Below are 56,640 nucleotides of genomic sequence, written 5' to 3'. Positions count from 1 at the left end.
TTGAAAAACTGTTATTTTCATGCTTAAAGTTGATACTAAAAGCAACCTTTAGACTTAGAAACTAGCTTGAAATCATGCCTTTTGTTTATATTTTCAGAAATAAGAGAGCTGGACAGGTTTATGCTTGATTTAAGTGTTCTTGTGCAGGTTTTGAGGTGAATTTGGTGAAAGAAGTGAAGAATAAGAGAGAGGACATTAGAAAAGACAAGAAAGAGTGCAAAAAGGAGAAGTCGAAGGCACCGCTCAGCGGCAAACTACCGCTGAGCGGCACTCAAGAGGTGACGTTGGAACCGCTGAGGGGCAAAATGGCCGCTGAGGGGAAGAAAGAAGACGCGCAATCACCGCTGAGCGGTAAATACCGCTGAGCGGCACTTTTTGGGCTTGGACTTTTGTAATCTTTTGTAACTCTAGATTAGTATATAAGGGCTTGCACGTCCTATAGTTAGCATCTTTGGCAGAAACGAGGCAAACACTCTCTCTTTCACCCCTTTGAAGGAGGATCTTGGATGCTCAGGCTACCTCTTCACCTTTATTGGGTTTATTCTTTCATACTTTCATTGTAATTCATCTAGGTTCACCATGAATATGGTGAACTAAACCTTGTATGTTTGTTGGGGAATCAAAGTAATCTCTTGAAGCTCTCATATATGGATTTGTTGAGTACATCTTTGAATTAAGACATATGCTTTCTTTCATCATTAGTTAGGGTTTTTCCTCTTTGCTCAATGCTTGCATTGTTTAACTCATTCTAATGCATGATTATTGGTTTTGTTGATACGGACACGTACGGGGAAATCTAGATCCGGGGAATTTCTCCCAATATTATACTGACAATATTATATTGGTTGCCTTTAAGCTCCTGCGCAAAATAAACTAATCATTAGGAATGCTAGGAATTGTATGAACTATTTGATTAGGGAGAAGCCATCTAGAATGGTACATTAGAGAGTGGCATTAACAATGATGATTTGAATGTTGAATTCCTAAAATATATGAGAGTGGATGAGATGAAATTGACCCCCAACAACATATTCATTCATATATTTCCTTGAAAGTGTTTATCTTTTGTCTTTGTCATTGATCAATTCATGCATACATATTTAATTTTCGTCTTTGCATATTAAACTTCAATTATTGTGTTCTTAAGTCTTAGCTAATCAACAAATCACATAACTAAACTAGGCCGTGAGTCCTTTGGGAGAACGATACATGGTCTTACCAAGTTTATTACTTGAAACGATTCGGTCATACTTGCCGATTGTGAAACAAGTTTGTGACATCATATTTTGGTGCTTACAAATTTGTCCATCAAGTTTTTGGCGCCGTTGCCGGGGATTCGTGGTTTAACTGGTTAATTTGTGTGATTATTGATTATCTTTGACTTTAATTTTGAATTTCTGTTTTTATTTTTTCTGTTTTTATTATTTTATTTTATTAGATTTTATTTTTTTTTTTTATCTTTTTAGGTTAGATTTTATTTTTATCTTTTTAGATTAGATTTTATTTTAATTTCGAATTTTTATTTTATTTTTCTGTTTATATTTTTCAATTTGTATTTTATTTGATTTTATTTTATTTTTTTTGTTGTTTTCTGTTTTTCTGTTTTCTGTTTTTATTTTCTGTTTTTTTTTCGGTTTTTATTTGATTTTATTTTATTTGATTAGATTATATTTTATTTTATTTTATTTTCTGTTTGTATTTTATTTTATTTTATTTTATTTTATGTTTTTATTTTTCTGTTTTTATTTCCTATCTTCTTATCTTTTCAATTATATCCTTTGATTTTTTTTCTTTTCTCTATCTTTTTGTGCTAACAATTGTTTTTAGGGTTTTGTGCCTAATGTCTGCAGAATGCAATTTGGTCAAGAGTTTAACTATAGGGGCACTCAATTCTACCAAAGTAATCTCAACCAATGGTGGGAACCTCACTCAAGCATGGATCAAAGCCAATTTTGGCAAGCTGCTGGACAATTTGAGAACCAACCACAACAACAATGGCAGCAACAACCCTTTCTATCAGGAAGTTTGGATAGGTTGGAGGACACCCTTCAACGATTTTTGAAAAATTCCGACTCTACTCAGAAAAGCATTGAAGAATCATTTAAAAGAATGGAGATGCAACTTCATTACATCAGTCAGAGATTGAATGATGATGTTAATACTGAAGTTAACCTTAAGGAGGAAGGGCAAGTCATTATCACTGAAAGTAACAAGATTCTTGATGAGGAAAAATTAGAGGAAGATGAGGAAAGGGTAGAGAGAAAAGAGAAAGAAGAGTTGAGTGAGAAAGATAAAGATGAAGAAAAAGAAAAAGAAGTGGTTGAGAGAGAAGAGAGAAAGAAAATTTGTGTGAAAATAAAGAAGTTGAGGAGAAGAAGAGAAGGGAAGAAAAAAATAAAAGAAAAGAAAAAGAGAAAATTTGGGGAGAGAAAGCGTAAGAAAAAGAAGATGAGAGGAAAGAAGAAGAAATCATATGAAAAATCACATCTTCATCTAAAGAAGAATCATAGGAAGGAAAAGAAATTCAAGTGCTTTATGGAAATCTTCAAGAAATTGGAGATTAAAGTTCCTATGATTGAGACATTGCAACAGGTTCCTGGTTTGATCAAATTTCTGAAGAAGTTCAGTAGAAAGAAGAAAAAGAAGAAGGAACGTGAGCTTTAACAGGGTCAAGCTAGTGACGTTAAAGAAGCGCTTGCTGGGAGGCAACCCAGTAGATTTACAAACTTTTTATTTGGTTTTATAATTTGTAATTTGTGAACATTATTCTGGACATTATTTTGTTGGATTTAGCATCTACTGAAGGATGCTAGGTGGTTAAGTATCTACTGAAGGATACTAAGTTTGTAACACCTGCTGATGGGTGTTGGTAAGAAAATTTTGCATCTACTGATGGGTGCTGGTGGAATTTGGGTCAGGCTCGTGACGTTAAACAAGCGCTACCTGGGAGGCAACCCAGTTGATTGATTGTTTTTGTTTGTTTATTTTAGTTAGGGTTTGCATAAGCATTTTTAACATTGAATTGCAAGGAACCTATGAGGGACATGTAGGGAAGGCACGTAGGTCAAGAAAAGAAGGAGAAGGGCATATCACGAAAGTGCCGCTGAGCGGCAATTACCGCTGAGCGGTACTATCGCAGATGGGCTTAAGTTCCCCTTAGCGGAACCCGAGCCCATTAGGGTATTTTTATACCCTAAGCTGCGCATAAGCTTCTATTTTCAGGCTCTTCTCTGCACACACACTCCCACATACCTTTTCCAAGGTTCTCCACATCTTTTCCCTATTCCCTCTTAAGAAAATCTCCCTTTCACTCACTTTCTCACTAGTTTTCCATCTAAGTTTGGGGTTGGGAGAGAGCATCATTGAAGGGGATGATTTCTTCATTGTGGTTTACTAATGCTTAACAATGTATCTGTTGGTTTTGTGAATTATGTTTGATGCAGGGATGGCCTCCTCATCGGGCAAAAAGAATCAAGACTATAAGATCCAAGAAGAGGAAGAGGAAGATACAGAGAGCTCGGACTGATGAGGAGCTGAGATAGCATTTACTGATGAATGCTATCATATGATTATGCTTTTGTGGTTTAAGTTTTCTGAACTTATTTGTTTTTGTTTTTAGATTAGGGTTTGATGTACTCTATTGAACACCTGGTTCCTTATGATGGTTTGCTATTAACTGTGATTGTGTGATAAGTAATGCTGAATGATGCTTATGATTAATTGATGTTGAGATGATGTGCACATTAAAATGCTTATATAGGTGATTCACAAGCTTTGTGAACAAATGGGTAATATCATGATTGTGATTGTGAAATTAAGCAGGATGTGCATGTCAAATGTGAATGAGCTTATATGTGAGGTTTTGAGCTCCAGAGTTGTTATTGTTGAATGTTATTACTTTGAAAGCATGAATGACTTTGCCCAGGTTTTCTATGATTGAATCAATTGCTTGTTTTGCATCATATGATCAAAGGCCGTGTTTTTGAAACCCTTTTTATTGGCCAAATTCATAAAATTAGCCTACTAAAAGAGAACACTTTGTGTTCTATCCTTTGAACCCTTAGCCTTAAATATACACTGAACACCCTTGATTGAAAATCTTTACCTTGAGTTAAGTAGAAGATCTTGTGTGGTATTGTTAAATGTTCAAGTTTGGGGTTATTGGGGAAACATGAAAAAGGAAAAAACATTGAGCTAAGAGCTAAAAAGTAAGAATATGCAAAGAAAAGAAAAGAAAAAGAAGCAAAGCTCAATGCAAATGCAAAAGCAAAGGCAAAAGAAAGTTGGGAATGAATAAGAAGATTGTGTTGTTATGATTCTCTTAACTCAAGGATTTTGTGATCCAGAAAAACCAATTTTCTTGTTAGCCCAGCCACATTATAAGCCATTGAAAAGTCCTTGTGATGATGCATGCTTGTGAATGTATTTGATTGTGGTTAAATGAAAGGCAAAGTTGATTCATGTGACATTGTGATAGTGGAGTGAATGAGTGAAACACTTTACCTCTTATACACTTGTGTGTTGAGTGAAACACTTTACCTAGTGAGGAAATATTCCATAAGCACATGAACATCCATGCTTAATTGATTGATCATTCATGAAAAATAGCATTTGTTGGAATTTAAATGACTTTGTGAACACTAAAGCATGTGCACATCTTGATTGAACTCTTGGTCTTAAGTTTGAGTGAAGTTATTACTTATCTTGAAAAGAGGATTTTGAATGAGTGAACCATCATATGAATTGGTTGGAGATGGAGTTACATTTTATTTGCTTGAGGACAAGCAAAGTTCTAAGTTTGGGGTTGTGATAACAGTTGAAAAACTGTTATTTTCATGCTTAAAGTTGATACTAAAAGCAACCTTTAGACTTAGAAACTAGCTTGAAATCATGCCTTTTGTTTATATTTTCAGAAATAAGAGAGCTGGACAGGTTTATGCTTGATTTAAGTGTTCTTGTGCAGGTTTTGAGGTGAATTTGGTGAAAGAAGTGAAGAATAAGAGAGAGGACATTAGAAAAGACAAGAAAGAGTGCAAAAAGGAGAAGTCGAAGGCACCGCTCAGCGGAAAACTACCGCTGAGCGGCACTCAAGAGGTGACGTTGGAACCGCTGAGGGGCAAAATGGCCGCTGAGGGGAAGAAAGAAGACGCGCAATCACCGCTGAGCGGTAAATACCGCTGAGCGGCACTTTTTGGGCTTGGACTTTTGTAATCTTTTGTAACTCTAGATTAGTATATAAGGGCTTGCACGTCCTATAGTTAGCATCTTTGGCAGAAACGAGGCAAACACTCTCTCTTTCACCCATTTGAAGGAGGATCTTGGATGCTCAGGCTACCTCTTCACCTTTATTGGGTTTATTCTTTCATACTTTCATTGTAATTCATCTAGGTTCACCATGAATATGGTGAACTAAACCTTGTATGTTTGTTGGGGAATCAAAGTAATCTCTTGAAGCTCTCATATATGGATTTGTTGAGTACATCTTTGAATTAAGACATATGCTTTCTTTCATCATTAGTTAGGGTTTTTCCTCTTTGCTCAATGCTTGCATTGTTTAACTCATTCTAATGCATGATTATTGGTTTTGTTGATACGGACACGTACGGGGAAATCTAGATCCGGGGAATTTCTCCCAATATTATACTGACAATATTATATTGGTTGCCTTTAAGCTCCTGCGCAAAATAAACTAATCATTAGGAATGCTAGGAATTGTATGAACTATTTGATTAGGGAGAAGCCATCTAGAATGGTACATTAGAGAGTGGCATTAACAATGATGATTTGAATGTTGAATTCCTAAAATATATGAGAGTGGATGAGATGAAATTGACCCCCAACAACATATTCATTCATATATTTCCTTGAAAGTGTTTATCTTTTGTCTTTGTCATTGATCAATTCATGCATACATATTTAATTTTCGTCTTTGCATATTAAACTTCAATTATTGTGTTCTTAAGTCTTAGCTAATCAACAAATCACATAACTAAACTAGGCCGTGAGTCCTTTGGGAGAACGATACTTGGTCTTACCAAGTTTATTACTTGAAACGATTCGGTCATACTTGCCGATTGTGAAACAAGTTTGTGACATCATATTTTGGTGCTTACAAATTTGTCCATCAGTGACTGAGAATGGGAAGAAAGCAAAACACCAGTCTCCCAGACTACTACCTTTTTCTTCTTATTTTTTTCTTTTTTTTATTTTTTTTCTAAAAAAGACTAAATCAAATAAAGTGAAATAACTAATATATAAAAAAAGTAAAATTAAAACATAACTTAAAAATAAAAATGAAAGAAAATAGCATAAAATAAAATAAGAAAAAATAAAATAAGATAAACCTATTACAGTCAATCCGGACGAAATTGGGTGTTGACAGTTTATTTCACCACTACTAGACTATCTTGGTGTATTGCTCCCTTTCATCAGATGTTGGTTAATGACTTTTTTTGTCTCCGGTTTGGTTGTAGTATGTCAAGTTCATCCACTCTTTTAATAAAATTTCAATTACGTCCAAACTTGGTTTAAAATGTCATCTCAATTAAGTTCCTTCTGTTAAATACGCAGAAATAGCGTTAACTTTTTTTTCTCTCTCTTCTGCTCCTCTGTACATAGCAGCTTTTCGTCAGTATTATCTAGATAAAAAGCACTCTATTTGGGTTTTTCGAGATTCAAAAAAAGAGGGAATTTAAGTCCAACTTCTACTTTTTTTATATATAATTCAAGTCTCAACTATACTAATCTAAAATGTATAGTTAGCTGGAACTCATTAAATTATTGATATAAAATGGAATGAATTTAATGAACGAAAACCAGTTTCACTTAATGAGAACTTAACAATCATTAAAATATTAATTTGAGAAACAATCTAAAGAATGAAAATAGTTATATATGAAAATTAAGGTGTGCTTTATTATCAGATTTTCTGAAAATTGAATTTGATATTAACGTATTATTAGTATATATTTTTTGGAAATTAAGTTTGGTGGTAAGAATTATATGTTTGTAACTGATTTTATTATATTCTATTTTTTTCTTTTTTTCTTTTATAAAATTATTTATACTTCCTACTTATAATATACTTAATTAAGTTTTTATAACATAATAAAATATATTTTACCACATATATTTAATTACTAAAATGCTTATTTTATTGACCAGGCCATAACAATCTGATAAAAAAATGTATGTAGGACAAAGTCGTGGTTTTCAGAAGTTGAACTCCCAACGACCGTATATGTTATCGAAAATTAAACGTTGTAAGTATAACCCTGTGTATATTATCTGCAATGGATGAGAGAAAAATGAAAAAGTAGATGAATGAGAGAATAAATAAATAAAGATCTAGCTTGTTTAGTTAAAAAATGAAAGGATTTTTTAAAATTTTTAAATTTTGAAATAAATATTTATATTATTTTAATATCATAATTAAGAACGGGAGAAGTTTTTGAAGTTAGGTGTAATCGAAATTTTAAATATTTCTTATAATTTTAAACAAATATTATTCTTGCACCTACCCATATTATTTTCAACATGCCAAATTTCCTCTTATATAATAAAATTATGCAATCTTTTAGAAACTATATTTTAAATTCAGAAAGGAATTACATAGCCAATATCTGACTACAAGTTAACACTAAAAAAATTTACTCTAAATAATAACTTACAATGAAATATTGACCGTTCAGAAATTTAAAAAATAATGAAGACAGAATTATATTCCTTTCCCACAGTAATTCCACAATGGGTTGGTGTGAGAATTTGACGTAATATTCTTTATAGAGTGTTCTTTATCCAGAAAACACTAACACCTCTTCATCCACGAAACACGGACAAAAAGTTGAGAGAAAAAAAAAGTTAACGTCGTTTATGGAAGAGACTTGATTGAGACAAATTTTATTCATGTTTGGACGAAATTGACATTTTATACCAAATTTGGACGTAATTGAAACTTTTTTAAAAGGATAGACGAACTTGACACACTGCAGTCAAACTGGGAAAAAAAAAACAATTAAACCTCAGATGTTCTAACCATATGATTAAGCACTTCAGCAAATTGTCTGCTACACATCAGTAAGATTCGATCATAATAAGAAATGATTACTTAGTTCACCCGAGAGAGAGCAAAGTATATTTTGGTTTAGGTATCAATATAATTAAGAACAACGAATTAAAATTTGTTGCATTAAGTCTCTTGAAGGCAAGGAGGCTTCATCATCTCCTCCTACCAATAAATTACATATGAAATGAAAAACATCAAACAAATAAACACACAACAAATACAAATTGATAAAAGAACAAACAAAAAAAAATCATGAGTTCCACTTTGCGGGTAATCTCAATAGACCTGATAGAAGGTGGTTCAATAACCATTGGGGAGGGGTTTAGTAGGTTGGGAGGTGCAGAAGAAAGGTCCCACGGTGTACAATTTGACCTTATTTTCAAGAATGCGATAAGAAGAAAGACGAGCACCACTGATCCCATAGTTCACATCGGTGGGAACTTTGCATGTCTCTAATGGAGAACTTTCCAAGTATGCCTTGCATTCGCTTACCTTCAATTTGGATCCAAGTTCCTCAAGTGACACCGTAGCATAGAAATAACCTTTATTATCTGTCACATGACTCAATACTGATATAGAACCTGTGTCGTACCCATGTTCATCCTCGGATCCACATGTAATTCTTGTCACGGCTCCTGCACACTCACATAACAAATACAATTAATAATAAATACTTACCAAACTCCAAACTTAAACAAATTTATTAGTTATAGGCCATTGGAAAAATGTAATTGTTACATCAATGAACAAAACATGTTACCTTGAATTGGAGAATAGGTGGAACCTGATTTACATAAAACAACTCCTTGAACACCAATGGTTGTTGGAAGCAGATGTTGTTTAACTTTTCCTTTTGGTTTGGGCACTTCATAAAAATCACGTTTGATAGGGTCAGGTTTCTCAACTGGATAGTCTGTTTTGGGTTTGGGGTTCTCAACCTTTGGTGATGGACCATATCCGTTGTCATAGTTATCTGTTTCAGATTTGGACTCTTCACCATGATCTGGTTTTGTAGGGTGTGGTTTGTAACTTGATTCATCTTGAAGCTTTTGGACTGTTGGTGCTGAACTATATCCATTGTTGTAATAAACTGTTTTGGGTTTGGACTCTTCACCATAGTTTGGTTTTGTAAGCTGTGGGTTGTAGTCTACTTTGGCTTCAACCTTCTTGACCTTTGGTGCCGGAACATACTCATTGTCATAGTAATTTGTTTGGGGCTTGGACTCTTCACCATAGTCGGGTTTTGTAAGATGTGGGTTGTAATCTACTTTGTCTTCAGCCTTCTCAACCTTTGGTGTTGGAACATATCCATTGTTGTAGTAATACGTTTTGGTTTCGGACTCTCCGCCGTAATAAGGTTTTGTAAGGTGTTGGTTATAATCTACTTTGCCTGCAACCTTCTCGACCTTTGGTGTTGGATCATATCCATTATCATAGTAATTTGCTTTGGGTTTGGACTCTTCAGCATAGTATGGTTTTGTAAGGTGTGGATTGTAATCTACTTTGGTTTCAACCTTCTCGACCTTTGGTGTTGAACTATAATAATTGTTGTAGTACTCTGTTGTGGCTTCGGGCTTCTGAACCTTTGGTGCTGGATCATATCCATAGTAGTCTGCGGAGGCAATGACTAAGAATGCTAAAAGAAGCACAGAGGTGGCGAAGGTGGATCGAAGGAAAGCCATTGGTAAATTTCTTTACAATGGTTTGTGAAAGGATATAGGGAGATGCTTCAAAGTTGATGAGATACCAATTCACAAAGTTCCTTGGGTATTTATAGGTCTGATGATTTTCTAATGAGCTCTGGCATAATGCTTTGTTGAGATTAAATTATAAATTGAAATAATATATGAATGATTGGATTCGGCAAGAAGTTGGTTGCACGTCATGGACTTAGAAACTACAAAATTCGTAGTCCATACCATGTTCTGTGTGGCTTAGAACGTGATTTTCACGTCTATAGATACTGTACAAGGCATCAGATTTCTTTTCGTTTCATGGAAAAGCTTACTACCAAACCATATATCACCGGGTCACCAATTTAATGTACAACACGTGAAATATCCACTTATAGAATATATAATATTCGATTGTCTATCAAATTACCAGGTAGCACGATTCCAATTATAAATTCCACTGAATTGGTGACTTTTAATATATTGGAATGAACGCACTACTAAAAAAAGAGATATTACCGCGTCCGTTATACTTCGGCTCATCAGTAATCGAAGCATAAAATGACACAGGTGATATTTTTGAAATTTTCTTGACAGTATAGGCCTCGGTTACTTCCGAACCAATGCCACAAAGGGTATATGGCCTCGGTTGTCTGCAGAACCGAGACCAAAAACCACTGGTAGAAACTGACAAATCAATCAGTTGTCTAATGAAAATCCCTGTGCAGAGCTTTCGGCCTCAATTGTCTGCAAAATCGAGGCCAAAAACCACTGCAAGAAACTGACAAACCAGTCAGTTGTCTGATGAAAATTCCTATACAGGGCTTTTGGCTTCGATTTTCTACAGAACTAAGCCAAAATCCCTGCAGCGAATCGAGGTCGTATCCCCTTTATCGCCTCAGTTTTAGTGGGAACTAAGGTAATAACCTTTAGTAGCTTAAAAAAAAGAAAACGCGAAGGAACAATGTCGTCGTCTTCGCGTAAAACAGTCTACACATCCTCTCGAGAGCTGCCATTGCCTTCTTCTTCCATTTCCCTCATTTTTCACCATTTAAATTTGGATTTTCTTGTTGCCATGGCCGTTGTCAACGTTTAGGAAGCTTTTTAACCGATCAAAATCGTTCCAAACGTCTTTTTTATTTGGCTTTTACGATTTTCTTCCTTAGAGGTAATTTTTCGTTGGTTTTTCTTGTTGCGTTTTGATGTTTGATTTTGAAGAGTTGAAATTTCTACCGTTCACGGGTTGTCCTTTGTTATTGGCTTTTTCACACTATCAGGTTCTTATATTAATGTTTAAATTTTACTTTTTAATAGGATCATATAATTTTGTATGAATGTATGATTGAATATGTGATTGGATGATCATATAATATGTGTATAATTTTGTAGAATTGAAAATTTTGTATTATTGTATAATTTTGTATGATGGTCTGATTTTAAAGTTTAACTTTTTAATTTTACGTAATGTTATTTTTTAAATTTTTTATGTTGAGTATGAGATTATTTTAATGCTTATTAATTCTATGACGTATGATTGAATTGAATTAACCTTAATTTGTTGTTAAATGATCAATACAAAATTAATTTTGTATCATAATTTTGTATTGATTTACGTAAATATTTCAGAATATTTACGTATGGGTCAAAATTGGATTAATTTACCATGCATTAGTGCCGAGTACGAGAGAGGAGTAGAGGAATTTATACAATTTGTGCAACATAATGAGGGTAGAAGTGATGATGATGTGAAGTTTAGATGTCCTTGTGTGAATTGTTTGAATGAGAGAAAGTTGAACGCAACCCAAATTAGGGAACATCTTATCTGTGATGGTTTTCTGCGATGCTATACAACATGGATATGGCATGGCGAAGAAATACATTTTCCGACTGTCTCCCAAACTGAAAATGTTATTGATTCCTCCATGGAAGTAGATCGACCGGATGAAGACAAATTAGAGGACATGATTCGCGATGTTAGCGTAGAAAATTTTGCCAAAGCTCATGTGTATAAGACGATGTCCACTGATGCGGAAACACATTTGTAAGTCGGTTCAACTAAGTTCACACGGTTGTCAGCGGTGTTAAGGCTCATGACTTTGAAGGCGACCAATGCTTGTCCCAATGACTACATTTTATATAGTAAAGAGTTTGAATTTTTGAAAAAGTGTCCAAAATGTGGGTTATCACTATACAAGTCAAAAAACAATAGTGAAATATGGTTGTTATATATTTGGACAGATATATGACTGACCACCCACATTCATCAGGGATGAGGCTCCCTCATCCAGACCTACTAGAAGAGCCACCAGGTTGAAACAATTGATGGTCAGAAGAAATAGTGGTGAAAGGATACTTGTGGATGTTAATGTGATCACAGGTGTGACATCTGGCCCAAATGCAGATGCCTCTAGATCATACCTTGGAGTACTGGCCCGTGATAGGATTAATATTCTTACTCCATCTTTTGAACATGTGTCTGAGGTTGATCAAAACATTATATGGAACGATCTATTAGTAAGTTAATTAATATCATTTGTTTATATTGATAAAATAGTATTGATACAGCTTTATTATGTTTATTGCAGACGACATTTGACATTCCAAATGTCACAACACTTAAAAATAAGTGATTATCATCTATTGCTGAGAAATTTCGGGGTTTTAAGACTAAGTTGACCTCAAGATATATATTTGGAGGCAAAAAAAAATGAGTCTCCATGTAAAAAATATAAGGCCATTGTTGAGGAGACTTGGCGCCTCTTTGTGCAGAGTCGGACATCAAAGGAATGGTAGGTTAGTATAGTTGATATTATTCAATTCCTCATTAACAAATATATATCATATGAACTAATTAATTCAATATATGTGACAGGCAACAAGAAGCAAAGCACAAGGAATAAGTGCTCAAAATAAGAACCCCCACCTATTATCTCGTGGTGGGTATAGGATGTTTGAGGAGAAAATCCTCAAGCAAAAGGAAGAAGGTAGACCATCATCTGAGGGTGGTAGCCCCCAGCCTCCTTCTCCACCTTCTCGGTATGAGAAGTGGAAGTCGGCTTGTTTAAGATCATCAGGGGACTACTCTTCTGAGACTACATGACAAATATCTAAAAGAATTGTAAGTTATCACTATTCCTAAAACAATAATAGTTTCATTATACATACTACATTGAACTTTTAAAAGAATAATGATGCTTTTTTATGTTACAGGACTCTTTGGTTGAGCAGAGCTCCCAAGGTCAATTCACTCTAGAGGGTCGCTAGGATATTCTTACCACTACAATTGGACGACCTGAGCACCCTGGACGTGTGCGTGCTGCCGGTACTTGAGTAGGCATTCGAGATTATTTTGGGAGTTCTTCGCGTCAGACTTCATATGCATACAGCGAAGAACAAGAACAAAGGCTGACACAAGAGATTTCAAAAAAGCTTAGGGCGGAGCTTAAGATGAAGCTTAGGGCAGAGCTTAGGACATAATTGTATGATGAAGTCACTACAGAAGTGACTGACAGAGTTATGCGCCAGTTCCAACAGCAATTTGAGAGTTATGGGATGCGTCCATAGCCATCTCCAGTACAGGAACCTATTGTGTCTCCCACATGTAAAATCAATAAACATTTATGTTCAATAATTTATTATTTTTATAATCTAACCTTTACTCTAACAGGGAGAAGCGGGAAAGGAAGTTATTCAGCACCAGTCATCCCAAGGGAAGACATGGACGATGTTAGTCCATGTCTGCTATACGTTTTAGATGGTACTGGGACGATGCTGGTAGCTCATGGAATAGTGTTTAAGGTAGTGACTATTGTTCACGGTATGGAGCTATCAAAGGATGAGGTGAAGGTCTCAGTATACGACATTATCATACCAGATGTCTTAGTTCCTCTACTCACAGATGAGATTTTCACTATGGCACAGGCATTCTAGACTTTTATCGCTTGGCCTAAACACTTGGTTGGTTCGGTTTCTAACCCCTCCGGTATGGACTTCTACTTTACACTTGTCAATTTTAAATTTTACATGTTATTAATGTCGAAATTTATCCTATTTTTCCATGTAACAACAGACGCATGAACAAGAGAATATTCGTTTATCTGAGGACGATCTTGTTGATGCATTGCAGCAACTTTGTGACATCATTAGAGATGAGCCTATGAAGGTTGAATATGATGCTAATGTATTTGGGAGAGGCTCTGAGGTCCCAATATACCTGCATAGCCAAGATGTTAGGGAGCTTGCGTCGGGAAGAGAAGAGTTGAATATTACATTAATTCAACTATGAATGATGTAAGTCTATGAGCAATTATTTATATAAAATTGATTTATATATCAAGTATACTTATATCAAAGGTAATTTTTTATTTCAGGTATATGTTTGGTGTCAGTAACAACTTGGGGTACAATGATGTCTATGGGTTCATTGATCCCCAAGTCATTCACGAAGCAAATGATTTTGATGACATCACAACATATCTCACCATCAGATTTGGAAGCGGGAAGGAAATATATTTTATTCCTTATATATCTGGGTAAGTGAAGTTTGTTAACTTCATAAAGATCTGTATGTGATTTTAATATATAACAATTAAGTTATTATCAATTTCAGGCACCATTGGTAGCTACTTGTTATTTCCATACCGGAGAGCTATGTTTTGTGGTTCTGCTCATTGCACAAGTCTCCTCCCAAACATCTCAGACAAGCAGTTGATTGGTAAGAACCTCAATGTTTGGACTTTCTTTGTTATATAAATGAATGCTAAAACTTTTTTTTTATATAGTTCTATTGCAACACGTATGATGTTGGTTGGGAGATCAACTGCTAACGGTAGAAAGCTTGCATGGGTTGCTCTCAAGGTTTGACATATGCTAAAGTCATACCTTCTTATAGTTTTTTTGTTTTAATGATTTTCACTAACTATTTACAACTGTGAGGATATATTGTAGTGTAACAGACAGAGTGGGTCATATGAGTGCGGATACTATGTAATGCATTGGATGACCCACATTATTCGTGCCCATATCACAAGAGACTGGGAAACGGTAATATTTAAATTTAATGAATTTTGATTTTCTCCAACATTTGGAATTCATATACACTAGTTAATATCAATTGTCTTGTGCAGAGATTCAAGACTCATTCTCCACTTCCTGAGAAACTACTTACATTGCTGAGGAAGGCATTTGCAAAACATTTAGTTAGATTATATAATAGTTCATAGTTATTAGATTTAAAATACATTATAACATGTTGATTTATAGTTATTAGACTTTGTACATTATGTTTTAAACATTATGTGATGTAAATATTGAATATTGTGTTGAATCTGTGTTGTATATATTGTATTTGATATGCAGGTCTGTTTTTGTGATGATGGATATCACAAAAACAGACCTGCTATTGAAAAATATTGCAGGAAAATAGGCTTCGGTTGTAGCCAAAACCGAGGTAGAAAGCCTACATATGGCTTCGGTTCAACCACAACCGATGTCATATGGTGGATGATAATTTATTTCAGAGGGAATAAAATAGCTCTTTGGCAGCGGTTCAAGCTAGAACCGTTGTCATAGCTCCAAGTTATTGCCTCAGTTCTGAAGCAACTGAGGTCGTATCCTTCAACATATTACCTCGGTTGTAACCGAGGCTAAAAGTCCCCAACCTTTTTACCTCGCTCGTATATAGCTCGGTTCAAAAACCGAAGCGTATTGTAAAAAACAACTGCTGTCATTTCTCTTCGCTACACTAGTGACAACTTCTTGTTTACCACTATATATTTTTACTTTTTACTGGGGTGAGAAATTTTACAGATCAATTTCACACACTCTCAACAAGTCATATTTTATTGGTTGAAATTATTGCAAGAGTATAGATAAACTTCTAAACGAATTGAAATAATTTTTTTATGAACAACTAAGGAAACTAAAAAATTAAAAAACAACTAAGGAAACTATGAGTTCTTACGAAAAAATTATCCAAACGAGCCATAATTAGAAACGTCTATGGATTTCACATTCTATTTAATAATTTTTTTGTGATTTTGTAGTTTTAAATATATTTTAACCAGTAAAAAAATATTATTATGTTAGAGATGTTATCAACATGTTATGATTAAAAAGAAACAAGAAGATTATGAGGCAGTGGTGGAGTAGCACTAAGCTCAACAATTGTGACAATGGGTGTGATAACAGTTGCAGCTGCAACAGATATGCGAGCTCATGCAACACAAACAGTGATGTGGTGGTTGGGCACGAAGACCCGCAGATAACGACAACGAGTGACAAAAGTTTCAACGATGAAAGAGAAATGAGAACGAAAATGATAGCACTCAGAGTTTCAAAATTTTGGACAAGAAATAAGGGAAATGAAGCGGTTTTGCAAAAATTCATCATCTTTTTACAATTTTCTTTGAATTTTAACGGTAAGCCATCATTATTATTTTTAAATTTGTTTTACTTCTAACAATAATTGTTTGTAAAATCATCGTCGTATTTACTTTTAAAATTGCTATTGCGTCTTTTTTTTACTATGATAACTTTAAAATTGTAGTTAAAATAGATCATGAAAGTATATTCTAAGGCTTTGTTTAATAATAAATTTTCGTGATTAAAAAAATTAATTATTATAGTAATCAATTAAAAATCAATTTATAAACTAAAAATTATTAGTAATTAAAATAATTTTTAAATAAATCCCTCAGTTAATCATTATAATAAATTAGTTTATAAATAGATTACTAACCTCCGCTAACAAGATTTTCACTATCAAAAAAGTTGGTTTCTAATATTATTATTTACTTATCCAAAATATTAAAAATCATACTAAATCCATTAAACACTAAATCCACTAAACCATAGTCATGGTTATTTTTATTTCTAGTATGATTTTATATAGGAGATTTCTTCTAACGTTCCCGTTATTTCTTTCTCCACTTTCATAATATAAACGAAATGACAAAGTTATCCTTTATTAAAAAATTTGCACCATTGTTAACTTTCAAACTTATATAACATGTAAATCGGTATTATAGATTATACAATTTAGAACGTAAATTTGTATAATGGATTATACAATCTGAAATATAACTTTGTATTATGGATTACATTCTGAATTTTTCTTTCCAAATTTGTATCACTAAATATAATCTAAAATATAAATTTGTATTATAAATTGTACAATCTAAAATATAATTTGCATTTTAAATTGTCTTACAAATTTATATTATGAATTGTTTAATTTAAAATATAAAATTTTATCATAAATTATACAATCTAAAATGTAATTTGTATTTTAAATTGTCTTTCAAATTTATATTCTCAACAGTATAATTTAAAATATAAATTTATGTTATGAATTATACCATACGAAATATAATATTTATTTCAAATTGTCTTCCAAATTTATATTACAAATTGTACAATCTTAACAGATTCAACAATTAGGAATATAAATTCACAATACGAATTGTTTAATTTGAAATATTCATGTATTGTATAATCCAAAATATCTTATTCTGCATAAATATAAATGGAATTTTATAAAGTATTGGGATGCAGGAAGAACATATGAGGGTGGAGTAGGAAATTCGTGGAATATATTGTAAATGAAAGATTAAATCATGGATATTCAAATATGGGTTGGGCTCTGCATCCAGCTTCTCTTGGGCTAGAGTCTTGGATTGGGTTTAAAACAAATGCAACCAGTTTTGGATGAAAAATTTGCAAAAACAAAAATTTGTTGCCGATTTAAAAACAGAAATAATTTTTTTTGTACATGAGAAGTGAAAAAAAATAAAATTAATCATTATAGTAGCAGGAAAAGTTCTATTTGCTGCCACTAAAAGTCTACAATATATATGACGAATGATGAAATAATTATGTTATAATTATTTTGTATCATCATCTTTCATTTTCTTTTAGTGTAACAATTAAAATATGATATATTCAATGAAATCGTTAGATAAAATACATTATGCAAATAGATAATAATATTTTTAATCTACTTTTAACTTAATCATCTTTTTTTTTCTTCGTAACATCATCTTTCACTTTGAGCTAGTTATTAAATATAAATAACTTTGTTGGAACCTTTAAATTAAAAAAATAAAAATAAGACTTAGAATAAGAATACCACTCTTAGTTACATCTAAAAGAACTTGTAAAATGCATATGTTGTATTAGATAAGATCAATTAAGGTACAAATGAATTAAATAAGTCAAGTTGAAACTTAATAATATTCAACTATTCAAACTTAGAATTTTTTTTCCACATAAAATTTTTTAAATAAATAATCCAAACAAACTCATTTCTTTTTTTATTCTTAAATTATCGTTTATTTGTCGTGTTAACAATTTAGGTTATGAAGAATCAAATTTTAGACTATTTTTAAAAATTGTTAATAAAAAAGATAAGATGAGAGAAGTGAATCCGATAATATTATTCATCAATACAAATTCGACTATCCAAAGATTGAATTCTTAATGTGTAAGTAGTAAATAAGTGAAGTTAAATAAAAAAATTGTGGGGAGTTTATTTGGAAATTTATAAAAAAAAGTTTAATTTGAAAAAAAAAACTTGAAACCTAATTTTTTGAATCAAAGAAAAAAAATTATTTAAAGAAATTGATTTAGTTGACTGATGAACACACCTACTTCCGATGTTGGAGATTCCATGCAATCTTAGTATAATAGAAAATTGACGCAGTTTAACATTGTTATTAGCAAACTTTTGCATTGAAAGTCAAAATCCTCTCACACGTCTTTTTCATCAGACTAGCAGTAGCAAATGTGGATTGTGCCCACCTGTTGCCCTTACCATGTGCTTCACTGCTTTTACTGCTTCTATGGTGACTTTAATTAAAGCTTTAACAGATACAAAATTAAAATTAAAATAAAAAATAATGCCATTTTTTAATCATTTTCTTCAGCTTGTTGAGTTTGACTAATCCCTCTTCCACCCAATGAATATCTTCACTATTCTTAATATGATAACTTTGTACGTAGACAAGTCATAGATCGATGAAGAGTGATTATTTGAACTCCCAAATCAATGTAGTTAGGTAAATTCAATATTATGTGGTTTTAGTGATGATTGATGAAGTTGTTAAATACGTTTAAATGGTAATGGATTTTGCTAATAATAGTGATTTTGTGGAAGTGGAGAATTTGGTTATTTTAAAATAGAGCATGGTGATAACAATTTCACATTTATTTATTGAATAGCCCATCACCATAGAGCAAGGACTTTAAGATGATTTACAACTTAATTAGTGTGAGTTATCAACTTTATAATATTTACTGGAGAAAAATAAACACTATATGTTTTCTTAATTAACTGCAAGTAAGATATATCAAATTATATACTGGATCGTGTATTTTATTATTTTTCTTTAAATTCTAACTTTGCTGCTGGAGCATTTTTTTTAATTGAATTGACCAAGATTTAGAATAGAATAAATTCAATAATTTAATCATATTTTAGTTAGAGTTGAGTTTATAAATTCTTTTTAATTAGTCAATTTAGATCAAATCAACTCAGGCGGGTTAGTCATTAGGTTGTAAAAAGAACATTATATTTTTTCAAAATTAATCTCTGCTTAATTTAATTATATATTTTTTAAATATTGAAGTATTCTTAGTTTTATATTAAAACAATTTTAAAATACTTATTATTCTTTCAAGACTAACTGTTTCGTATTTACATTTCTACACATTTGCCATTCTTCATTTCATTAATTTCTTTACTGGAATTATGGTAAAGAAAATACATAATAACTTGAGAAAATTAAAGAAAAAAACACTTACCATTAGATAAGGTCATAAGAAGAACAAAAGAAGAGACAAATGTAGAAAAAATAAATAAATAATATAGTACAAAATGTATTGTTCTAAAAACTATAGAATATATAGCTACCAAATAATTAAACTGATAAAAGTTACAGAAATTCAAAAATCATATAATTATAATTATTTTATTTAAAAAAAAAATAAAATATATATATATATATATATATATATATATATATATATATATATATATATATATATATATATATGACAGTTCGTTAGTGTGACATCCCAAATATATAATAACAACAATCATATAATATCGGCGTCAACATCCAAATAAAGAGAACAATTAGAGTACGACTTGCAATTAAGTACGGAATTACAGTCGCATTTTAAAACTTAAACAGTTTAGAGTATTCAACACTTCAAGCGTTCAAATAGGAAATTCCTAAGTAGATTGCACTGCAACATCAGTGTCCACTAGTTCTTGCTCGAATGGTATCTCCTCAACAATTTCTGCTCCCATCCAAGTGGATGATCATCGCAACAGAAAACATACAAAAGCAACACACAACAAAGAAGCAAGGGTGAGCTAGATAAACAAGCAATAATCATATAGTACAATCAATCGATGTCATCATGCTTAGTTACATATAAAAGAACAATTAAAGCATACCCTTTGAACCATGACTCAACCACTCACACGACTCATCCGGATTGTTATAATTGTCGAACTATTGGTCGTCTTTGCACTTGCATAGTTCAGCTGGCACTCCCCAACACTATGCAAGGTAAATCCCCCATTTGTCTATGTCTAAACTCTAAGACTATAGACGAGGACCTCCCTCTACTCTCACCACTTACACTGCTCTCCTCTATTTGAGCATGAACAGTGCTTCGAGTGTAAGGATAGAGATACTAGTTCAAAGCTCCATACAGTTATACAGAACAACAACAACACCCCACACATCACTTTCAATCATCTCACCCTAAGATGTCCAGTTCACACTCAATTTCATCATTTCAATTTGCAGTCACATTATTTCAAGCCACACAATTCAAATATATGGACATACATACATCCTGGCAGTCAAACAACATCAAACAGCTCAAACAGATGTGGAAAAATATGAAACTCACTGAACCAGGTCTCACAACGCATCAAGATGCAAGGAAAGACAGCAAAAATTCGCACAACGCACCTCCCTTGGTGCGCTGAGCGAATTTTCCTGACGAGGGGAGTGTTTTTTAGCTAAAATTTGCAAGTGCACCCCCCCTTGATGCGCTGGGCGAATTTTTCTGACAAGAGGACAGCTAAAATTCGCATAGCGCACCCTAGTTCGCATAGCGAATTAAGTCGCAACATACATTACTTCAAACCTCTCGCATAGCGCACCTAGGTCGCTATGCGAGAACCCAAACAGAGACCAACCTCCCCAAAGCTCTCGCGCACCCCACTCGCTCTTCGAATTAAATGGGCAGTGATCCCAGACCACCACTAGTCGCATAGCAACAGGATTCGCCATGGCGAGTCCATAAACAGTGAGCATCACCCTCTAGTAATTCGTACAGCGCACCAACTCGCACATCGAATTACCAAGACAGTGAGCACCCTCTACAGGGTCTTGCTATGCGAGACAACTCGCATAGCGACACTGCATAATCTGCAGAACGTGAATTCTGTAGAATCACACACTCACACTAATCCTTACCATTTTCAGTTATTTTCCCCAACTTCTAACCCTTCTTATTCTTGTATCACACCTAATTAAACTTGTTTAGATGATTATAAACGTTCTTAGTATGATTCTAAAGTGATTACTACCAAGTTTTCAACTTAAATTTCCAAGTTCATTAACCCAAGGACCCAATTTTGATTCTACCATTTTAAACATGACTTTACTCAGTTTTATGACCCTAACCTGTTCTAATTTACTCATACAAGCTAGCCACACTGTCCAATTGCACTCAAGACCACCTATGCTCAAACTCCCTACCTCAGTTCCTCTCAAAGGACCAAAAACAATACTCTCTTAACCTTTTACTCATCTAACGTGACTAACACAGGATTTCCACCTCAACCACATCTCCCTAACCCAATTAGTTCATGTGATTGGCAGATAGCCAATCCATTTCCAAGATCACCTCTAACCCCTTCAAAGGTAAATAAATGAGGTTTACCTTGAACCGACGTCCCTTTACGACGATCGGACAACGGACACACATAGAAGACGTTCTGACTAACCCTGATGCTGGTGTAGACACCACCAGATCAACCTCTAACTCTTCTACAGACATACCCAATTTCTCAACACATGCCTCCGGTATGAAGGAGTGTGTTGCCCCCGAATCAAATAGCACCACACAAGGCACACCAAGAAGCAAACAGCCACCGATGATGAGGTTACCTGAGCTGACTGCCTCTGATCTTGTCATGGCGTATATTGTGCCCACCGCCTGAGGTCTACCACCTCCCCTGGGTGGAGGCAAACGAGTCCTCTGCGCTTGAGGCCCTGATCCTGCTGTAGAGGTACACTCAGCAGCAATGTGTCCCTCTTTTCCGCACTTGAAGCACTTCCTTGTGCCAGCTGCCAGAGGGCAGTTGTTCTGGTAATGAGGTCCTCCACAACCAAAACATCTAACGGTGCCATATGACCTGACTGGTCTTATCTGCACTGATGGCTGAGAGGATGAACCCCTAGACCCAAAAGAAAGGGATGGTCTAGTGTAAGGGGTCTTCCTAGTGCTAAGTTCACCACGAGACCCAGATGATCCCCCACTCCTAGCAGGCTGACTCTGTTGTCCCTCATATTCCCTCTTCGTCTTTTCTAGATCACGGACCATCTCCACTAGAGCAGGAAACTCTCTGATGCGTAACCCCTTTACAAGCAGCTTGATATCACTCCTCAAGCCATTTTCAAATTTTCTGCATTGTCATTCTTCATCCACCGCCATAGTGTTGAAGCGAAGTAGATGTTTAAAGCGATCTGCATACTCTGACACTGATCTGTTGCCCTGTACCAGCTCCAGGAATTCTACTTCTTTAGCAAACCTCACACTGTCTGGGAAGTACTCAGTGTAGAATTTGACCCTGAATAACTCCCAGGTGATAGGAGTTTCGCTCCTTCCAAGGATCATCTTCATGCTGCTCCACCAATGGCCAGCTTCCCCGGTCAGCAAATATTGAGTATAGGCTAATTTCCTATCATCAGCACATCCCTTAGCTTCATAAATCCTCTCCATGTCTCTAAACCAGTGGTCGGCTTCATCAGGGCTACATTTCCTAGTGAATCATGCTGGGTGATGTTGGAGGAAATTTTCCAAACTCCATTCTTGTACCGGCATAGCGGAGGGGGAAGCACCTGGAGTGGCCCTGCCACTAGTCAACACTTCCATGAACTGCCTTTGAGTGTTCTCATATGACACTCTAGCATTCTCAGTCGATATCCTAGCAGCTTCCAGGTTTTTTAGTACAATGGTGTTCTGCTGCACCAAAGCAGCATTTTGTTGTTGTAATGCTTGAAGCATCGTATTCAGCATCTGGTTAAAGTCAAATGGGTCGACCTGTGGGGGAGGAGGAGGAGGAAGCCTAGGTGCCATCTTCTTTTCACATAGGGAGGAAAGACCATCAGTCCAACTCAAACAAAATAGAACACCCAACTTGAACATGATTAAGAGTACACAAGCATAAGCGAGGCACACACATACCCTAAAAGATTTCCTAAGGACAGAAATTGCTCTGATACCATAAATGTGGCATCCCAAATATATAATAACAACAATAATATAATATAGGCGTCAACATCCAAATAAAGAGAACAGTTAGAGTATGACTTGCAATTAAGTACGAAATTACAGTCATCCAAAAGAAGACAGATTTTAAAACTTAAACAGTTTAGAGTATTCAACACTTCAAGCGTTCAAATAGGAAACTCCTAAGTCCACTGCACTGCAACATCAGTGTCCTCTAGTTCTTGCTCTAATGGTATCTCCTCAACACTTTATGCTCCCATCCAAGTGGATGATCATCGCAACAGAAAACATACAAAAGCAACACACAACAAAGAAGCAAGGGTGAGCTAGATAAACAAGCAATAATCATATAGTACAACCAATCGATGTTATCATGCTTAGTTACATATAAAAGAACAATTAAAGCATACCCTTTGAACCATGACTCAACCACTCACACGACTCATCCGGATTGTTATAATTGTCGAACTATTGGTCGTCTTTGCACTTGCATAGTTCAGCTGGCACTCCCCAACACTATGCAAGGTAAATCCCCCATTTGTCTATGTCTAAACTCTAAGACTATAGACGAGGACCTCCCTCTACTCTCACCACTTACACTGCTCTCCTCTATTTGAGCATGAACAGTGCTTCGAGTGTAGGGATAGAGATACTAGTTCAAAGCTCCATACAGTTATACAGAACAACAACAACACCCCACACGTCACTTTCAATCATCTCACCCTGAGATGTCCAATTCACACTCAATTTCATCATTTCAATTTGCAGTCACATTATTTCAAGCCACACATTTCAAATATATGGACATACATACATCATGGCAATCAAACAACATCAAACAGCTCAAACAGATGTGGAAAAATATGAAACTCACTGAACCAGGTCTCACAACGCACCAAGATGCAAGGAAAGACAGCAAAAATTCGCACAACGCACCTCCCTTGATGCGTTGAGCGAATTTTCCTGACGAGGGGAGTATTTTTCAGCTAAAATTCGCATAGTGCACCCCCGTTGATGCGCTGGGCGAATTTTCCTGACAAGAGGACAACTAAAATTCGCATAACGCACCCTAGTTCGCATAGCGCACCCAGGTCGCTATGCGAGAACCCAAACAGAGACCAACCTCCCCAAAGCTCTCGCTATGCACCCCACTCGCTCTTCGAATTAAATGGGTAGTGATCTCAGACCACCACCAGTCGCATAGCGACAGGATTCGCCATGGCGAGTCCATAAACAGTGAGCATCACCCTCTGGTAATTCGCACAGCGCACCAACTCGCACAACGAATTACCAAGACAGTGAGCACCCTCTACAGGGTCTCGCTATGCGAGACAACTCGCATAGCGACACTGCATAATCTGCAGAACGTGAATTCTGCAGAATCACACACTCACACTAATCCTTACCATTTTCAATTATTTTTCCCAACTTCTAACCCTCCTAACTCTTGTATCACACCTAATTAAACTTCTCTAGATGATTATAAACGTTCTTAGTATGATTCTAAAGTGATTACTACCAGGTTTTCAACTTAAATTTCCAAGTTCATTAACCCAATGACCCAATTTTGATTCTACCATTTTAAACATGACTTTACTCAGTTTTATGACCCTAACCTGTTCTAATTGACTCATACAAGCTAGCCACACTGTTCAATTGCACTCAAGACCACCTATGCTCAAACTCCCTACCTCAGTTCCTCTCAAAGGACCAAAAACAATACTCTTTTAACCTTTTACTCATCTAACATGACTAACACATGATTTCCACCTCAACCACATCTCCCAAACCCAATTGGTCATAGGAGAAGAATCAGATGTCTGAACGCATCAGTCTCACCTTCGACGCCAGCGCATATGACTAGTCACAACTGACTGGACCAGGCTAGGGCTGCTCTATGATCATGGATGTGCCAACTTAGGTTTTTAAGATTCTTCTGTCCTACCAACAAAGTGCTCTCAACAAGTCACAATTGATCCCTCCAAACTGTTTCAACACTGTAAACTCACCCTAGACCTCTGTCACTCAAAATCACTATGTCACTTCCCTTAAATTGACCCTTAGAGGCTACCAAATTGTTAAACCGCTTCTTTGATTACTACTACAATAGAGCCTCATCCCTAACCACTTCCCATACGTTAAATATACAACAACTAATTCCCCACCAGTCACATTCATAAATTCCACAGTTCAATCTCACCAATTGCACATTTCAGTTCATGCCATCCAATCAACTCAAAAATGAAACACACAGCTCAAAGCAGTACAACATTCCAGAGTACAACATACCTACATTTATCAAACAGATTCAAGCATTCCATTCAAAGATAAATAAATAAATAAATATGTTACTATTTTTTTGAAAAAATTTATTTATATGAAGATAATAACTGTGACGCACGTGTCTTGTATAATACACTTGATTTATATATATATATATATATATATATATATATATATATATATATATATATATATATATATATATATATATATATTTCAACACATTCATCCTACAATGAATTTTTTTATAAGTTATTTTGAGATTTAGGAGATTGATTACACAGACTTTGAGTTGAATTTAGACAGGGTAGATATTTTTTGTGAGAAAAATATGTATATTCCAATGCGGTCTGTAAACGGTGGCAAGCGAGTGGCAAGATAAAAGTCTATACAGTTTAGACTTTACCATTCTAACTAAGTTTGCTTATCAAAGACGCAAGCCAGGATTTGGTGAGTATAGGACAGTTTTGGTTGCCAAAACAATTTTTTAATCACTTAAATAAGAGTTCATAAATTCTTAATTTATTTCCTGTAAATTAATAAATTTATTTCTGGTTGAATAATATATAATTATAAGTATTTAACGGAGATTAAATGCTTATTCAAGGTCTGTAATAACATTTAATAATATTACTGTGACCGGAGATATGTTCAACTGTTAGAAAATGGTTACAAGTTTAGTTATTTTTAGTATTTAAGTTACAAAAGATAAACTACAAAGAAATAAAAAACTATGGAAATAAGATTTATCAAAACAAAATTTTATAAAGCTGGAATTTGAAAGTGTTAATTGATAAACCAGTTAGTAAACTACGCCATTGTTATTTTACCTTTTTCAAATTAATTAAATTCTTATTATTTTTTACTATATATATATATATATATAATTTGAAAAAGTCATTTTTGTTTAAATTAGTTGATCTGATAAATGTTAATCAAATTTATTTTATTTTGTTTAAAAGGTTATTTTTTTATTTTATAATTGAAACTACTCTTATATTAATTTATTTTTAATAACTTTTATTATGAGTAAATTTTCACATAATATTATGTAATGAATATTAGCTATTTTAATCCGTAATGTGGACAATAAAAGTTCATGAAACACTTATCTTAATATTTCTGTATTAGTTAAATTGTTTTATAAATAGTTAAAAAAGATAAGCATTAAAAGTAGATAGAAAGAATAAAGCCACTTGTGGATGGGTTCGCGAAGGGTAGCATTGTAGCGGAAGGTTCCTGATGTGTCTGTCAACCACTTTCTCCCCTGTTTTTCCAACTACATAAGCCATTCCAACCCTTCATTTTTTCTCACGTCATTTCTCTCAACACCTTTTCCCCAATATTTCTCACGACCCACTTCAACTCTACTTCTAAAACCCATTCCCAAAACCTTTCTTTCACCACTCACCATAACTTCCTTTCATCATGTGTGGCGGTGCCATCATCGCTGACTTCATACCCCGCCGTGACCGTTCTCTCGCCGCCTCCGACCTCTGGCCAAACTCCTTCGGAAAGGACGATGATTTCGGCTTCGGTTACTCCCAAATCGCTAACCAACTACCCTCCACTGTCAAAACGGCCCAAGCTCCCAAAGGTTGGTGTTCTTCCATCTTCAATAACTCTTTTTTTTTTTTTTTTTATCATGTTAAGGTTTTTTTCTAATGTGATTTTCCACCAACAGTTAGCGAGAAAGTTGACACTAAGCCAGTGAAAAGGCAGAGGAAGAATCTCTACAGAGGGATTCGGCAGCGCCCTTGGGGCAAATGGGCTGCGGAGATTCGCGATCCTAGAAAAGGGGTTCGTGTCTGGCTGGGTACCTTCAACACTGCGGAAGAAGCTGCAAGGGCCTACGATCGTGAAGCTCGAAAAATCCGCGGCAAAAAAGCTAAGGTGAATTTCCCTAACGAGGACGATGAATATTCCATTCAAGCTCGTAATCCGATTCCACCCCTTCCTTTCGCAACCCAAAAACCAACCCCGTATCAACAACAGTACCGTTGTGATCTCAATAATGCCCCTAGAAATCTCAACTTCGAGTTTGGTTACGACCTGAACCACACTGGAGCATTTTCATCCCACGTGGACACTGTCAACGCTGACTCGGTTGTCGCTTCCGGCGACGAAAATTCAGGGTTAGCGTCCGGTTCAGAGGGCGCTCATTCGACAAACGAGTTCATGGGGTCTGGTGAGAAAGTGAACGGTTATTTCAACGGCACGGCGATTGAGAAGGAGAAAGAGATAGAGGTGATTGAAGCCGAAGAGGAAAAGAACAAATTGCAGGAGCTTTCTGAGGAACTGATGGCTTATGAGAATTACATGAAGTTTTATCAGATTCCGTACTATGATGGACAATCTATGCCACCGAATAATGTTCAGGAAAGTGTTGTCGGGGATCTCTGGAGTTTCGATTGACGAGGAGTCAAGGGTGTTTATTTCTTCGTCAATACAGTCAAAAATTTCTTCCCGTTCTGCTGACTAAACTAACATCTCTGCGTTTTGGCAGGGATGGACAGAAATGTAAATTGGGTGCTTCGGTGGTAGTCGTCTTCATGAGTTTCCAACTTCTTTTCGCCATCTTATTATTAATTTATTGTTTCTAGAATTTATTTGTCTTCTACTTTTGTTGAATTGTAATTTTTCTTTTGGTGGTATGTTCAAACGCGATTTCACCGGATAAATTTCAAAGTCTTTGAATTTCGATCATCGGCTATTTTTTATCTGTTTGCTTACTTTGGTGGTTCTGTTGTATGCGTTTTCTCATCAATACTATTATTGCAAGAAAGACGAAGAAGAGTTAAAACATATTTTTTCATAATTTTAAATTGGTTTATAAATGAATAAGAATATTAAATATTTAAAAGAAGGGTTTTGTTTTGGTTTATTAGTGTAAAAATTATTTTATCCAAACAGGAGAGGATGGTGGAATAATGTTGGTCTCTTGTAGAACGGTCAAAAGGCGTGTGGAGAAGCGATGATGTTGAGAAAGTTTTGAAACGGTGAAAGAAATATTTGAGAAAATTTGGTATAATCGGTTTTGGATTAAGATTGATTAAGTTGATTTGATAAATAATTTGGTATATTTTATTTAATAAGATTTGAGTTTGGTTGATTAAAGAAAAGATGAATGATATTAGTTGGAGATTGGTTTGGGGGATGTTGTGATGGATAGCGTCATACTCCATCCTTTGGATGATTAAGAGACGCATGTGGTAAAAATAATGTAGTGAATCCATTGGCGCAACTGGTTTTGGGAAGTTACAAGTTTGAAGCGAGGCTTGTTTCTTGGAAGAAAGGAAATAAATAAATAAAACAGCAGACTCAGACACAGTGGGCGCCTATGGTTTGGGGTTAAAAAACCTCTACTTATTTTTACACCTCATCTCTCTCGTGCTCAACGCGTTTTCAATCCCAAAAATATTCATGGAAGGGCCTTTTCCAAAGTTGTTCAACTGTGCAATAATTTTAACATAATTTAAATATGCTTTAACATTTGGTTTAATCCCACGTTTTTTTTAATGGGAACTTTTTTACGGAATTTTAAATAGATCTCTTAATTTTTTTTTCTCAATTAAATTTTCTTTTTCTAAAATTATTTCAATTAAAGTTTTATCATTAAATTAGGTTAACATCGTTAAATTAATGTTTTCCATGGTTATTGAAAATGTGAAAAATAACCTCAATGTTTTTTAAATGATATAGGTCAGTTATTTTGTTTTATGATTCTGACGTGTATTTATTTTTAATTAAAGAAATTGAAAAAAAATTTAATTAAAGTGAAGATTTTCTTTAAGTTAGGAATTAAAAAAAAGTGAGTATTTCTTTGAATTTGGTTTATTGATAAAAAGAAAAGTGAGTGTTTCTTTGAATCGGGAATCAATAAGAAAAAGTGAAGAGTAATTTTAGAAAATAAAGGTTTATAATAGTTTTAAATTAAATGTTTTTTGGGCTTTGGTAATTTTCGTGAGGTGTGAGATTCTGTTGGGAGCGCTAGACAAAAGCACGAGGCTGAAGCATGTGATCATTAGAGCTCAATCTTAAGTAAGGTCAATAATTATGTTTTTTTTTGTGGCTTTTTTATGGTTATACTATGTTTGTTTTGGGAAACCAGAATATTGGGTGGTAGTCCTTATGGTTGAAAATGTTTGCTTTGCGATGTGGTAATCTCCCATGTTTAAAGTTGTTTTACAGTGTGTGTTTGAGTGCGTTTGGTTATTGTTTTAATACATTTATTTTTTGTCGTGATATGTATACATCATAGGTGTAGAAATATTTATATAGTGTTGTGTGTAATGGATGAGGATATTGAGGTTATTTTTCACCATGGAGGGAAGTTCGTTAATGATGAGACCCTGAAGTATGAAGGAGAGACTTCTATATTGTCTTATAACCCAAATATATGGAGTTACTTTGTGATTGTTAGTGTAGTCAAAGGTTTAGGATATGTAGATTTTAAAGATTTATGGTACTTTGTAGGAGAGGGTTTAGTGTTGGAAGACATGTTGGAGCTTTTGTATGATGACACTGGTGCCATGCATATGGTTAACTTAGCTAGGCTTAATGGTCATGTTCATGTATTCGTGGTACATGATGTTTTTTAATCCCAAGTTACACACATGCTTGAATATATTAATGATGATGAAGGAGAACTGAAACCTGTGTTGCATGAGACTAATGAGTGTGTAGGTAAAGCTGATGGTCAATGTAAAGATGATATTAGAACACAAGAGAGGGGTGATTGTGTTGGTGAAATGGAAGGTGAGCCTCACATACAGGAAGAGGTCCATGAGGGTGAAAAAGATGGTGGTGTTTCAGAAAATCCAATTCCTTTTTATGGTGAAGTTGAATGGAGGGTGATTTAGAGCAAGAGGTGTGTGAGTGTGAATGAGTTGTGGAGGAGGAAGTTGATGTTCGTAGCTGGAGTTCCTCTAGTGACCATGGTAGTCTTGATGGAAATAGTCAGTGGTTGGAGGGGCTACTTGATGTCAATGTTGATTGTGATATAGATGATCGTATAGATGTAGAATCTAGTAATATGGAAGTAGAAGTTCAAAGTTTGTCACATGAATTTAGTGGAGCATGTTCGAGTGAGATGCCACACAACAACTTTGATGATAATGTAAGTTGGGGGAATGAGAGAGATTTGTCAGATGATGAGTGGCAATCTGAGGAATTAGTTAGTGGACCAGATGTGATGAAGAGGTTAATGATAGTGAGGGTTATGGGAAATTTGCAACCTTTTGTACGCCAAAAAGTATGGTAGATTTTAAATGGGAAATGGGGAGATATTTTGCTGAAAAGCAAGACATTTTAGAAGCTATCGAAGGCTATGCCTATTAGAAAATGGCAAAAATATTAAATTTGTCAAAAACGATAAAAGAAGATTGAGGTTAAAGTGCGTGAGAGCAAAAGGAAAATGTCCTTGAACGTTATATTTTGTTTATATGGAGACAATCAATACATTGTAGCTAAGATCTATTGTAGACAACCATATCTGCAATAGGGAGTTCAACCTGAGGTTACTTGATGCCAAGTGGTTGAGCAAAAAGTTAGAGAAAACAGTGAGAGAAATCCAAAAGTCTAGGGTGTAGATATTCGTTAAAAAATTTAAAGAAAATGAAACATTAGTATATCTAGGTGTATGACTTATGGCCAAAGCTATTGTTTCATATAAGATTCATGGGTCCTTTAAGGCATGAAAAGACAGTTTTGTCTCTTGTAGGCCAATAATTGGATTAGACAGAGCTTTCTTGAAAGGGAAGTATGGTGGGGAGTTGTTAACAGTTATTGGACGAGATGCCAATGACCAAATGTTGCTTATTGCATTTGGTATGGTTGAAGTGGAAAACAAGGATTCATGGACCTGGTTTATAGAGCTATTGATTGATGACCTTCGTGGTGCTGAAGTATGTTCATAAATTACTTTTATGCCAGACCAACAAAAGGTAATAATGATCTAGACTTTGTAATTTTTGTATATTCATTCATTAATTATACTGTTTTAAAATCACATGGCCCACTTTTGGCTATACAAGAACTACTTTCTGGAGTTGATCAAAGATTTTGTGTACGACACTTGTATGTCAACTTCAAGAAGAAATATCCTGGCAAAAGCCTTAAGGGTCTAATGTGGAGGGCAGCTATAGCCACACACCCACAAACTTGGGAGATGAAGATATGAAACATTAAAGAACTGAACGAAGAGGCTTTTAAGCATTTGATAGTCATTCCTTCAAGGTTTGTGTTCATAACTTAACTCTTGTTAATATTTGTTTACGTGATTTGTTGTTGATATTACTTAAGATCAAGATTCATTACAACAACTAAATGTGACACTTTGGTGAACAATATGAGTGAGGCCTTCAATAGTTCTGGTTCATACCAAGAGTAAACCCATCATTACCATGTTAGATGACATCCAGGTTTACATCATGCAAAGATGGATAAGAAACACTTCAAAGATACAATCCTTCCCATAATCCATTTGTCTAAAAATCCAGACCAGATTTAGAAAGGAATCACAATTAACCAAACATTGAATTCCTAGGTAAACCTCATTCATTAGTTGTGAATTATGTTAAATTATTTATTTGGTTCATAAGTATGGTTGTTATTCTTTCTTAAAATGTCAACCAATAAACTATTTTAAGTTCGACACGTGTCATACAGTGTAAATTATACGTAGATATTTTTTGGCAGAATTTGCAGTTAATTATTAAAATATATTAATTTCAAAAATTAAAAATATTTTAAATATTATTTCCAATTTTATAAATTAATTACTTCATAATTAATCATTTTCAATTTTAATTTATATCCATTCTTATTAAAATTAAATCAAAGATACTTTTATAATTTATTATATCACGTAGTTAATCTTTTTTTTTTCACATCAATTAAACTCACAACAAACTTTTTTCTTCTTTTTCATAACTTTTTAATTCAAACAATTTTACTTTTACTAACTCTATACTATTTTTCCTTTTTTTTTTTCTTAACTTAGTGTGCAATCCAAACAAAACATAAGGATGAAATATTGAATCATTAGTCACCACAATCCACATCATTCATCCATATGCTTCCGAGTTATTTTTCTAGTTTTCAGATAGTAAGCGTGAATATAAACAATTACTTTGCCTCCAAAACTTCTTCTATAGAAGGAATTTGATGAATATAAACAGCTATTTATTAAAGAAAACAAATTGAAAAATAACTGAGTTGTCTTAGAAATCAATGTCGTAATATAACATTTTTTTGCATTCATGTCGTAAAATAATGATTTTAATTTGTCTGCGATTGCAAACGTTACTGTCACAATATAAAGTTTTTTTTTTACTGATAGCACTGCAATGCAATGTAGTTGACCCATAGAAATCCATTTTATTTGTAATTTTTTACTATCATGGTTCTATGATATATTTTAGGAACTTTTAGCCTGGGTATAAAGCATACGTACGTAATAGTATCAAAACAAGGTACTTTAATGTAGGCGATGGTGGAACAAGGAATCATTAGAACAAAACATTTACGAGGTACCTAATCGGATGGTCCAAGCATTTGCTCAGGTACCACAAGTTTGTCGAAATCTTCAGAGCTCAGCACTCCAATTTTCAATGCAGCTTCCTGAAAAATCATTTCACCTTCGCTATTTAACCAAAATATCATTCCAATCAACGAAAAACACATAAATTATTAAGGAATCAATTCATTCACATAAACACCACAAATATTAACATTAAAAGAAACTCATACAAGAGTTTCACTGCTTCTGCAAGGATACTGATACAAAGAATATGCTACTGAATTATTGTATTGAATGTTATAAAAGAGAGGTCAAAATATACAAAATATATTAGAATTAATTAACAAATTAATTTTATTATGTGACTCTCATTTCAAATATTATGATATAATATTTCAAATATAAAGAACTCTAGATTATTACGAGAAGTTATAATAAAATAAAATAAAGATAAAATGATGAATGTTGATTTATAAAAGAGATTATAATTCTGTTTTTTTTTCATAAGGTTATTTTAAAAGACAGAAATAAAATGAGAAAATGAAGTTGAAGAACATATATGAAGAAATATTCTCATACTATTTCTTACGAATCAAGGCTAGTATATTATGATTATGTTACGAGGATTATAAATATTAAGGTCCTAAAGTAGTTTTCTAGAACGGACTATAATAACATAGGAAAACTACAAATTAATTTATTGTTAGATTTATAATTCTCCTTAATGATGTTTGTTCATAAATTATGTTTTTCCCAAAAATTATAATGAACCCTACTTTATACTTTTTTCTAATTTTTTACAAATCCTAATTATTAGGTTTAGGGATTTGATGTTAGCGCTGCAGATGATAAAATTGATAGATGATTTTCGCTGCATGTTATTGAATTAATTCATCATTGGAAATTCAAATATCAATTTCTCTTGGGACATGGATCAAGTGCATTGAAAGCAATTCAAGAATTGGTTTTTCTTTTATCTTATTGTCATCGAGTGATTTAAGTGCGACCACATTATTCTTATTATTTTTATATATTTGATTATGAATAATAATAAAATCAATTTATACTTCATTATGCGATATGATTTATGTATTAAATCACAAAATGTTATCATATCGTATGAAACAAGTGAAAGAATGTTAGAATTAACATATAAATTCATCCTATTATGTGATTCATTTGTAATATCATAAGAGACCCAAATGTAATTTAATAAGATATATTATTATGGAAAGTTATAATAAAATAAAATAAAACCGAACTTGATGGATATTGCTTTATAAAAAAGACAAATTTTGTCTCTGATCATAAGATTCGTTCATAATAAATCATCACGAAAGTGTAAGATGAGAAAAAAAAAGACAAAAAGATAGATTGAAGAAAAAGATTGGAAAATAAAAATTGAAAAATATATTATCATAAAATCTCTTATGAATAAAAGTTAATATTCTGTTATGATTATATTGTAAACTGTAATAATTTTCTAGAATGAAATAAGAAAATAGAAAAACTACAAGTTAACTTGCTAAACAAACACAAGAGAAGAGAAGTATAACATGCAATCATCACCTTAAGAGTAGTTCCCTCTTTGTGGGCTTTCTTGGCAACAGTCGCTGCCTTGTCATAACCAATTTTCTGAAACAGACAAATAAAATTAAATTTCTCAGAAGAATATAAAAGTTAGGTAATTTCATGATAGACGAAAGGAAACTTACTGGGTTCAAGGATGTCACAAGCATCAGTGACTGCAAGGTGAATCAAAATTGAAACATAAATAAACTAAATTAGTATAAGAAGTGTAATTAAGAAATTGATATTTTGGTTTGGTTTTGATATTTGTTTGAAATAAGTGAACAACATACCTCGTGCAGTAATTTTGAAATTCTTTCCTTATTAGCTTCAATACCTCTCACACAATGCTTTTCAAATGAAGCAGCTGAATCTCCCAGCAGTCTTACCGACTGCCAAAATTAAAAGGGAAAAGACATTCGGTGCGTCTTTTAGGTAATGCAGTGAGATACAATATTCAAAATTTCTAAATGGCTTAAAATGTATGAACCAAACTAATAGCTAGTTCCGCTTTATGTGATTGATAAATTAGAAATATCATACACGAAGGAGACAACTGGCAATCATTGGCTTGAATACATTGAGCTCAAAATGACCATTTGATCCACCAACTGTGATCGCAACATGGTTTCCCATCACCTGAAATTGCGAATCATGAAAACAATTCAGGAAATTTTGTTCATCAAAAGTTCACGTTGTGACTTTATAACAAGTTACAGAAACTGTGTCTACCTGTGCGCAAACCATTGTCAAAGCCTCACATTGGGTAGGGTTAACCTTCCCCTGGAACAGAATATGGTTGTAGGTTCAAATTCCAATTTTAAGGAAAATAAATAAAATAACCATAAAACCACTGGTTTGTGTGACAAACATATAAATTCTGTCAGCACGAGAATCTTACAGGCATAATGCTGCTTCCTGGTTCATTTTCAGGAAGAATGAGTTCACCAAGACCGCAGCGTGGACCACTATATTTTTTATTGCATTATGAAAACCCATAAAAGAATATACGATTAGTTTTGTATGTATTTAACACAAGAGCAGTAATTACTGGCTACCAACCTTCCCAATAGTCGTATATCATTAGCAATCTTCATCAAAGAAGCCGCAACAGTGTTAAGGGCACCACTGGTTTCAACAAACGCATCATGAGCAGCCTGCAAAACAAGAATATATTGTGCTGCATTGGAAGCATGCCTGATGAAAAAACTAAGGTAATGAAATGAAAAAGACATATTTTACGTTAAATACAATGAGGAAAAGTTGCAGAAACAAACCAAGGCCTCAAACTTATTTTCTGCCGTAACAAAAGGCAGATTTGTTTCCTCGGCCACTGCTGCTGCTATCTTTGCATCAAACCTGAAATTTCACCCACAAAATTACCAATGCAAAAAATATCCAAATTCATAAAAATAAAATATAGAAAACACCGTTTAGTTATCAAACAAGCATACCCCTTCTTTGTATTCAATCCGGTCCCTACAGCCGTACCACCCTGAGCAAGCTGTTCATCAAGTAACATCACTGTTTAGTGAGAATCAGAACTCCAAAAGAAAATAGTGAAAAACAAGCAGTTAGCTTTTGTGCTTGATCGTTTAACCTGATACATGCGCGACATTGTCGCAATTACTCGCTCAATACCATACTTCACCTGCAGATAAAGGAAAAAACAACAACGAGAAATCACTACTGTCAGTATTAACAATGCAACATAAATGAAAGCGAAAATATGAAACAGCTCGAGCCAACACAAGCAAGCTTACTTGTGTAGTGTACCCACTAAATTCTTGCCCAAGAGTCAAAGGTGTTGCATCTTGAGTATGAGTTCGTCCTATCTTCACAATATCTTCGAATTCAATTGACTGAAAAAGAGAAAGCAATGATAAAAAAACCATTTAGAGAAATTCAATTACACAGCCATATGCCTTCAGTCTGTAAATAATTTTTCTTCTCAGAGACCACTTATTTTTATCCAAGTTATAGGTTTCTAATATGTTTTCTGATATAAGAACTCATCAGCTATTCGCAAATGCAAAGTGCATAAACGATAACCTCAAAGGAAAAGTGAGACAAAGAACCAGATAAAACCACTAGCTCATATATATGAACTACAATTCAAACCTTTAAGTTTAGTGTATCATGCAAGATTTTCAGGCTGGGGATTAGTCTTGAGTTTATTTCCTTTGCAGCTGCAATGTGCATTACCTGGAAAGAAGTAAACAAACACAAATTAAAAAGAAAACAATATTTTAAACAAGGTAGGACAGTAGATAAACAAAGTATAAGAAACCGTATATCAGGAATTGTACTATATTGATACCGAGCCTAATCAATAAGAAATTTGGATATATATATATGATTATAAGATGCTTACAGTTGGGAATGTATCATTTGAAGACTGTGATCTATTGACATGATCATTTGGGTGTACAAACTTTTCACCACGCTTACGGCCAAGAATCTCTGCTGCTCGGTTTGCAATAACCTGAAAAGTTGAGGGGAGAAAAAACAATAATCTTGGTAGGAACCTAAAGTGTGTGCTGCCGAAGTTTAATTTTGATCACAAATAATTGTAGAAACCTCGTTAGCATTCATGTTACTCTGTGTGCCACTTCCAGTTTGCCATACAACGAGTGGAAAATGTTCGTTCAGTTTTCCTTCTGCTACTTCTTGAGCTGCTTGCATTATCGCTTCTCCTACATTAGGATCAAGACCATACTCCATGTTCACCTGCATTGCATTCAGATATTGGTCCTTTGATCAAATATATGTTCTAAATTTAGTATAACTTTTCAACTTTCATTTTACGTTTTATTGCTTATAAAATTATTTATCTAAGTTCTACAATATATTTTTAGCATTTCATTTTTACTAAAATGATAAATTAATTCATTTAGATTGTTTTATCAGATTCATGTTAGATATCATCATATACTATAATATCTTAAATATCTTAATAGACTGATATTTCAAAATATACAAATTATTTATCATCATATACAAAAAGATATATGGCAAATTTTAAAAAGTAACTAAACGATTATAAACATTATAAATTTATATTTATTATTAAAAAAACAATATCATATAATTTATAATGAATTTTATTCTCATTTCATCTACCATTTAACACATTTAATATAAAAATATTTCAGTAATTTTGTTTTTCAAAAACTAATTTTTACAATAATAACTAAAAATATGGTATTATAAACCTCTCACTAATATACTTCACTACAATTTTTTTTTAATGACCTTAATTTCACCATTTTAGTGATGGAATGTAAATTGATTTTGTATGTTAGACCTATAAGATAAAAGCTCAAGATTAGAAAAAAAACCAGATAGGATTCTAGAAAATCCTAGATAAAAGGATTCTAGAATTATGTACAAAAATATCTATAGATGCTTATCTATAAGATGTCTCTAGATAAATTTAGAATTATAGGAATGTTTTAGAAATATCTAGATAATGAATAATAACCTTTAGATTAATGTTATGGTGACAAGATCCTAATCATTGGTTAAGGAGGTGTCACTAGTATAAATAAGGAGTGATTGTATCATTTGTAATTAAGCCCAAAAAAAATAGAAACATTCAATACAACAAGTCTTTCCTTCTCTTAAAATCTTTCAACCTCTCCCAATTTTAAAAACTTCCTTCAAACCTCTAAAATTTTCTCCCAACAAAGTGGTATCAAGAGCCATAAGATCATCATAAAAATGACAACTATAGAACTTCCCTTTCAAGTCACGATTCTCACCAAGAGCAACTATGACAATTGAAGCTTAAGAAGAGTTTGAGAGACTCAAGGAAGAAAGACAAGAAATCTCTTTGTCTAATCTACCAAGGATTAGACGAAGATACTTATGAGAAGATTTCTAGAGTCAAGTCAGTCAAGGAAGCATGGGAGAAGCTTAAGATCTTTTTCAAGGGAGTAGATCAAGTAAAAAGGTACGTCTTCAAACTTTGACAAGAGAGTTTGAAGCTTTGCATATGAGGGAAGGTGAACTAGTCTTTGATTACTTTTTAAGTTTTTAACGATTACTAATCAACTAACAAGAAGTGGTGAAAAGTTAAATGATGTAAGAATTATGGAGAAAATTCTTAGATCATTAGATCTAAAGTTTGAACATATTCTCACCATTACCGAAGAAACCAAAGACTTGGAGGCCATGTCAATAGAGCAACTTATTGGTTCGTTGCAAGCTTATGAAGAAAAGAAAAAGAAGAAGGAAGAGATCGTGGAACAAGTCCTTAAGGCACATGTTGCTTCAAGAAAATAAGAAAACACACGCAACCAATCAAGAAGAAGTTATAGTCGAGAACATGGACAATGGTGTGCATATGGACATGGACAAGGACGAAGGCCTAACAACAATAACCAAAGAGGAGAAAGCTCTAACAGAGGTCGTGGGAGAGAAAATCCGAATTCAAGGTATGACAAGTCACGAATCAAGTGTTACAATTGTGATAAATTTAAACATTATGCTTCTGAGTGTAGAACCCTTAACAAAAATAAAGTCGAAGAGAAAGCCAACAATGTCGAAGAAAGGTGTATACCTTGTTACTAGCTTATAAAGACCAAGATAAAGGCGAGGATAATTAGTGGTACCTTGATAGTAGAGCATGTAATCATATGTGTGGAAAAAGAAGCATGTTCGTGGAGATTGATGAATCAGTAAAGGGAAACATGGCTTTTGGAGATGAATCAAAGGTGGCAGTGAAAGGAAAAGGTAATGTCCTCATCCGACTAAAGAATGAAGAACATCAATTTATTTCCAATGTGTATTATGTGCCAAGCATGAGAAGTAACATCTTGAGCTTAGGAAAACTCTTAGAGAAAGGTTATGATATTCAACTTAAGAATAATAACCTTTCTATAAGAGATACTAAAAGTAAATTCATTGCAAAGGTGTCAATGACAAGAAATAGAATGTTTGTGCTCAACATCCAAAGTGATGGCCCACAATGTCTCAAGATGTGCTACAAAGACCAATCATGGCTTTGGCATCTTCGATTTGGCCATCTAAATTTTAAAGGATTAGAGTTGCTCTCCAAGAAGGCAATGGTGAGAGGACTGCCTTGTATTACTCACCACAACCAAGTTTGTGAAGGATGTTTACTTAGAAAACAATTTCGATTGAGTTTTCTAAATGAGTCGGACTCAAGAGCTCAAAAGCCATTAGAACTCCTACACGCAAATGTGTACAGCCCAATCAAGCCATGATCACTCGGTAAGAGTAGTTATTTCCTTCTTTTCATTGATGATTTTTCAAGAAAAACATGGGTATATTTCTTAAAAGAAAAATCAGAAGTATTTGAGAACTTCAAGAAGTTAAAAGCCCATGTTGAGAAAGAAAGTGGTCTTGTGATCAAAGCTTTGAGATTCGATCATGAAGGAGAGTTAACATCAAAAGAGTTTCAGAAGTATTGTGAAGATAATTGAGTTAGATGGGAATTGACAGTGCCAAGATCCCCTCAACAAAATGGAATGACGGAAAGGAAGAATAAATCAATCTTGGAGATGGCAAGGAGCATGCTTAAAAGAAAGAGACTTCCAAAGGAGTTTTAGGCTGAAGTCGTTGCATGTGCTGTTTATCTTAGCAACCACTCTCCAACAAGAAGCACTAATGGAAAAACAACACAAGAAGCATGGAGTCGAAGAAAGTCAGGTATTTATCATCTAGAGTCTTTGGATGCATTACTCATGTCCATGTAAGAAGTAAGCTTGATGACAAAAGTGGAAAATACGTCTTCATTGGTTACGATGCCAACTCCAAAGGGTACAAACTCTACAATCCTGATACAAGGAAAAAAATCATTATTCGAAATGTAGTGTTTGATGAAGAATGAGATTGGTCGACAAACTGTAAGGACCATACCTTTTTCTCATGCATTGAAGAAGATGATGTGGAACAACCACAACAATCGAAGAGGCACCTATTATTCCACCTGCTTCATCAAATACAACCCCTTAAGAAGATGAAAGCTCAAGTGAAGAACTCCACATTTTCGAAGTCTTCAAGAAATCTAGACAATGTTACCTTATTATGTATATTTGTATATTGTGGGCCCATGATATTCAAAGAAGCAATTGAAAAGAAGAGTTGGAGAAATGTTATGGATGAAGAGATTAAGACGATGAAGAAGAATGATACGTGGGAGCTAGTCTCGCTTCCAAAAGGCACAAAGCAATTGGTGTAAAGTGGGTCTACAAAGCAAAGAAGGAATCCAAAGGAGAAGTTTAGAGATACAAGGCAAGATTGATGGCGAAAGTCTATAGTCAAAGAGCTGACATCGATTATGACGAGGTATGATCTTGTTGCTCGATTAGAAATTGTTAGACTTATTATATCATTAACAGCTCAAAACAATTAGAAGATACATAAAATGGATGTCAAATTTATCTTCTTAAATAGAGTTCTTGAAGAAGAAGTCTACATTGAGCAACCACAAGGATATGAAGTCAAAGCTGAAGAATACAAAGTCTTGAAATTAAAGAAGACTCTTTATGGGCTGAAACAATCCCCTAGAGCTTGGAATGTTATGATTGACAAGTACTTCAAAGAAGCGAATTTCATAAGTGTTCATATAAGCATGCACTCTATATCAAAGCTCAAGGCGGCGATATTTGATTGTATGCTTGTATGTCGATTCTTGATTTTTACAAGGAACAATCCAAGCATGTTTAAGGAATTCAAGAAGGATATGACTGTGGAATTTGAAATGACCGACATGGGGCTTATGGCATACTATCTCAAAATTGAAGTAAAGCAAGGCAATGAAGGAATTTTTATTACTCAAGAAATTTATACTAAAGACCTCCTCAAGAAGTTCAAGATGGATGATGTTAATTTAGTTGGTACTCCTATGGAATGCGACATCAAGTTGAGTAAGGATGAAGATGAAGAAAAAATGGATCCAACCCTCTATAAAAGTCTTGTTAGAAGTTTGTTTTATTTAACTTGTACAAGACTATATATTCTCTATCTCGTCAGAGTTGTGAGTCGCTACATGGAAGCTCCAACAACTACTCACTTCAAGTCAAGAAAGAGGATTCTTCGATATATCAAAGGTACAATTAGCTTTGGCCTATACTACTCTATTTTTAATGACTACAAGCTTGCTGGATAGAGTGATAGTGACTGAAGTGGAGATATGGATGACCAAAAGAGCACAAGTGGATTTGTGTTCCACATGGGTGACACAACATTTACTTGGATGTCCAAGAAGTATCATATTGTCACTCTTTCTACATTTGAAGCAGAATATGTAGCTGCAACTTCATGTATTTGTCATTTTGTTTGGCTATGAAACCTATTAAAGGAGTTAAACTTGTCATAAGTGGAGCTAACAAAGATTTTCGTGGACAACAAGTCGGCAAATAACATTTTAGAATTCTAGAAAATCCTATCTAAAAGGACTCTAGATTGATGTGCAAAAATATCTAGAGATGCTTATCTATAAGATATCTCTAGATAAGTTTAGAATTATAGGGTTGTTTTAGAAATCTCTAGAGAATGAATAATAACCCTTGGATTAATGTTTTGCTGGCAAAATCCTAACCATTGGTTGAGGTGTTATTAGTATAAATAGAGAATGATTGTATTATTTGTAATCAAGCCAAAAAAAATAAAAATTAGAAGCATTCAATACAACAAGTGTTTTCTTCTCTTAAAATCTTCCAACCTTTTCCAATTTTAAACACTTCCTTTAAGTCTTTAAAATTTCCTCCTAACATTTACCTCTTTTAGATTATGTTTTGCACTGAATACACATTTTCATTTTTAAACTTCTTAATAAACAGCAAACATAATCTCAAATTTCCCCATAACTCACTACGGTGGAACTCGCACATGCAGGTAAACAACCAAATTCACTATAAAACTGAATATATGTTTTTTGAATTCCTGTTTTTCTTAGTGTATACACGAATGCACTTGCTGAAATTGGTTGCTTCTCTAGCATCACATCAATAGACATGGATGGATTCAAACTAGTGATAAAAGGAGTCTTATAAGAATTAGATGGTATTGACCATATGCTTACACATGTGCTCTAAGTGTCATAAATTATTATTTTATATTGCTCCATTTTTTCTCTAAATCTGTTAAAAAATGAATTTCATGCATTTTGAACGTGAGACTAAACATTAATAAGTAGTATAATAAGAAGTGAAATAATAGACTCAACAAACAAAAAGTTTCATTAGAATAACTTTTAGCTGAATGATATGATATCATATTAAAAAGTAAATTTTAAACCTAATTGAATCTTACAAAATCAATTTATAAAATAAGATTTACTATTATAAGTTGACTTTATCTTTAGCCATTATGAAATATATAACAAAATCCCTTAAATTATCCAAATGGAAATTTAGACAAATGCACCACTTCAGGCCGATATTGAGGTTTATGAAAGGATAAATTTCTCGAACTGAATCTTTAATCCAGATCATGGATTCGCATGCAGTGATCAACAGATAATTAAAAACCTCCAAATGCTCTCCCAAATGATAACTCCGCTATGGATTCGCATACACACCGTCATCAAATAAGACTTATTCTTAAAATCAGGTTGATGCATGTAATGTCGCTGTGAAGAGAACAACAATTTCGATCGTTCATTCCAATTCAAAGAATTGTTCATCCCTAACCCTCCACTCACGAAAATTAGTGCCATCAAACATAGAAAATTGTATATGCGCTCGTTCAAGAACGAACAAATTTGCATCATGGGCAACCGAAACGGCTTCAACATTATTCAAAATAGTCTATAAACCTTCAATTAATTGTTGTAAAGACATCAATATTTGATTTCTGATTTCTTGATAATCCTAGACATATGCTCTCCACTACCTCTTTTGCTTTCTGCTCTCTAAACACAGTTTCAAGTTTCAAACTTCCTTATAAGCACCTGACGCTCCAAAATTCATTATGGTGGCACTCACACACGCCGTTACACACAATAAATCACTATATAATTTAATATTGATGTACCATTTTTTTTATGTATTATTGAAGATTAGTTTTTATAATCGATAGTTTCATTAAAAAATATTAAAATTTAATAAATATGTTAGAAATCTCAAATCAATTATAGATAAGATAAGATTATCATATAACTGGATATAGAATTCATCTTACAAGTTTATTTTGTAAAATTAAATTAAATTTAAAGTTTAATTCTAAAAAAAGAAATAGGATGTGAAATGATTGATCCAATATATTGTTAACTGAGAAAAATTAATTGGGTTAAATTGAATTTATTTTAAGAATAACTTGAATGGAAATTGAGATGATTTGAAAGATGAAAATAGTAAAAAATAAAAAGTAAGAGGTTATAAAATAGGCATGATTGATGTAAAGATCAGTGGAATGTATATATATTGAACCTTGGCAGCGCATTTCTTCAAGATGCCAAAGGCGCGAACGATGGGTAGAGGCATGCGTTCAGAAAGGCCACCAATATGAAAGTTGTGCAACGATCTCTGAGTTTGTGCTCCCCATAATCTAATTAACAAAACAACTCATTCTCAGCTTTAAAACAAAAACACAGAGGAAATACAAAGATAAAGTAAATAACTTGTCCAAAGGAACTTCAATTGATCCAAAGCTATCTCTTTCTTCTCTCATCCAACCCAAAGCCATCATGCTCTTCTTTCCTTCAAATCTAACTCATAAACCTTTTAACCACAAATAAGTAATCACTTCACCAGACACTTTCCTTTTCCAGATTTAAAGCAATTTCCTAATAATATCACCAATGCCGTCCGACCAGGAATCCATCTCACGGATCAATAATTCTCAAACATTAAACTCACACTGCACTTTCAATAAAACACCCTTTTCTTACACCAATTATTAAATATTTATAAAACTATTATAGCTACATCTATTTTCAATTTAATTAATATCAACACTAAAACACTTTCATGTCAACTATTTAACTTCAATTTTGTGCTTTTCATTTTATTTTATTCAAGGTATGTTTCAATTTCCAATTTTTCTATGCAATTCATAATAATTTACCTATGCAATTTGCGAGTCAAGCTTCAAAACTTTGCAAGTTTTTTATGACAACAACCAAAATTAGTTTAGAATCACCTTCTACACAATAATTTTATCACTAACTAATTTATCATTTTTATTTTTAGCTTTGATAATATATTTCAAATTTAATAAAATTCCTCAAAACATAATTTATTCCTCAAATCATCCTTGCACAACATAATTGACATAACAATTGTTTAAATCATTAACATGTTTGTGCTAGATGTATTAATCATGAAAGGATAAATGAAATAAGCCTAAATAGATTGAGAATCTATATTTCTGGTAGTATTAATCTATTACATAAGTAATTTAATCCATTAGATTAAGTTAGAACACATAGAATGCAAAAACAGGGCAAAACATTTTGTTATAATCGATTACATTAGTTACATAATCGATTAAAACAGAGATAAAGACATAATCTGTTATACACATAGTATAATCTGTTAGAGAGAGAAAATGAAAGAGAAATAAGGCATAATATTAAAATAATCGATTATATAAGTTACATAATCGATTAAAACAAAAAAAAAATGTTTAATCTGTTATGCTAATAACATAATCTGTTAGGTTAGTTGAAAACAGTATTAAGCTTAACTGCCAACATAATCGATTATATAAGTGACATAATTGATTAAAACAGAAAGAAAAACATAATTGATTAAACATCAACAAGATCTGATTTTTTATATAAATCAGACTTGACACTTGACTCTTAGCTCATTGGTGATCAAGCAATCAAGAATTCGTTTAAGACACATTGGAATTCATATGTTCTGATCTTTCTGCACTATTGGAGTGTTATATAATCAGGCTCTTATTCATTTGATGTAATTTGATACTTGTGTTGGGTACTACCAGACTCATTATGAACGAGACGTAGCAGAAGCCATTAGGACTCTCAAAACCACCATTACCAAAAAAGATACACAGAGACCCCAAAATTTTATTAGAGTTTGTAATGATGGATTCAGATGGATTGAAGATGGATTACCCCTTTCATTTGTAATGTGTTGATTTTTTTAGATTGAGAAAGTTAAAAGAAAGAAGAAGGAAGGAGGAAAAAGAAGATGAATCAGATCGAGATATTTACTGACAGATTTTTCTTGTAATTACTGACAATTTTTTTCTTCTCTAATTACCAACAAAAATAAAATTTTATCCGTAAATGTTACCGACTATACTATTACTGACAGATTTTAATTTGTTAAAGATTTACCAAAGGAAGTTGTTACCGACAATTTTTAATGTTTTCCACAATTTTTTTACTAAATTATTTTGTAATATATATGGTATATTTGATTAAATAATATACTAGTATTATTATCACGTTAATATATCATAAGTTTTTATTACTTTTTTTAATAACATATTTTATAGAGCTTAAAAACCTTAACATATTTTATATTTTTTTTAGAATATAATTCAATTTATACTTATTACTTTACTCTCATATTTTAAAACTCTATTACTAATTTGAACGTGGAGAGTCTGTCAACTTCGAACTCAAATAAGAACACTGAAATCTTATACGAAATAATTAATAAAGCTTCCATGAGGACTGTCATTATGTCATTTGCGTTTTCATGTGATAAATTGTCATAAATTTAGAAATTAGAAAATTAAAGTCAATAATTCATTATGTTACGGCGAATTATGTTAAAAGAGAAGTCCGGGGCTGCACATTAGTAGTAACACATGTCCTGAATATATTAAAATTGTAGTTAGTGATTATGCAACCTGCAGATCAATTTATAAATTATACAAACACTTCTTTACATAAATCAATAAAATGAAACACGTACTTCCCACTAAAATGTGTGCATGAAAACTTCTGGTTAAGTGGATGACCTAATTGTAGTATGGTGAAGAATTATAAAAGTTGGATGGCCTAATTGTAGTATGGTTAAGAGAATTATTACAAATTTGCAATTCGAAAGCCATTGGAAATAAAATGCAAGGACAATAAATAACATTTTTCTCTTTATGTGGGTAAGTACGTTTCTTCAATACATTGTCTCGTTACAAATTTGGAAGAGCCCTTCCCACACGAATATCAATTAAGGAAGCCAAAATTATTGAATATTGGATTGCCATTTCTCAATCCAGTCAATGGGTATGGTTAAAAATTTCTACCTCAATGTAGCCGATGATGAAACAAGGAATTATCAGAACAAAACATTATGAACCATTCAATCGGATGGTCCAAGCATTTTCTCAGGTACCACAAGCTTGTCAAACTCTTCTGAGCTCAGCACTCCGAGTTTCAGTGCAGCTTCCTAAACAATCATTTCAATTTGAATATTTAGTCACAACAATATATTGGACATCCACGAAAAGCATAGAAATTATTAAGGAATCATTCATTCATATAAACAACACAACTATTAATGACGGTGACCAATAAAGGAGTTTAAATGGTTCTGCGTCTACAAGGATACTCGTATAAAGAATATGCTTCTTAAATTTTGATTTGTTAAAAGAGAGGTAAAAATAAGCAAGACAAAATAACAAAACAAGTATAACAGGGCATCATTGTCACCTTCAGAGTAGTCCCCTCTTTGTGGGCTGTCTTGGCAACTGCCGCTGCCTTGTCATATCCAATTTTCTGTAACAGACAGACAGATTTATTCAGTTTCAAAACAATTTGAAAATTATGAAGTTAAAGGAGTAGACGCTAGGAAACTTACTGGGTTCAAGGATGTGACGAGCATAAGTGACTGCAAGGTGAATTAAAAGTAAACATTAGTTTAGCACAAGGGTGTAAATCTAACTGGCATTATCTGAGATTTGATTCAAATAAGTCAGCAACTCACCTCATGCAGTAATTTTGAAATTCTTTCCCTATTAGCTTGAATACCTCTCACGCAATTCTTTTCAAAGGAAGCAGATGAATCTCCAAGCAGTCTCAGTGACTATCACAATAAAAATAAAGATTAGGCATTTCCGTACATCTTTTAGGGAATACAGTAGAATCTACTAATTTCTATTGCAAAATTCGGGAGTAATCATAAAAGCCACCCTGGTGTCCTTATTTTGCACATGCCCTAGCTTTTGGTGCATCACCGTATACCATTTCATCACGACAGCACATGAACAGTATAGAAAACAAGAAAAGTAAAACCTAATAAAGCATCTTCCATCCCCATTTCCTATTTTACTGCCATAGCAATGAGAGAATCTAACTTTCCAGCCAAGTCCACCTGACTTATCACAAATTTTCTGATGCGAACTGACAGAGGAACAATATAGAAATTAACTTACGCTCCCGTATATTAAGCTTAGTGATGCTTGAACAATCTCGTTTTCTATAACCATGTGTGGTTGTAGTTTTAGAAGTCCAAGTGTAAGTATGCAAAATAGAATTCAGTTTCCTTTTCATTACATTAATGTGACAGCCAAAGCAATAATCTCTAGCTAAGCTTTATAATTTCTCGTAAAAAATTTGAACCACTGTGATTGATAGATTAACAATAACATAACACATATTATATACAACACATACATGCAGGAGACTACTGGCAATCATTGGCTTGAACACATTGAGCTCAAAATGACCATTTGATCCACCCACTGTAACTGCAACATGGTTTCCCATGACCTGAAATTTATAAATCATGACACCAATTCAGAAAGTTCAAGTCACCAAACTGTGTGATTTATTACCAAGTCATGTAGACTCTGTGCTAATCAGTACTTCACTAATAAGTATTTCAATAAAATGAAGTCAATTGATGTCTACCTGTGCACACACCATTGTCAAAGCCTCACACTGGGTAGGGTTAACCTTCCCCTGAAACAGCATATGGCCGTGGCTTAGAAGTCAAATTCCAATTGTAATGCAAATAAAATAATGAACTATATAGCAAGTAACAAGAAAACAACTGGTTTATGTAACAAATATAATTTCAGTCAGCATGAAAATCTTACAGGCATAATACTGCTTCCCGGTTCATTTTCAGGAAGAATGAGTTCACCAAGACCGCAACGTGGACCACTATATTTGGATAGTAATTAAAAATCATAAAAGAATATGATTAATTTTCTATTGAACATAATAAGCAAACCGTCAATCAGTGTCATAAGTAGGCACCGTACCTTCCTAATAACCGTATATCATTACCAATCTTCATCAGAGAGACCGCAATGGTATTAAGGGCTCCACTGGTTTCGACAAAAGCATCATGGGCAGCCTGCAAAAGGAGAATATTAACACACTACAAGCCAATGTTTTACTTCGTGTAAAGCAACTTCAATGAAAGAATCTGACGTAATGAAATAACACATGACACATTAAATAAAAGGAGCGGAAAAGTTGTAGTAACAAACCAAGGCCTCAAACTTATTTTCTGCCGTAACAAAAGGAAGATTAGTTTCGTCTGCCACAGCTGCTGCTATCTTAGCATCAAACCTGAATTTTATCCAGAAAACTGTCACTGTTTATCCAAATTTATTGCTTCAAAAGTTGAATTCTTTTGAGCCTAAAAGGGAAGGCCGGTGGTAATAGTTATTTTCACAATAAAACAAACTCATAAACAGAAGGTCGCTAGAGGGTATAGAAAATATCCATTCTTCAACAATTAAATCCATAATAAATTAAAATCAGTGGTGGAAAATGTGCATGCATGTCAGTCCAGGCAACTTCCATTCATTGATGGTACCGAATGATGGTACAAATGTAGACTGCGAATATGCTAAACAGAATGAAAAAGAAAACTGCTATTTTGGTAAACAAACATATAGCAAATTACAAAAATAAAACAACACACCGAAATGTTAAAAAAGTAAAATATAAGAATCACCACTTAGATATCAAAAAACCATACATACCCCTTCTTCGTATTCAATCCAGTCCCAACAGCTGTACCACCCTGGGCAAGCTGTTCATCAAGTAGCATCTCTGCTTAGTCGGAATCAGAACACCAAAAGAAAATAGTAAAGAACAACCACTTAGCTTTTGTATTTGGTTGTCTAACCTGATACATGCGCGGCAATGTGCCAATTACTCGATCAATACCATACTTCACCTGCAGATGAAGGAAAAAGTAACGAGAAATCACTCCCAAGTACTGTCAGTATTTTTACAATGCAACACCAATGATAGTGATATTACAAAACTCCACAAGCTAAACATAAGCAAGCTTACTTGTGTTGTATACCCACTAAACTCCTGGCCAAGAGTCAGAGGTGTTGCATCTTGAGTATGAGTGCGTCCAATCTTGACAATATCTTTGAATTCAATTGACTGCCATTTTTTTTTAAAAAAAAAGGAAAAAATTAATTACAACTGATATAGCAAAAACAGTGATAAAAGCACTTGAGGAGAACCAATTACAAAGTCAAATGCTTTCAGTTTATAGGATTCCATCTTAGAGGCTTATGTTTTATCAAAGTTAGAAGATTCCCGACGTGTTTTCTTTCATATAATTCGTTAGATATCTTGAATGCAAATTACATACTTGGCAGCCCAAAAGAAAATTCGAGAAAAAGAGCGAGAGAAAACCACAAGCTTAGAGTACCACTAGAAAAATTTACCATGCTAACTAGAAAAATTTTATATACCGTGTTATTAGTATCAGTAAAATGGCCAGAAACCCAGAACCATTAGGTAATCATATTAAGACAAAAGAATATAAATCAATTAACTCTTCGTACATTTAAATTACATATTTCAATGTAACACGAAAAAAACAAGTCAGGTATTATGCAAATTACTCAAAATCACCTCCAATCAGGATGGTACAACTCAAAAAATGGGAGGAGGGGGACTGTAATCTGTCCAAAAAACTAGCTATTCTAAAAGTATAAACTAGAATTCAAACCTTTGAGTTTAGGGTGCCATGTAAGGTTTTCAGGCTGGGGATTAATCTTGAGTTTATTTCCATTGCAGCTGCAATGTGCATTACCTTAAAGAAATAAACAAATACAGATTATAAAGAAATCAATATTCTAAAAATACCAGAATAGTAGGTAAACAAAGTATAAGAAACACTTTATCAGGAACTGTACTGCGTTGAAGGCGAACGAGCCTACTCAATAAAAATTCGGGAACATGTAATTTAAGGTGCTTACGGTTGGGAATGTATCATTAGAAGACTGTGATCTATTGACGTGATCATTTGGGTGCACAAACTTGTCACCACGCTTATGGCCAAGAATCTCTGCTGCTCGGTTTGCAATAACCTGAAAAGGTCAGAAAAATAAAAAATGAATTTTTACAATAGAAATTGCAATAACCTGAAAAGGTCAGAAAAATTTACCAATGAATTTTTACAAGAATTGTTACTTCAGAAATGTTCCTTGGAAAAAAGGAAACAGATTTTCAAGAGTTACGAAAAAACTATAATATAAGTGATGATTATTGATCGTACACTAATCTAGGACCCTTAATGTGTTATGTTCTGTAATATATTTGCAGTCAGAGCATTCAGGTTTGGCGGTGCTGACATAGTAGCAACAAGCAAGCACTAACCTCGTTAGCGTTCATGTTACTCTGAGTGCCACTTCCTGTTTGCCATACAACGAGAGGAAAATGCTCGTTCAGTTTTCCCTCTGCTACTTCTTGAGCCGCTTGCATTATCGCTTTTCCAACGTTGGGATCAAGACCATAGTCCATATTCACCTGAATTAGGAAACAAATGAATCAATTGAAAAAGCACAGAACAATAATGAAAAGGCAACTGATTAGTTTGAAATCCACGACCAAAAGACAAGTTAGAAAACGACTATGGTGAAGTGCATGCAGAAAAGGCGAAAACGTTTATTGAACCTTAGCAGCGCATTTCTTCAAGACGCCAAAAGCGCGAATGATGGGTTCGGGCATGCGTTCGCGGGGGCCACCGATATCGAAGTTCTGCAACGATCTTTGAGTTTGTGCCCCCCATAATCTAATTAACAGTGCATAAACACAATAGAATCGGGTGAATTATTAAAAGGAAAAAAAAAATGGAAAACGAGCAGGTAAGGGTGGGGAAGAGGAACTTGTCGGAGGGGACTTGAATGGGTCCGAAGGTGTCTCTTTCTTCTCTGAAGGAAGAGGAGTAGGATCTGGAAGAGGAAGCAAAACGCAGAGCGAGGAGCGTCGTTGAGTTGGATCCAGCTGATAAACGACGCGACACCGCGTACAACGCCATGGTTCAGTTTAAGTGTGCGGTGGCTGGGGTGGCGGAGGAGTCACCGGAGAATAGTAGTAGTGAGACCAATGGAATTTGATACAATACTGCGAAAGTTAAGAACAGGGAAAAGTAGCCAATAAAGATACAACGCGACTGCGCAGTCTTGGTAGTTGGAGCAGAAATGAATAGAAAAGTAGTTTGGGCTTGCTATTGGCACCCCGTTATTCAACATAATGGGCTTTCTTTTTTCGACGAAAATATTTTCACTTGAACAAGTTTTCGTTGTATTGATATTTAAAAAAAAATAACGAAATGGAAATAAATTTGATTTTTACGCAAAAAAATACAAATAAGAGCTTTTTTCTTTTTATTGTTTGGAAAAAAATACATTTGGTGGAACAATTTTCCATTATGTTAATTTTCTTTCGAAAATTTAACTCAAGTAGATTGTGTAAATTTTTTCTTCAAAAATCCAGAGGAAACAAGCTCTTGCTTTGTTAATTTGTTCTTAACGTGACAAAAACTTATTTTTCTATAGGGAGTATGAATTAAAAATATAAATAAAATAAAACAAACTTATGTTGTATTAATTGGATACAAGAATAATGTAGCAAAACATATTTTTGTTATTTTTGTATTTTACTTTTAATTGGATACAAGAATAATGTACACAATAAAAAGGTTTTTTCTTTCAAAGTTTTCTTGAAATAAAAAACACTAACACAGATAAAACTAGTTTTTGTCAAAGATATTTTGAACTAAATAGTAAAAGGATCACATTTTTTTATTTTCAGTAGAAGGTTTAAACAGTAATTAGAGGGTGCCATTAGGAAGGCCATGGACTTGAAATTATTCACTCTTGTCCAAATACAATTAGAATCAGTAACCATAGTATGGGTGTTGCTTCCTCCACCACCACACCTTTCTCCCTTCACCTTCCATTTATTATTTTGCCCCTAAGTAAAATTTTATTTTTAGGGTTATTATTTTTTAATTTTACTCATTCACAACCTATTTCACTAATAACCTATTATAGTCCCTCGTACATGAGTAAAATATTTTTCTTTCATTTTAACATTATATTTCTTCCTCTCTTTCTTTCGTCACTGTGAGATTATACAAGTTGCAAAGGTTGGTGGTGGTAGAAAAAATTATCAAGCACTCTACCTCTCATGGTGCAGTGTGTTACTTCCTCCAGGTGCGTATTCGAATAAACCTTCAAATAAAACTCTAAATAAAAAACGTAACTTTTAAACGGAGCTGACATCCTTAAACGAATGTCAACATCCTTCAACGGATGTCAACATCCGTTTAAGGTAAAACGAATGTTGACATTCCTAAATATTTTAATAATTTAATTTAAATGTTTTAATTTATTATTTTTAAATATATTTTTAATGTATTTTAATAATGTAAGAAAAATGAAGAAGAAAGAAACTGAGGAGGAGAAGTGGAACGGAGAAGACAAATGGAGTTACAGAGTAAAACGGAAGACAAATTGTTAAATGGAAATGAGAGATAGAAAGATTGGATGGAGGGAGTAAAGTAGGAGAACTAGGTTTGAAATAAATTAAAATAGTAAAAGTAAAAAAATTTAATCTGAGAATATAATTGAAATTAAAAAATATTGGAGAGGTGAAGGGAGAAAAGTGTGGTGATGGAGAGAACAACGCCCCCATAGTATTGAAATAATTAACTATGGTCAAATGTTGTCTGTTGTCCTTATAATTTGCAGTTTTTTTAATTAAAACAACAATAATTTATTTTCAAGATTAAAATACAATTAAAAATAACATATATTATCATCTTAAATTTTTCAAATGAGGTATAAATAAAAATAATATTTAATATTATCTAAATATTTTCAAATGATATATAAATAAAAATAATATTTTATTCAAAACGTAATTTATTTTAGGTTTAATTGCTTCCTTTGTCCCCAGTTTGGTTGAATTGTGTCAAATTCATCCTCATTTTTTAAAAAGTTTCATTGTCGTCCTCACGTGGTGTAAAAGTGTCAATTGAATCCAAACATAGAAAAAATTTGTGTCAAAGTAGTCATTTTTCCTATATCTCTGTGTCTTCCTTTCATATGTCACTTCTCTGGAGCTATGAAAAGCCTTAAATTGGATAAGGTAAAATGAATATCTGTACTTGATTGTATATGTCACTTCTCTGGAGCTATGAAAAGCCTTAAATTGGATAAGGTAAAATGAATATCTGTACTTGATTGTATGAAAGGAAGACACAGATATATAGGAAAAATGACTACTTTGACACAAATTTTTTCTATGTTTGGATTCAATTGACACTTTTACACCACGTGAGGACGACAATGAAACTTTTACACCACGTGAGAATGACAATGAAACTTTTTTAAAAATGAGGATAAATTTGACACAATTCAACTAAACTAGGGAGAAAGGAAGCAATTAAACCTTTATTTTATGATCTATTCTCATGGAAGCTGTTTGGGATTCTGTTTCTCGCATTAGTTGCGTAGATATTTTGGTTTTCTCTCCTTACTTTTCTCATTATAAAATAATAACATTTTTTTTTCATTTACAATATATATAAAAAAATCGAACCAACGAGTTCAGTATAATTTTAAAAAATGTGAAAAATTCAAACCATAATCCTTAGTTTTTAACTTTTAAATTATTTTTTAACAAATCATTTTTAAATTGATTTAGACTATTTTAAATTTAAGAATCTATTTCAAACCAACCTTGAACTAAATTAGTCCAAGTTTACTCACAAATTAATTTAAAATGTAGCGTGAAGCTTTTTATTTTTTTTTTGTGTTAAATATCGTTTTTACGAAGTGTATTTATTTTATCAATAGCTAATATTTGTGAGAACTCTGTTTAGTGTGTCATTTTTTTATCTGAAACCAACTATCTAACAAATGACGTGAATGGATTTTCAAACACATCTTATATATATATATATATATATATATATATATATATATATATATATATATATATATATATATATATATATATATATATATTAAAAATGATTTTGCTTTAATGACAAAAATTGAAGTCACCTTTAAATTACAATTGTCTTCAATATAGTAGGTGGAGAATGATTATTAAAAAATTGAAAAAAAATTAAATAAACTAGATTATGTGAATAAATCATTTTATTCATATAATCAAACTCGCACAACCTATTGACTCAATAGGTGATGAACAGGATCTCTGTTGATAAATTTCGAATAAATTGTATTCAAAGTAATTTCAGTTTTTTATTTGGTGAATCATTGGTGAAAAACCATTTTTTTATAACCACAGTAAATATGTTTTTTTAATTAATAAAAACTGAAAAGAAAAGAAAAACAAATTTATTTAGCAATTTGTTTGCAATCTGTGTTTTTTTATTAATAAAATTTTTATTTAAGTATATTTTATTTCATAGTAGGAGTTATTGGCAATGGTTAATAATTTCCCTCAAGAGCCTTTTGTGATCTTTTATCGTGGCTCTTTTATGTTCATCACACAAGATATTGATAATTAAAACTATACTAATAATAAGTTTTTTAATAATTTATTTGTTGTGTACACATAATTTAATTTTATTAAATTTCATATTAGACACTCATTTCAATGTACATTTAACTCTTACAAGATGGTTGAGGTTTATTTGTAGTTGTAGGAACAAATCTCACCTTTAAAAAACAAGTTGTAATTTATTACGCCAATTATAAGTAATTAATTTTTCATACTATTGAAATAATTATATAGTTTATGATACTTTATGAATTTAACTTATAGTGTTCGCATCAACCATGAAGCTTTGAGTGCAGATATTATGTCTTGAGATACATGTAAAAAATTATATCCACAAACGTTGTTGATTCATGAAATTTGGTAATGTGAACATTTTATAACTAATATCTTAAGTCATTATCATTATAACTAGACTAAAAACTGATCATTGTGTAGATATTCGGTAATCTGTCTCCAATGAAACAAAAGGTCTTGAAGGATGTACCACGGAGCTTTGAGTGCAGATATTATGTCTTGAGACACATAGAAAATCATATCCACAAATGTTATTGACTTATGGAATTTGATAATGTGAACATTTTATAACTAACATCTTAAGTTATTATCATTATAACTAGACTTAAACTGATCATTGTGTAAATATTCGGTAATGCATCTCCGAATAAACAAAAGGTCTTAAAAAGATGTTCGAGAACATTAGACTACATTTCTTTTCTTTTAAGTGTTTATAGATTATATTAGGTCAATATTATATATATTCATTATACATTTGATGGGTGAATAGTAGAAAATATATATTTTTTCATTGTATATATATTTGAATTGTATTTTAAAATTGTTTTAAGATGAAATTTTACGCAATATATGAATGGTAACACGTACAAACTTGGAATTAAAGAAAAAAACATAATTTTTTTATACTGATTAATATCATAATTGATATAAAAGTAATTCTTTTATATCAATTATAATCATAATCAATATAAAAAGTTATGTTTTTTATATCGATTAAAATCATTAATAATATAAAAAATTTAAATCATATATAAATTTATTTATCTTTAAGGAACTTTTATATTAGTTTTAGAATTAATATAAAAAGTATAATTTTTATACTAGTTGTAAAATCAATATAGAAAATCAAATACTTTTATATTCTCTTCTGTATCGGTTTTAAGTTTTTCTGGGAGGCATAGTGAATAATGTTATGAATTACATTAGGAATTGTCTTGGAGTATTGGAGATTCTATGAAGTTGGTGAAGACAAAATTGAGTAAATAAGGCGAAATTGAGT

At 33.1% G+C, this 56,640-nt stretch overlaps 4 protein-coding genes and 1 pseudogene across 4 annotated transcripts; 1 reads left to right on the top strand and 4 right to left on the bottom strand.

Moving 5' to 3' along the window:
• Window positions 1–8,159: 8,159 nt before the first annotated feature.
• LOC124843607 (uncharacterized) lies at window positions 8,160–9,794 on the bottom strand. Its single transcript, XM_047320387.2, has 2 exons — window positions 8,826–9,794; window positions 8,160–8,700 (listed from the first exon to the last, which is right to left on the bottom strand). The coding sequence occupies exons 1-2, from the start codon at window positions 9,745–9,747 to the stop codon at window positions 8,366–8,368; spliced, it is 1,257 nt and encodes a 418-aa protein (XP_047176343.1). The 5' UTR covers window positions 9,748–9,794; the 3' UTR covers window positions 8,160–8,365.
• Window positions 9,795–21,624: 11,830 nt separating this feature from the next.
• LOC124843602 (uncharacterized) lies at window positions 21,625–23,124 on the bottom strand (annotated as a pseudogene).
• A 3,679-nt stretch (window positions 23,125–26,803) lies between these two features.
• On the top strand, window positions 26,804–28,292 carry LOC124843606 (ethylene-responsive transcription factor RAP2-12-like). The gene is made up of 2 exons (XM_047320386.2): window positions 26,804–27,157; window positions 27,245–28,292. The coding sequence occupies exons 1-2, from the start codon at window positions 26,989–26,991 to the stop codon at window positions 27,973–27,975; spliced, it is 900 nt and encodes a 299-aa protein (XP_047176342.1). The 5' UTR covers window positions 26,804–26,988; the 3' UTR covers window positions 27,976–28,292.
• Window positions 28,293–32,298: 4,006 nt separating this feature from the next.
• Window positions 32,299–44,370, bottom strand: LOC124843600 (fumarate hydratase 1, mitochondrial-like). Its single transcript, XM_088096926.1, has 17 exons — window positions 44,244–44,370; window positions 44,053–44,170; window positions 37,232–37,381; window positions 37,026–37,136; window positions 36,773–36,856; window positions 36,415–36,513; window positions 36,252–36,302; window positions 36,106–36,155; window positions 35,929–36,010; window positions 35,714–35,808; window positions 35,553–35,619; window positions 35,384–35,434; window positions 35,195–35,290; window positions 34,945–35,043; window positions 34,798–34,827; window positions 34,652–34,717; window positions 32,299–33,183 (listed from the first exon to the last, which is right to left on the bottom strand). The coding sequence occupies exons 1-17, from the start codon at window positions 44,309–44,311 to the stop codon at window positions 33,097–33,099; spliced, it is 1,404 nt and encodes a 467-aa protein (XP_087953052.1). The 5' UTR covers window positions 44,312–44,370; the 3' UTR covers window positions 32,299–33,096.
• Window positions 44,371–46,668: 2,298 nt separating this feature from the next.
• Window positions 46,669–51,983, bottom strand: LOC124843608 (fumarate hydratase 1, mitochondrial). The gene is made up of 17 exons (XM_047320388.2): window positions 51,695–51,983; window positions 51,483–51,600; window positions 51,186–51,335; window positions 50,786–50,896; window positions 50,536–50,619; window positions 49,860–49,958; window positions 49,690–49,740; window positions 49,544–49,593; window positions 49,043–49,124; window positions 48,812–48,906; window positions 48,644–48,710; window positions 48,456–48,506; window positions 48,219–48,314; window positions 47,530–47,628; window positions 47,404–47,433; window positions 47,256–47,321; window positions 46,669–46,992 (listed from the first exon to the last, which is right to left on the bottom strand). Exons 1-17 carry the CDS (start codon window positions 51,844–51,846, stop codon window positions 46,906–46,908), a joined length of 1,488 nt encoding a protein of 495 aa, XP_047176344.1. The 5' UTR covers window positions 51,847–51,983; the 3' UTR covers window positions 46,669–46,905.
• Between the last annotated feature and the right edge of the window lie 4,657 nt (window positions 51,984–56,640).

The sequence above is a fragment of the Vigna umbellata genome, chromosome 8 (genome assembly GCF_029865625.1).
Source record: "Vigna umbellata cultivar VRB3 chromosome 8, Vumbellata_1.0, whole genome shotgun sequence".
In the NCBI taxonomy this organism is placed as follows: Eukaryota; Viridiplantae; Streptophyta; class Magnoliopsida; order Fabales; family Fabaceae; genus Vigna; species Vigna umbellata.
Note: the sequence above shows the minus strand (reverse complement) of the source record. Positions and strands in the feature narration are given on the sequence as shown.

What these genes read in the sequence shown, in the direction of transcription:
- LOC124843607 (XM_047320387.2), bottom strand. Translation starts at nt 9,747, where the DNA reads ATGGCTTTCCTTCGATCCACCTTCGCCACCTCTGTGCTTCTTTTAGCA. An exon ending in CACCTATTCTCCAATTCAAG is followed by an intron (nt 8,701 to 8,825) that starts GTAACATGTTTT and finishes GTGAGTGTGCAG; the next exon opens with GAGCCGTGACAAGAATTACA.
- LOC124843606 (XM_047320386.2), top strand. Translation starts at nt 26,989, where the DNA reads ATGTGTGGCGGTGCCATCATCGCTGACTTCATACCCCGCCGTGACCGT. An exon ending in AACGGCCCAAGCTCCCAAAG is followed by an intron (nt 27,158 to 27,244) that starts GTTGGTGTTCTT and finishes TTCCACCAACAG; the next exon opens with TTAGCGAGAAAGTTGACACT.
- LOC124843600 (XM_088096926.1), bottom strand. Translation starts at nt 44,311, where the DNA reads ATGATGGCTTTGGGTTGGATGAGAGAAGAAAGAGATAGCTTTGGATCA. An exon ending in CAATGTCGCGCATGTATCAG is followed by an intron (nt 36,156 to 36,251) that starts GTTAAACGATCA and finishes CTTGATGAACAG; the next exon opens with CTTGCTCAGGGTGGTACGGC. An exon ending in TTGCCAGTTGTCTCCTTCGT is followed by an intron (nt 35,044 to 35,194) that starts GTATGATATTTC and finishes TAATTTTGGCAG; the next exon opens with TCGGTAAGACTGCTGGGAGA.
- LOC124843608 (XM_047320388.2), bottom strand. Translation starts at nt 51,846, where the DNA reads ATGGCGTTGTACGCGGTGTCGCGTCGTTTATCAGCTGGATCCAACTCA. An exon ending in TGAAGAAATGCGCTGCTAAG is followed by an intron (nt 51,336 to 51,482) that starts GTTCAATAAACG and finishes TTCCTAATTCAG; the next exon opens with GTGAATATGGACTATGGTCT. An exon ending in TTAGTGGGTATACAACACAA is followed by an intron (nt 49,741 to 49,859) that starts GTAAGCTTGCTT and finishes CTTCATCTGCAG; the next exon opens with GTGAAGTATGGTATTGATCG.